General features: G+C 37.8%; 1 protein-coding gene across 1 annotated transcript; it reads left to right on the top strand.

Annotated features, from left to right (window-relative positions):
- The first annotated feature begins 36,162 nt into the window (after positions 1 to 36,162).
- DMRTA1 (DMRT like family A1) lies at positions 36,163 to 44,575 on the top strand. The gene is made up of 2 exons (XM_075191537.1): positions 36,163 to 36,794; positions 43,632 to 44,575. The coding sequence occupies exons 1-2, from the start codon at positions 36,257 to 36,259 to the stop codon at positions 44,462 to 44,464; spliced, it is 1,371 nt and encodes a 456-aa protein (XP_075047638.1). The 5' UTR covers positions 36,163 to 36,256; the 3' UTR covers positions 44,465 to 44,575.
- The last annotated feature ends 27,514 nt before the right edge of the window (positions 44,576 to 72,089 follow it).

Genomic DNA, 72,089 nt, shown 5'->3' with positions numbered 1-72,089 from the left:
TTACATGGTGCGCGTCCCATGTGACAGAAGAATTCTCAGTGATAGACAGAATGCTTGGCCTATCACTGAGCGGGAGGGAGGCCGGCCCGAAACACACGAAAAACATATGTCCCCCTGCCCCACGGGCCAGCCTGCCCCTGATGGTATGTGGGCCAAAATGGTGGTATCTGAGGGGGTAGAAAAGTTTGTACTTCATAATAGAAAAAGCTGAGTGCAATAGAACTTATTTTTTCCACCTGTAAACAATGCCTCACTCTATACTTTAGCTAGAATGCATTTTGCCCCTTCCAATTGCAGTTTGTAGAAAATGAACATTTCAATGCACAATTTAACCAATATAATAAAACGATTCAAACAAATAATAAAGCCACATAAACAAAAACAGCCCCAATGTCCCCTAACGTTCCCCAACTCTCATTATTATTTTTCATTAATTTAGTAAATGAGGCTAAATCGGGCATTTTTAGAGAAATATGTAAAAGTTAAATTTAATGAGAGGAGTCGATTGGGTTTTGTAGTCACCTTTTTACTGATTCTATCGTGCACATTTTCCAAAGTATCTGCAACCAGCAAATGGGGTGCAAGTTGTTGTTGGCTAGTTTACCATGCCTTAAAGTGGGGTTGTACTTTTAATTATTTTAGAGAGACAAGTAAAGGCACTTGAGCAAAGCAATCTGGGTCTACTTTTGTGTTCCTAAATGATTCTTAATTAAGCGATCATCCACAACATTAGAATGACCTTCCTAATATTGTGTTGTTCCCCCCTCGTGCCGCCAAAACAGCTCTGACTCATTGAGACATGGACTCCACAAGACTTCTGAAGGAAGACTTCTGTATTTGGCACCATGAAGTTAGCAGCAAATCCTTTAAGACCTAGAACTCCTGTGGTGGGGCCTCCATGGCTCTGACTTGTTTTTCCAGCGCATCCAACAGATGCTTGATTGGATTGAGATCTGGGGAATTTGGAGGCCAAGTCGACCGCTTGAAATCTTTGTCATGTTCCTCAAACTAGTTCTGAACAATTTTTGCAGGGCACATTATCCTGTTGAAAGAGGGCACTGCCATCAGAGAATACCATTGCCATGAACGGTGTGCTTGGTCTGCAATAATGTTTAGGTAGATGGTACATGTCAAAGTAACATCCACATGAATGCCAGGACCCAAGGTTTCCCAGCAGAACATTGCCCAGAGGATCATGCTGCCTCCACTGACTTGCCTTCTTCTCATAATGAATCCTGGTGCCATCTCTTCCCCAGGCATACAATGCACAGACACAGCCATCCACATGTTGTTTTAGCCTAAAATGTGATTCACTAGACCAAGCCACCTTCTTCCATTGCTCCATGGTCCAGTTCTGGCTCTCAAATACCCATTATAGGTCCTTTTGATGGTGTAAAGGGGTCAGCAATAATGTTTAGGTAGATGGTACATGTCAAAGTAACATCCACATGAATGCCAGGACCCAAGGTTTCCCAGCAGAACATTGCCCAGAGGATCACGCTGCCTCCACTGACTTGCCTTCTTCTCATAATGAATCCTGGCGCCATCTCTCCCCAGGCATACAATGCACAGACACAGCCATCCACATGTTGTTTTAGCCTAAAATGTGATTCACTAGACCAAGCCACCTTCTTCCATTGCTCCATGGTCCAGTTCTGGCTCTCAAATACCCATTGTAGGTCCTTTTGATGGTGTACAGGGGTCAGCATGGGCACTCTGATCAGTGGGTGGCTACACAGCCCCATAAGCCACAAGCTCTGATGCAGTGTGTATTCTGACACCTTTCTATCATACCCAGCATTAACTTTTTCAGCAATCTGTGCTACAGTAGCTCTTCTGTGGGATTGCACCAGACGGTCTAGACTTTGCTCTGCACACACACATGAATGACACGCATGACCTTGTCACCGGTTCACTGGTTGTACTGCCTTTTACCATTTTTGATAGGTACTAACCACTGCATACCGGGAAGACCCCACAAGACCTGCTGTTTTGGAGATGCTCTGACTCAGTCGTCTAGCCATCACAATTTGCTATGATCCTCTTGCCAATTTTTAGTGATTTCAACATATCAACTTCAAGGACTGGTTGTTCACTTGCTGCCATATATACCAGGTGACAGATGACAATGTAACAAGATAATCAATGTTATTCACTTCATTTGGCAGTGGATTAATGTTGTGGCAATGGTAAGGTCTGTGTGAAGCCTGAAACATCAACCTTTAAACTGTGGAAAAGCAATGTAAGTGTCTCCTAATCATACTACTTTGAATATCCATGGTCCTGGAGTTCCTGCACCCAGGCTCAAGAGATACCTACAAATGTGAGTGAATTTCTTGTGTGTAGCATATATATATATATATATATATATATATATATATATATATATATATATATATATGCTAAGCTGATTTATAATATCACTTGGTAGTATTCAAATATAGGCTGCATAAAGAAGTAATTGATCTTCATTATACACCACTCAATAGTGTTATGTTGCCAATTGAACCATAACAGTTTATTATGCTCTCTTAAAACACATAGTTACGGACTCTTCACTGGATAAAGCTAATATACCTGCACCTTAAATTGAAATTTGAAATCTTCTAAGTACATGTTGACTCTCGGGGAAGCTTGACAATGGAAGTAGTGAAAAGGCAGTGAGTAGAACACAAGGAATGCATGACCTCAGCTGGTGGTCTTTTAGTTGTGAACTACATCTGTCAAGACATCCTATTGGCCATGGACATTCTGCAAGACATTTGAAAGCACTAGCGTAAAATAACATAACAAGAAGTGATTTCTGCTGGAAAACTATGTCAACATTAATTAGAAGATGTTCAAACAAGGTGTCTTTCTTGTTGCCAGTTGGTATATTGGTAGAAGAAAAAGAAAAAAGGAATCTTGTTAGACCTGAAATGATATAGACCCTTAGCAGGATGGTACAGAGACAAAGTTTAAAATAACTATTTTGTTGCCTAATTGACTGTTGCAACCTTGGAGCCCCCCAATTCAATACAATCCATCATCATCATGACATGTCTAAAAAAGCATATTACACAAATAATTATGGTAGACCAATAATAAAGACAGAAAACCTAAAGAACACTTCAAATTGACATACCCCATAGTAATTAGTGACAACACATAAGTCAGAAATGCCATTTATGTATAAGAACATAGTTTTACCATCATACCTCTGGAGCCTTAAAGATGGCAAATTCTGATGTCTGGGTTGGACTTAACTGTCAGGCATATCTAATGTCTTTAAGGCCTTGAAGATTGACATTTGGGTATTGTGAAAGTTAATTCAGCTCTGCAGGAGACAGAGAACATACACTACTTGTCAAACCATATCCTAATTTCTTGTCCATGTGAGTTAACAGTAATAGCTTAATTATGTGGGAACATAATACCATTTTCAAAGCTGTCATTAATGTAGCATAGAATACACAACATTAAAACAGCTTGAGACTGCAAAAGAGATTGTAGATTGTTTTGTCAGGGTATAGATTTAGCAAAACGTGTGAGATTTTTTAGTGTTCTCAAATAAAAAGTTAAGAAAATAATAATAATATAATAGCATAAAAGTATTATGTAGTTACACCAAGCAAGTGTCTTACCACTGCTAATTTAGAAACTAAATAGCACTGTTATGTTGTGGACTAGGAATTACACTTTCATTTAACACTTTAGAGGTGGAAAATACGACTCTCTCCACCTAACCTACTATTTAACTCATAGTTAAACATTTGGCAACATACATACTTCTGTGTACAAAAACTCACAGATACAGCATGAATTGCACAATTACAACTGCTATATCCAACACACCTAGGAGGCCATCTTACACAGTCAGATTACCATTGATGCGATCTAGAGAAATAGATCAAGCACCTCTATGTGCTAGAGCACAGGCAAAAAAATAATTCAGGCAAAAAAATAAATCAATAATGTTATGAAAAATTGAGAATGCCTTATCAAAAGCTTAATAAAAGCAAAATACTTTCTATACATATTACACAAAATTTACATTACGAGGGCTGTGTAAATAATTCAACAAAGTTACAATACAAAGGATAAAAAAATATGAAGAAAAGAGTCCTGGCATTAAAATAACCAACAAACATCAGGTAAAAACTAATAGGAAGGACATTTAACACAGAGACAAATCCATGTTGAGACCCATACTACAAGCTTCACTAACTATAAAAATGGGAAAAAATGACAGTGATGCATAAGAAGCTGCACAGCCAACATATTATTGTATAAGAAAAAAAGACCTAGCAATGGAGATTACATTCGAGAATCATCTACACAGACACACCATAAAACATGTGATTAAAATTATTAATTTAACTGCATAAAATGATAGTTTCCTAAAAAGGTTTTCCAGTGTTTTTATTACAAAAAATATAAACTAATACCACAATTTAATTAGATTTTTTTTTAACATTTAACAGCCTCTTATTATATATGTCTGTATCAATGTGCTAATATTTTAGATGCATTTGAGTAATACTTGCCCTGTAATGCTGATTGCCACCCAGGCTTACATATAACGAAATAACTTTTCGCTAAGCAACTGAAATAATGTTGAAAAAAATGATGAAAAGGGTGAGGGCTAATTTGATTTTACAGTTTTACAGAGGCAGGACTGATCTGAACAATGTTTTTTTATTATACAGCGCAGCGCAGAATATGTTGGTGCTATATAAATAAAGGATGAAAATGATGATGATACCAATAATAATAATAATAACGATAAGAAGCAACTAGCTAACATGTAGCTAGTACTTGTTATTCCAATAGAGCTTCAAGTGTCCCACTCCTAGGATGGGTGCTTATTTTTTTGCCCGACAAATTATTAGTGCACCACAGTTGATAGGATAGGAAAGAATATGTTCACATAAATGCTTACTTTATTTGCAACTATAATCAAAATATATAGTGACCTTTATGGTTTCAGCAAACTTCAGACCGCATGGGTGTCACAGTTTTCTAATTTAAAAATAAGAGGGACAACACATTCAGAGTTGTCCTGAGTACTTTTCATTCTGTGGAGAAAAAGTTAATTCTTAGTACTATAAAGAAGCTGATCCCTTTCATATGCTGTGTAACAAAAAGTTGTTTATGTTTTAGCAATGTTTTATATAGTTTCTATAAAAAAACAGAGAGTCGCAATGCATCAGAGAAGTCTCTAATAGGCAAAGCCATAGCTTAAAATTTTAGCGCTAGAAGGAAAACTGCCGCCCCCCCCTAGTCTTCAATTTTTTAAATATTCATAAACTACACCCCCCCCCCTTCAGCATTGCGCCCTGGACCGTTGCCCCTCTCACACAGCCCTAGTTACGGCCCTGCTTATAGGTCTCACCTTTATAAAGATCCAGTGTATATTTGTTTTTTTTCTGATTTTGTGTTTCATTTTGCTTTAGCTCTTAATATCTTCTCAGTTATTTTGCTTTGATTACTGCCAAATAACAAGCTCTAGGTTTATGAACTTTTAACTAATTTAGCAGTCTCATAATAATAATAATAATAATAATAATAATAATAATAATTATAACAACAACAATAATAATATGTAATATACATAATACATAATGTAAATAGTAAATGTAAATAGTGATAAATGATGAGCCTTTGCAACTACACCATCATTATCATCAAAATAAAATTAGTAAACAACTTAGGATGAGATCTGCATATATAAATAACGAAAGAACTTATCGCTAAGCAACTGAAATAATAGAAAAAAGTTGACAAGAGATGCAAAGGTAATAAGATCTCATGTAACCAAGACCAAGAACAATCCAAAATGAATATACGCATGTGTTCCTGTATGTGTATGTGATATTCCCAAGCATTAACTGCTAGAAAAATCTGGCGTTAGTAATTTGATCTGCCTTTGTTTTTGAATAAAGATAGCCTGATCGGAGACTTTTTCTATAGACATTTTGTAGTAATTATGACCATGTGTTAACAGATGGGCATGTACTTTTGTTATGTTGTTAATTAAAAGGTAGGCAAACAGTGCTCAAACTGAAGCTTTCTCCAAAGAGTCTCTCTCTATCTAATCTTGTCTAAAACAAACAGGTAAAATGACACAAGGGTACATTTCTTAAATGGTATGTAAGCTCAATCTAAAGTTAAATGTCCATTGCACAACAGTTGTACATTATAAATTGTAGGAACTTGGAACTCTACACTGCAATAAAAAATATAACATTTTAAAAATGAAACTAAGCAAAACAGTTTTTGTTGCAACTTAAAATATCAACATATAAACATACTTATAATACAGAGACATACCAGTAGATAGAGAATTGTCAGCCTATGTTATCACATTCCATTTATACCAATTTGAAACAAATGCTTCAAATATATGATCAGGAAATTCAATTGGAAGTTCTACAGAGGCAGGACTGATTTGTCTGAATAAAGTTCTATGAGTATACAGCCTTGTCTACTTAAGACGGAAAGCAGTGCCCAGCAATGGAGGATATCCAAAGCTTTGTCTACTTAAGACGGAAAGCAGTGCCCAGCAATGGAGGATATCCAAGGCTAGGTACACACTACAGAAAATTTCTGCCAATGCGATATTGTTGATTATTTTATCAACGACTGAAGGTCCCAATCACCAGATCAGCATGCCGATTTATGTGTACACATTATAAACGTTTTACAAGATTAACCTTCAGATCTGTGCTCTTCATCTGTCATAACCATCGACTGAAAAGATCGTGATTCTGCAAACTCTATAGAGATCTGCCTACACTGCTGGACAAGAGTGCGTGCACACTTCGGAATTTGCCCAAACATCGTTCCTTCATTTATAGAGATTTTTAATTAATTTATTAAATTAAATTAAATCAAATGATATGTTGTGATTTGGAACGACAATACATGATCCTTGGAGCATGCACACTAAAGCGATATTGGACCTAATGGTCGTTTATCCTGTGATTGGCAAGATAATCGGGTGAAAAACATATAGTGTGTACCTAACCTTTCTCTAGGGTTAAACAATGAACCCCCAAGCTCAACTGCAGGAGTCTATCAGCTCAGCCACATAGTCTGGTGATTACCTAAACCTGCAGCTCTCTCCTGAACAATGAATGGTCTCCTTTTACTGAAGCTTTTCATGAACTGTCCTCCTGGATATTTGTTCAAATTTTCTTTATTTACATAACATCTTTGCTCCATACATATATACAGTGCTTTTTTGTAAAAAAAAAAAGGTGCCGGAACTCACGTCTTATTAATCTTTTATGAAAAAAAATTAAAAATTATATATATTTATATTCTTAACATAAATTTGCTTCCTTTCTTGCCCCTCACACACTTGACAATTGTAAAATAAAAATAATAACTCTTACCTCCTCCTGGCTGGCTGGCAAGGCTGCAGTCCAGATGACTGATGTCTAAAGCAGAATGCTATCCAGTCTTCACTGCTGCCCAGCAGTAAACGCAGGATATCTAGAGGGGAGGCCCCATATGTTAGATTTAATAATACAAAAATAACAACTGGACATCACTCACCTGTTGCACACTGACATGACCCTGCTGCCTACCAACTTTTCTCACATATGGCCACTCTCATCCCTATTCTGCCCCCCTCGTTTTTTTGTGACCCTCTCTTTCTGCCCCCTGGTTTTTTGTGGGCCTCTCTTTCTGCCCGCTCATTTTTCTGTGGCCCTCTCTTTCCACCTCCCTCCTTTTTCTGTAGCCCTGTTTCTGCTCCCCCTTTGTTTTTCTGTAGCCTTCTTATTGCTCCCTATTCTTTATTATGTAGCCCTTTTTCTGTTCCCCCTTCTTTATTCTGTAGCCCTTTTTCTGCTCCCCCTTCTTTATTCTGTAGCCCTCTTTCTGCTCCCCCTTTGTTTTTCTGTAGCCCTCTTTCTGCTCCCCTTTTATTCTGTAGCCCTCTTTCTGCTCCACCTTCTTTATTCTGTAGCCCTTTTTCTGCTCCCCCTTTGTTTTTCTGTAGCCCTTTTTCTGTTCCCCCTTCTTTATTCTGTAGCCCTTTTTCTGCTCCCCCTTCTTTATTCTGTAGCCCTCTTTCTGCTCCTCCTTTGTTTTTCTGTAGCCCTCTTTCTGCTCCCCCTTCTTTATTCTGTAGCCCTCTTTCTGCTCCTCCTTTGTTTTTCTGTAGCCCTCTTTCTGCTCCCCCTTCTTTATTCTGTAGCCCTCTTTCTGCTCCCCCTTCTTTATTCTGTAGCCCTCTTTCTGCTCCTCCTTTGTTTTTCTGTAGCCCTCTTTCTGCTCCCCCTTCTTTATTCTGTAGCCCTCTTTCTGCTCCCCCTTTGTTTTTCTGTAGCCCTCTTTCTGCTCCCGCCTTCTTTATTCTGTAGCCGTCTTTCTGCTCCCCCTTCTTTATTCTGTAGCCCTCTTTCTGCGCCCCCTTCTTTATTCTGTAGCCTTCTTTCTGCTCCCCCTTTGTTTTTCTGTAGCCCTCTTTCTGCTCCCCCTTCTTTATTCTGTAACCCTCTTTCTGCTTCCCCTTCTTTATTCCTTTATTATGTCTGGCCACCGCCGGCCCGGGCCTCCGTCCCCTCTCCCCCGGGTGCTTTCTGCTTCCCCTTCTTTATTCTGTAACCCTCTTTCTGCTCCCCCTTTGTTTTTCTGTAGCCCTCTTCTACTTTTGCCCCTTCCCACTTCCTGTAGTCAGTATTATTTACCTTCTTTGCATGCTTCTTTTCACTGTTCTTAGTTAGATCGCGGCTCCTCTCGCTGCCCTGCTTCCAGCCAATGGAAGCAGGCAGCCTCGGACTGGCCTGCCGGCCAGCCGGGCTATAGACCCGTAGGCCCGGGCGCAATTAAGCCCCGCCCCCTCCGACATTGGGGCGGAGCTTGCAGGGAGCACCTCGTAGACGGTTGTCTGCGGCGGCAGTGTAAGAAACACACTACCGCGCAGGCGCAGAGAGCCGTGTCTGGGATCTCTGCCCAGACACGGCTCTCTGCGCCTGCGCGGTAGTGTGTTGTGAACTTCAGCAGGGGAGGAGGAGCTGTCAGTACCCGCGGCCGCACAGAGGAGCATCGCCATTATGTAAGTTTTATGTTGCCAGCCCATGAGAATTTAAAGACAATTTCACTCATAAGAAAAGCTTTCTGGATATATAGGCTGGACATGTTATGTTTAATATGGGAGGTTTTTATGAGAACTTGTCGTCATATGGGGTTTGAAATGTTATATCCCCATGAGTGTAGATATATCTGTTTATATTCACCCAAAAAATATGTCTAAAACAGAAATGGCGCTGGGAAGAGGTAAATCACCCACAAATAAAACTTTTGTGAATTTTAATTAAAAAGGACTCGTATATAAAACATATATTCCTACTATTAGTATGCAGAATTTGATTGGTTGTCCAGAAAGTCACAGAGCAGCAGCAATAATGTAATATTTTTTCTTCTCCTTTCTAGTGAATTTGTGGCTAAGAAATCCCCACATTCCATACCTTTGCTTGTATTTAAAAAATGGATTCACACACATGTTTAGTTTATACCATACAGGAAAATCATATACTTGTGTACACTAGTACAAAACAGCGTACGAATTATCAACGCAACAACTATTGTATCTTTGAATTATATCAATTAATTGAGTTAACTCCTTTATGTGGCCTCTAATTTCCTGTTCATACTGGTTGAAACATAACCAGCCAGCAGCAAAGCGCATACAAGGAATCCTGACTAGTTATAGGAGATAGAAAACAGAGGCTAAACTGTGCTCCATGAGGATGGGAGAAGTATACAACCCCATTTGGTGTATAAAACGGCCACCAGCAGTGTATGATCTAACATCATCATCATCACCATTTATTTATATAGCGTCACTGATTCCGCAGCGCTGTACAGAGAACTCACTCACATCAGTCCCTACAGTCTAAATTCCCTAACATACATACACACAGAGAGAGAGAGACTAGGTTCAATTTTTTTTTTATAGCAGACAGTAAACCTACTATTATGTTTTTGGAGTGTGAGAGGAAACCTGAGCACCCAGAGGAAACCCACGCAAACAGTACTAATTAGTACTAATTGGATATATTCTTTTTCAAGTGGGCATTTTGATTTGTGTTGAAAAAAATATGTGCCCTGCACACTGTCTATAATTACATTATGTAAACTTTTATTGATGTCTAACTGGACTGGAGTAATATGTATTGAATAATTTATTGCACCACAGATTGCTGATTTTTAATTTTTTTTTTACTTTATTTTATTTTATATGTTTTTGTTATTCATACATTCATTATTTATGTTGTACTAATAGGAGGGAAACATACTAAAAATATATTACATCAAAGAATAAATTTTGTTCTAATGGCATTCTATATAAAACATTTCATTTATTACCTCCTATACTGAAGGGAAATAATAATAATAAAAGATATATATTATTTGAAGATATATTATGTTATATTACATTCTATGTATGTTGGGTACTGATTAGGTATAAAATATCTACTCCACACACAGCTGTGTATTGCGGACACGTGGGCTCCATTCATTCAGTTCACTGCTCGCTACGGTGTGCTCGCATATCGTCAAGCCCGAAGCACTACAGATACCACCCACAAGTGTGGTACGCCTGTGATCAAAAGGATATATTATCTACACGGGACAGTCAGCGTAAGATCTTCCATCGGAGCCTCATCTGATGGCGGTATGTGGAGTGTTTTGAGACACTATATTATCTTGCTCGGCCAGAGACAGTGAGCTTATACGTGATTGATTATTCACAATTGTTTTATATATAATATGGGGTATAGATGGAAATACCGTAGTAACATCTCCTACATTCAAGTTAATTGAGCAATTTGAGCAACGGCTCCATATCACCTGTGTTTGGACAGAACTCATTTGGTGTTTTATACAGTTACGAAGACAACATCATGTAGATGTGATTGATTACTATTATCTATAGACAGTGGTGGCTATTATCAACAATAACATTTGTTTGTAAATACTCTATAAGCTCTTGATTGATTTTTTGATTTTTTAATACAGCATTGGCTACAAGGGACAGCTGTCGCATTTATTCAGTAGTAAGCTGTTTGGATCAAGCATCTCATGAGCAACGGTACTTTTATATATATATATATATATATATATATATATATATATATATACTATATCACAGTGCACGGTGATTTATTTTTATGAGGAGTACTCCACATTTAGGCAAAGTTGTTTTATATGGTTATATTGTATTGAAATAAATTTGTACATCTGATGATTCGTGACCTGGATTCATTTTCATTTACTATAGATGTGTGATAGTTAGGTTATTAGCGCTGCATTCCTTTTGTGTATGTTACAGATTGTTGAATTTGTTGTATTCTGGATCACCACTTACATATATATTTTAAGGCTTACCTGTCCAAATGACATGTACTGAGTGACGACCCGTAGTGGATAAGATTTGTCAATTTCTGCATTATTCAGTTTATAATATGAAAACACTGGGACATTATTATTACTTTTAGTTCGGTGATATACAATTTGTGATGTGTTATATGACCCTTAAGGGTTATAAAGTTTGTTGCAGAGACAAAGCGAGGTTATAATGCAGTATAGTCACCCATCCCTTTAATGTAAAGGAGCACTTGAAGTTAAATTTACTGTTCCCCTTAGCAAAATGTTAACTCATCTGAATAGATCTGTCCGATGGAGGTTTGGTGTGACTAATTAGACCATAGGAAGCTGCAAGTTCTCCGCTGGTGGCTTTCTATTGGTCACCCCCCCATACACTGCATGAGTTTGTTTTAGTGCTGTACTATATATATATATATATATATATATGATGAAAGGGGGAAATAGTGAGAGCCCTGAGGGATGAAAGTGGGAAATGGGGAGAGCCCTGAGGCAAAACCATTTGTGATAAAATGATCTTGTATATTACAATACAGAAAACACACTGGGCCCCATTTGAAAACTGGAAGATAATCAGAAAAACCTGAACAACCTTGAATTGAGCTGCACCCAGATTGAGAATCTAGGATCAATAGAAACTAAAGACAGGTAGGAAAACATTTTTCTATGATAATCTTTTGAATGTTTCTAAATATTTGATTTTAGCCAGCCACTGTGAAAATGTATACTACGTTTGCATGACATGATGAAAACGGCTTTGTTTATGGAATATCATGATTATCAGATTATATAATGTTCCTAATTATGTGATGATTGCATATAATTAGTATATTTTGAGGGAATGGCATGTTGGAGGGCATGGCATGATTATAACGAAGTAGGATGGCATGTATATTTGATGTAGGCTTGCATGATTATAATTAAGTAGGATGGCATGATTATATTGAGATCTTGGTAATTGTGCTATGTTACCATGTTGGCATCATTATATATGAGGTTGTTTATAATGAAGAGATTGTAGGACAGCATGATAAATGATGAGATCCAAGAAATTTTTATGCATGATTGAGGGAAACAGAGTTGGTACTATCTGCAGTCAGGGCATCAAGCAATCTTCAGTGGGCATCACTGATGTCAAAAATATTGTTTGTGTTATTGCTAGGCACTACAAAATGTCTTCCAAAAGAAGTGCAGTTTCAGAAGACAAAAGGCAAGCGGAAGTGCCTAAAAAGAAGAAATATAGTAGTGGCTCAGTAAAGAGATTGCAGGCGTCACAAAAGAAACTGAGAGACGCAGGAAATGCACCAGGCCAACAAAAGCTATGGAAGTCTAAGGATGTTACTGTAGAACCAAAGGACTTAAGCCTTCAACATGTTTCTGAAAGCACAGTAGAGAAGGATGCTGCAGCATCAGTGTCTAGTGCAGACGAAGGTCCGTCTTTTGTATTAAGTGAACCGGAAGGCTCAGGAGAAAACATTTGTGGAATCGGCATCACCGAGACCCGTGGTCAAGATACGGACAGTTCTGCAGAAAGTGAGATCTTGTTTTCACCTATTCCATCTGTATCAGAAAAATGTAATGTTTTTATTGCACCAGAAGCATTATGCAGTATTTCAGCAAAATTACATTTTATGAAAGCTCACCCTGTGCAGCCACCTTCAGATGCTACTCATGCTTTGCCTTTTCAAGCTCATAAAGTATACTTTCGATCGGTACCCGGTGGAAGTGCCATTCAGAGGAAATGGCTTTCGTACTGTGTTGAAAGTCAAAAAATATTTTGTTCAACTTGTATGGCATTTTGCAGCAATCGTAAAAGTAATTTTATTTTTGGATGGCAAGTTACTAAACATGTGTATGACAGAGTAAGGGAACATGAAGAATCTAGCCAACATCAAGTAGCTGTCAGTGCATATTTGCATGCAGAAAGGAAAAGTGATATAGAAACTTTAATCAATGTAAATTTAGTAAACAAACATAGAGAAGAAGTGCAGCACAATCGCATGGTAATTAGTCGCCTTATTGCTATTATACTCTACATTGCTTACAGAGGGCAGGATGAGGCTGCTCATACTTTACTCAATAGTGACCTCAACCACGGTAACTTTCTGGGGTTAGTTCTGCTTCTGAGTAAATTTGATGGTGTACTGCAAAAACACATAGAGCAAGCAGTAGAAAAAAGTGAGGCCAGGAAAAGACGCCATCAGAAGAGTAAAGGAAGGGGTGGAATGGTGACATTTTTAAGCAAAATAACTGTTAACAAGCTGTTAACAAGCTGATAATAATAATGGGAAATATGGTAAAACAGAAAATAAGCCAGGAGGTGAAAGATGCTGTGAAATTTAGTGTAGAAATGGACAGTACACAGGATATTGCTGTTATGGAACAATGTAGCATCATTTTAAGGTATACCAAAGACAGCATGGTTTTTGAAAGACTCTTCAGTCTTGTTGATGTCAGAAGCACTACTGGGGAAGCTCTGTTTTCCGTTCTGAAGGAGCGACTGGAAATGTTCTCTCTGAGCATAAGTAACATTATTGGTTGCTCTTTTGATGGTGCTGCAAACATGAGTGGGCACTACAGTGGAGTACAGGTCTACATAAGAAAAGAGTCCTGTAATTCAGTGTACACTTGGTATTATGCTCATATTCTCAATTTGGTCATTGTAGATATCACACAGTGTGTTACTCCAGTAAAGTCATTATTTGGGCTTTTAGAGAAAACAGCATGTTTTTTTTCAGAGTCTTACAAGAGATCATCTGTGTGGGCAGAACATGTCTCCAACCAGCTTCAAGGGCAGGAAAAACTGTCACGACTAAAGAAAATTAGTGATACGCGCTGGTGGAGCAAAACAAGGGCATTAAGTACAATTTTTAGATCAGTTTCTGAACAATCCAATGAATTGTACAGCACCTTGCTTTATTGCCTGGAGTATATTTCAATGTCACCACAGTTTGACAGTAAAATCTTTAGTGAGGCAAAGTACTTACTCCATGCCTGGACAAGATACGAAACACTACTTGTATCATTTATGTTCATGCAGATCTTTGAAATTGCAACTCCAGTTTCTGATTATCTGCAGACTGCTGGCTTGGACATATTACAGGCATGGCGAATGGTTGATATTGCCAAGGGTCTGCTTCAGAAGCTTAGACCTTCATTTTCGAAAGTAATTGAATTAGTGAATTCATTTATTGACAAAGTTGAGAGTTCGCTTGAAGAGCATTCTGTAACTGCTGAAGTACAAAAAAGTCTACCAGAAAAAAGGACAGCAAGGAAAAAAAAGATGCCTGGTGAGTTAGCTCAGGATGAGCCAATTGAAGACTCTCTAGAAGCTTTCAAAGTACAGACATACTATGTTGTACTTGATCAAGCAGTAGAGAGTATTGATAGAAGGTTTTCAAAAAATGAAAGCCTCATTCAGAATTTAACCTACTTTGACCCAAGGATGTTTAACCGAATGATGAATGATCAGTGTGAGATACCAACAGAGGCTCTGAGAACTGTTGCAGATTTGGCTGAGGTAGACATTGTCAAGCTTAAAGCAGAGCTTCTAAATTTTGTGCAGAATTATTCTGTGCTTAAAAAGCCATATTCTCTTCCCAGCACAAGTGTTAGTGTAGAAGAAACAAACATTGAAGAAACAATGTCCAGTCATATAAAAATGAAAGCCTGTGAAAACTGCCTGACCTGTTGTTACCGGCTTCTATATGATCACAATTTACACTCTGCTGCATATACCAATCTATTTGCTGTGTACAAAACTCTTCTTACATTAGCTTGTACTCAGGTATCTTGCGAAAGAGTTTTTTCAAAGCTTAAAATTGTAAAAAATAGATTGAGATCAATGATTGGCCAAGAATTGTTAGAATCCTTTCTGCTTCTTAATATAGAAAGGGATATTGTTGGAAATTTCATATTTGATGATATAATTGATACATTTGCACATTCATCTTCTCTTCTACAAAGATTGCTTCTGTAACAGCTTAATTGCTGTTAACGATAATGCTTCTTCAATACCAATCCAAAAAATGAAGGAGGTTATATATACGTGTATTTTGCACTGTCTGTGATAAACTGATTATAAACATGTTTACGTTAAGTGATTTGAATATCACTACTGTGTGGTGTTGGAATATTAAGGAATGTTATTTATATTTTTTTGCATTGTTGTGTCAGATGTTCTCAGTGTTACACTAAATAGTTGTTATGTTAACATTTTAAGTCTTAACCTTTAACAATACCACTCCAAAAAATGAAGGAGGTTATATATGCGGGTATATTGCACTGTCTGTGATAAACAGATTATAAACATGTTTACGTTAAGTGATTTGAAAATCACTACTGTGTGGTGTTGGAATATTAAGGAATGTTATTTATATTTTTTTGCATTGTTGTGTCAGATGTTCTCAGTGTTACACTAAATAGTTGTTTGTTTTAATTTTCTAATTTTCTAGTTCTAATTTATATTTTTGTATTCATACATGTGTTTATTACTATAAATAAAGGTTATTTATTGATTGATACATAATTTGTCGATAGTTTTGTGTACATGATATATGTGAAACTCGTCTAATTTGCAATGTCCACTTTGTTCTTTAAGGTCCACACTATAGTGCTATAAGTTGTCCTCCTTGGGCTGACCACACCCCCTTGACTGGCCACACCCACTCTTACAGTTGGCCTTACCCCAACGTAGTGGGCCCCTATCACTGCATTCCCCTGGTGGGCCCTTCATGCCCCAGTCCGACACTGGAAGCAGGACACACACACAGATGCTGTGCTGCACTGTAGCAGCACAGCAGAGAAAAAAAAAAAAGGTTAAAAAAAAAGGTGCCGGAACGCCGTTCCCAGCGTTCAATGGGAAAAAAAGCCCTGCATGTGTGTGTGTGTGTGTGTGTGTGTGTCTGTTTTGTCTGTTGCATCACACAGGCAGATATGTATGCGCGATATTGGTAAAGTAACCCATTTGATTACACCATTAATGAACAATTGCATGGGCAAAACTGCATGCACGACAGTATGCACGTAGCTGTCCCTTATTGAGCTGAGCAGTGCGAAGCTGGACCACCTCTTAACTGCCCATGCAGTTAGACCAAATCCTCACTAAGCGGGACAATGATAAGAAATATGAGCTCTCCTGTTTGTTTTATCTATCATCTGTTCAATTATTGCTACTACTGTTTGTAGGATCATTACTGCAGAACACTGATTCGGCTAGTTGCTAAGCAAATATTTACAAGCTTCATTCAGCTCTCAGTCTGGAAGCTTCAGGTGTACAATTCTGCAGTTCTGATTGATGCTGCTGGCCTTATAAACCTCTTCCTGACAGCATACTAATGCTGGTGATCGTTCCTGTTTGACCTAGTGTGCCTTGTGATCTGACCTGTTCTACTAATAGTTTTTGACCTGGAGTACTTACTTGAATTGCTGTATTCACCACTCCTGACTACTGGCTTTGTTTAACAGATTTGCTCTCATATCTCTACCTGCCCTGACCCCTGACTTGTTTAAAGGATTCCGTTGACTCTGTGTTCTATCAAATATATTCTGAATACTCACTATCTGTTACCATGAGCTGTCCACTCTTTCAGACAAGTGTCAGACTACTCAACATAATTTTTTGCATATCTGGCTCAGAGTTCTGCTAATAAATTTTGGTTGCTTATTACCAGACATCAGTGAATATTTTATATTCACATTTAGTAAGTAGCCCTTCTTCTCCCCAAACTCAGACCCACATTTAATTAATAGTCCCCAGACCACCCCAACATTAAATTAAAGGTCCCAGTACCCCCCTATCCCCACAAATGAATAGACCAAACTAATAAATGAAATACCCTGTAATCACCCTACAAATAAATTAATATCACCTACCATTAAATAATTGAACACCACTCACACTCCACCATTATAACAGCGCACCTACCACCGTCATTATTAAGATTCCACCCCCCTCCCCTCACACTTACCTTCTTCTAGCAGACTGTGTTGGAGATGCAAACTCTTCTGTCTGCTTCTCTTGCAGCATGGACACATGGGATGGTGACTGTCAAGTGGTGCAAGTCTCATGTGAGACATCACATGTACGGACACACGGAGAAGGCATACACACAAAAGAGAGGAGGTTGACACCCTTAGTGCAAGGAACGAAGGAATGGATCATGCAATCTGTGGCCATATTTAAGTAGCTGGTCCTAGAGGAGGGGCCAACCACCAAGGACAATATTGAACCTGATCTAGAGGTCACCCTAAGAGGGGCTTGGAGCATGTACACATGGGGTTGTCCTTATTATGGCACTAGATGAAAAGTGGTCTCCAGAGGGGCTTGACCCCAGGTGCCACTTAGAGGGGCTTCCTGTTGCCCAGAACCCCCACCCACTCATATCACCTTTTCACTACTTTTGCATGCATGAGGCTTATCAGACTGTAGCACAAGCTCCTCAGAGTTTCCAAAGGAGAGCGCAAACAGTGATCTCTGTTACATTACAGCAATCCTTAAATCAGGTTAATGCCCCAGAATGCCACTAGCATTGGGCTGACATTCTTGAGCATCAGTTAAATATGTCCATAGAATTTTGTTCAAATTTTCTCACTTCCTCTCTTAGCAATGTAGGAGCAGAGTGTACAGTAGAGCAGCAGCTGAATAGCCAACAGGAAATTGTTGGAGAAGGGGAGAAGAGGGGAGAGTTTGGAACCATCAGGTTCGATGCAGAGGAAATGTTGAATAAGTATGTTCATTTATAAATAGGATATCTAGAGAGGAAGGTCCGTATTCAGCTTATTTCAAGGGTACATGGTACTCCAAACAGTACTAGCTCTCAGTTCTCATTACAACGGCAATAACAGAAATTACAGTACATGTATCACAGAAGAAATGATGTAGCTAATAACATACTTTATTCCAGCAGAGGTTTTCTACAGGAATTTTCTGGTGTTACATGGTTGCGGGTACCATAATCATTTGTTCTGTGGTACATGGACCATTAATGTATGGAATATGCAAAATTAATGTGCAATGGAAAGTAAACTAAATGACAGAGAAACACTGCATAATTTGAAAATGGGGAAAAAGATGGCTGTTCTTCTTCCTATAGCCCAGTTGAGAAGTGCTGCCCTGCCAGTTATAAAAAAAAAACATACTTACTTTTAGTTACAGTATGTTGAAGTTACATTATGAAATGATGGTTAAAGGAGTACGTGTGTAAATTACACCTATAAGGCTAGTCATCTACTAAGGAGAGGTATTACACTACAAAATGTGGACAAAGTCTTGGTAACCAGTGAAATGTGTGCAGTATACAGACCACAGTGTGGACAACAATGTGAGTGTAAGCTTAAACCAGTAAAACTGTTTAATATGCAGAGCTGCATTGCTGTTTCACTAAAGATACATAGTGGATTCTCCTTTATTGTAACCAAGAAAAAAAAGATAGAACAATGTACATATTACTTTTATAACGTTATGTTCATGTGACAGTGGCTGTTGCATTGTTTTTGGCATTTTTTGTTTTCATTTGCTTGTCAGTGATTGGTGTTTTGGGGATGTTTTTATTCACAAATGTATTTGGTGGACCACTCTACTCTTTATAAAATTGATATATACATTTTCTCATATGAAATATGCTTTGTTGGTGCTAAAGGTAGGATACTCAATTTATGCCACCTCCCAGCATGTGTAAAAATCCAGTAGTACAGAAAAGTGTCTAAGGCTACTCACTAAATAATGACTGCCCCTCTCTTGAAGCTCATTTAAATATCTTGTCTCAGAACACAAACTTTGGTCTGTGCATGTGAGTTCAGAGTGTGTAGCCTTTACTCAGGGGCAGAACGCTTCCTCCCGGGCTCAATAGCAAAATTTTTGGATTGGCCAAATGATCAGGTCTACCTTTTGAAGTGTGATGTTAAGGAGGTGAGATTATCTGTGCAGTAGGCTGTAATAGGCATCTCCACCTAAGCCACTGTGATACTAAGAATCAGGAAATGTGAAAAAGACTACCATGTATCTTTTGTTTCCTTATGACAATATGTATGTGTGCTTCATTATGGAAGTAGTAGTCCACTCTCTCTTATTTAAGCCCCTTTCCAGTGTGAAATCACAATATTCAGTTTACCTTTACTCACTATCAGTGACGGTGGAGTCAGATGGGTGCCTTTAATACAGCTGGAAAATCAATAGAATTAATAAAGCTCAGTTCTTCCATATCTATACACTGAAGTGAAGGGGAAATGCAACTCTCCTGAAGGGAGTGATTACAATCTGAACACACTGCATCACTCATCCACTGTGTGTAAGCACTTTGGCAATTCAGCTCTATTAATGTTAATGTAGAGGTGGTAGAAAAACAAAAAAAATAACAAGGAAATACATACAGTTTAACGCAGTACAATTGGAACCACCCCTAGCCTACCTTTAATTGGGGCCTGGCTAGGGTACAGAAACACAGGACACAGGATACTGAATAGAATCTACAACAAAATGGCCACCAGGGGATTTGCGACAGGGAAACTGGGAAACTGTGGGCATAGACCTTGCACAGTCTCTCTATGAAAAAGCTGCTAAACTCCTATCTGCTGTTAGGTCTAGAGTCTGAAAAATATGAACAGTGTGGGAACATTTTGCCCCCACCCCAGGCTCTAATCCTAGATACACAATGTCCCCGTGACTCTAAACCTGAGTTATAATGAGGATGCAGGCTAAAGGCATGAATGTGCCCAAACAACAGGGATGTACTGTAAAATTAAAAGGGATGCGCTGCAAGGAGACCAGACTTACCTGCACTGGAACGTAGGTCTGGTAAGTTGAATCCTCATTTATCTTTGCCTCCTTGCCGGCTCCAGCGCTGTCATCTTCAGGTCTACTCTTCTTTGCCCTCTTCATGGGTAGAGCTCCAGTGGCACTTTGGGGACACCCTGCTACACCATCACCTTTAAAAGCGCCTCTCTGGCACCATCCTTACTCTCAAACTCTCACCGTCTTGCTTCCACCTGCTATTCCACACAATTGTAAAATTATTGACAGGAAGACGTGGAATGGAAAATGGATAGCACCTGCTAGTTGAAGTAAATTGATAATTTGCTGGTATAATTTCAAAAACGCTAAAAACTTTTTACCATTATTTGCAAATTTTGTGCTGAAATTTCCAAATTGCTGTGAGCAAAAATTTTGAGTCCTACACATATAAAAAGGTCTACCTATCTGCTTTGGAAAACTAGCTAATTAAACTTTGGGGTAAATTAATGGGATTAGCCTATTTGTGTGAACATAACTTTTGCTAGATTTTTGAAAAAAGTTTCATCTTATTTTAGCCCACTTTTCAAAACGTTATATGCTGAAGTCATGAGGAGATTCCACTGTGTATACTTCAGGATAGTGAAATGATGTGCATATTGCTTTAAATCATACTTGCCAACTTATGGCAAAATTTCTTTAAAAAAACAAAAACAAAAAATACATAACCTTTAAAAACAGAGAATCGCAATACAAATGTATGCTATCATGTATAAAGTAGACAATACAGGCAACATGTTCCCAACCTTTTAAAACACATAATTGCATAGCAAATGTATCATCATCATCATCAGTTATTTATATAGCGCTACAGGGGCGCACGCAGGATTGTCATACCCCCCTGACACAAAAAAAACCCAAAAACAAAACACAAGAGAGAGCTGCTGCGTATGCGCCCGCGCATGCGCAGCAGCTCGGTTTCGGCAGCGCTGTCCTATACAGCAGCTGTGGCGCTGTCAAAGAAGTGTCCGCGGCGGTGCTGTATACGGATGCTTCTTTGACAGCGCCGCGGTTGCTGTATAGGACAGTGCCGATATGGTGGCCACTTAGTTAGCGCAGGGGGGGTTTCTGGAGACTCAGAAACCCCCCCTGCGTGCGCCACTGTGCTACTAATTCCGCAGCGCTGTACAGAGAACTCACTCACATCAGTCCCTGCCCCATTGGAGCTTACAGTCTAAATTCCCTAACACACACACACACACACACACACTAGGGTCAATTTGATAGCAGCCAATTAACCTATCAGTATGTGACAGTGTGGGAACTAGATAACACACACATAACATTTTAAAACTGTGTGAAATGACATATCAAAACCTATACACTGTTGTAAATGTATGTAAAGCATTTGAAAGGGTGAGACAATTTCAAACATTCGCACATGCTTAAAGTATGATTTTTAAATATGTATAGGAATCCTGTTCTATCAGTTCTATTGTGTCTGACTGCATTAAATAGCATAATGTCCCTCTGATGGTGTTATAAACTGTAGTGTATAATCAGATGAGTGGTGTCAGGTGTGCAGGTGAATAATCAATCATCCCATTAGATGCTGAGATTGTTACACTTGACCTTGAGCAGGTGCTTACTTACGTTTGAAAAGGAGCACACTTCTGTGTGCACCCAAGCTTGAATCACTCGTATCTGTTTGGGAATGCCTTTATTGTACTTCGCTATGTGCATCCCTTTCCCGTTCTGCCCGTGGAATCGTAAGCTATTGGAAGTGTCCTTTGCATTCGCAAATGAATTGGATGTATATGCTTTCTCTGTGGTATAGTTTGGTTCTGGGCATGCGCAGAACAATTTGACACAAAATACGGCAATTGTCGGCATTTGTGTTCCTTAATGAATCAGGCCCAATGTGTACTGACAGGTGGCACTTTTGTATACTGAGCATAGGGCTAAATTTGCATAAATAAAACAAGACATACTGGAGAAATTTTACAAATGCGCACCAGGGGGTAAATGTATCAAGCTGAGTTTTCCGGCGAGTTTGAAAAGTGGAGATGTTGCCTATAGCAGCCAATCAGATTCTAGCTATTATTTTGTATAATGTACTTAATAAATGATAGCTAGAATCTGATTGGCTTTTCAAACCTGCTGGAAAACTCTCAGCTTGATACATTTACATCCCAGATGTGAATCACATAACAACTTGTATGTCTTGATGATCTCTCCAGCACACATTAAGGTCCACGTCTCTTTCTTTTGCAAATGCAGCCTCTGCAAACTTAAAGTGAGCCTGTATTTGCAGAGAAGTGGAAAAATCTGTAGAAGGCACACTGTAAATCTAACATCACAGTCCAACATTCTACCCATTTACTACCAACCCTTTAAAATTAAGCAAACTTTTACATGCTTTGCCCTAAAATACTGCTTGGCTTAGCCTTCCTTATGGTTAAAATAAATCATGAGCATGAGGGAACATCAAGAATGTTAGTACATGTAGAACTATGGTGTGTGTAAAAACTTTTATTACATTGCTCAAAGTGTACCTAAAACTGCACTTCCCCATGGAAGACCTATACCTTTAATGAAACCTGTTTGGTAGATAAGCATTTTTGCAGTCCCCATATCCAGTGCCCTGTATACTATAAAATTTGAAATAATTAATGTTAAAAATGGACAGCATGCCCCCAGCCCACCCCTAACTAAAAAAATAGTTAGCAAGTCACATTGCTAGACAGCCTGGGCTGGTTTTCACTATACCAGGGAGAGCACAAGCTTGAAGATCCCCTTTTATGGTGAAAACCAGGCCCAATGAACACAGGTCAGATGCCTCTATGAGTGAGTGCACAAAACAGTTACCCCCCAGCCCCATGCACTTCCTGATACCCCTGTGCTGTGTTAGGCAGGGTAATTAACAAGGTAAGGATTCCTGAAGTGGCAACTTTCTCACTGTAGTGGTGATAGTATAATGGATATGGGTCCAGAAGATCCTTGCCCAAATAAACACATATAAAACTAAAATTTTACTTGAATGAATGACCTGCCCAATACTTGTGTTCACCACTATTTTTAATACAAAATAACAGCTTATTCTCTTCTTGCTTGATTTGTCAAGGTCCAAATGGGAAAAAAACAAGAAATGAAAAATTCCAATAAAAAATTATCAACATACTATGAATTACTGATGCTAAATAACTGTGACCTGGAGTAACCAAGTTTTCCATGATAGCCGCTTGTGATTGGCTGGCTGATAAAAGGGAGGCCAGGTCAGTTAATCACAAGCAGCTAGCGTGGGAAGCTACTTGTGATTGACTGGAGGCGAAAGGGAGACACGGTTTCTACTGATCATTGCAATTTTTATGAGGTTATTCCAGGTTTTCTTTTTACTATTTGGACTACTATGGATGGAGAAAGAAGAAAATAAGAGTTTAATTTCTATTTAATAAAGTGGTGATTAAGCATCTGGAGTGGGGTTTTTTTATTCTTTTTTTTATGATAGTGATTTAGGGGCAAATGAGGGAGGGAATGGTGGATGAAAGCCATTGAAGCAGACACTGAAAAAAAAATTGCCACACATTGCACTGTGGAAGGCTTTCAAACAATGTAGTAAGGAAATATCTAAATATTAACAAACAGATCAGGAAACAAATAGGATTTATTTAATAATATAATGTAATCTTATTTTCTATAGCTATCAATCAGAAAAATGCTTTAATTTTGTATGCCAAACTAGAAAAGAGAAAAAACCTGATTGGATACATAGTATTATAGTGCACGTGTACACATTTCCCAATTTAATTAAGGGTAACTCCAACAAATTTAGCAAAAATATGATTTTGCCTATTTAAATCATTATACTGGGTAGCGTAACTTACTGAAACTCTTAGTACTTAGTACTCTTACTGAATAACTCTTGAAACTTTAAAAAGAACTTTTGCCCCAATTGGACCTTGAAGTCTCAAACAACAATGAGCTTTAAAGTCTCAGTTGATGCCATTTAGTAGACATGTCGTGAATACCTTACCTGTTATGATTATATATATATATATATATATATATATATATATATATATATATATATTTATTTATTTAAATATGCTACCCAAAAATATCTCTATCGGTGCCATCATAAACAAATGAATGAATTAACTAAAATTTGCTTAAAAATAATGCTAAAACAATACTCTTCATGAACATAGCCCACATATGAAGGTTTAATATAATATAAAGCTCTACACAATAACTAACATTATACAATAGACATGTCTACATATGCTTTAGTACTTATCATTGTTGTTACTAATATATGCTTACTAAATATAATATTATGTGTTTATTTCTTTTGTTACCATTTATATAACTGAACATGCATTACATTGTCTTTTTTTTATAATACTTCAGTTATTTAAATTTTGTATAATGCTCTAAATTTACTTGCCTTAGCAAACTAAGAAATGTCCCTGAGTGCACGCATTATAAGAACATGATAGCAGCAAAGGGGGTTCTACTTGTTATAATATATTAATAATAGTAATTTATAGCCCAAAGCAATCTGTTTAATTAATTTCTTTGTGCTGATTAAGTGTGAGCTGTTAGATGCAACCTACTCAGTAACGCTTCAGTAAAATACAGCTGTATAGATAGGGTGGGGAAAGCCAAAGGTTCTCAATACACACTAAAAAAATTCCCACAGGGTACGTTTGTGGTTGTTTATACCATAAAAAAATCTCATCCATTCAATTGCTTTAAATGTTCATTCAACTAAAAGGGTGTATTAAAATCTTTCAACAGGTGGTGCACATTGATTGTCCAAGGGGACATATATGGAAAGAGAGGAGGGAAAATGTACAAAAAAACTGGGAAATGGAAAAAAGAATTATGAAGTTGCTATTAGAATTAAAGATATATATATACACACATCATTTTTTCCAATGCACATATTCAGAACAGTCCCTCAAGCTATCATTCTGCAAATCTACTATGTCAAGTTGTACAAATTAACCATAGGAGCAAACACAACAACAACAAAGGAGACAGCTTTAATTAGTGACAATTGGGTCTTTGGACAAGATTTGAATTTGAATGACATTTAATAGCAGATCTACTGCTTTACAGCAAGTTGCTTTTGGTAGATTTGTAATTTTTTCTATCTAACTAACCCTAAATAAGTTCATACAGGACGTCATTTCTAATCAGAATGCCCCATGGCTTGTAAAGATGCACTTGTGAGAGTTTCATACAGAATGCAGAATGGAATATCCTGGGGCTGTTGGGCTGAACAAAACACTTACTATTTAATGATGTTTAACCTGCTGCTTTTGTTTTCTTAACACTTTGAAGGCATTAATCACATACAATTGCCTTATTCTACAAGCAATGGCTATGAAAACACCTTGTATTCCTGTAAGCCTAAACTCACAAAGGAAACATAGTTCAAAGACGCTATTGACTCAAAGATGTGTTTTCAGTTAATTCATAAAAATAGAGCCAGTCTTCTTCTCATAGCTCCACCATATAGAGTGGTTTGTTCTACTCACAAAGGTCTTTTTAATTAGAACAATCTTATACAGCATACACTTCTTGAAGAAGCTGTCCAAATAGACTAGAATGATTGTTCAGAGATGCAGTGCTATCATTACCAGAGGTTCTCTCTTTTCTCTTCATTTTTCCTTCGAAAGAATATGTCAGATTGTTCCTTTACAATGACTCGCTATCCCAATGGTTTGCTTATTTATTTTGATGTTTCAAACAAACACCCTTAATATTATTTTATTTAGACAAAATAATATTCTGAATAATTTACACTAGCTTCAAGATGTACCGAATTATAAACTCTATCAAGGGAGTTTGCACACACCACACCTAATTAAAATATATTTTTTTTGTTTTGCTTAATCTACATAGCACACGTGATAGTGTGTGCTATATAAATACCAGTTAACAGTTACATGCCTACCTTTTGTAACCTAAAAAGAAAGAGTGACCTGACAATAGCATGCTCATTTACATTAAAAATAATTGAATTAACTTGTCAAAGGAAAAATGTAAGTCAAAATAATTGCATTCACGAAATACATAAACTAAACTACTAACTCTGGTAACATAAGTATGTATATGTACTATTTAGGATGCTCAAATATTGGACACATGATTCTGTTGGACAGTTTGGGCATGGGCGCAAAACTATCAGCAATCCCAATAAAATCAGAGTCAGAGCTTTCGAGCGTTTCATGGAAAATAATAAAAACTAACTAATGACTGCAAACTGCCTGTATGTGCAGCCATCTGGCAAACAAACTAAGAAATGTATATAAAAAGTCCCTAAAAGGTTAAATAAACATATAAAATCTAAGGGCATTGTGTAGAGTTGGACGCATTTTACGCTTACAGCATCACTCAACTGCCCCAGTGAGATTTTTTTAAAATAAATTGCACGTTAAAGATTTTCTATTGCTAGATAGCGAAAGAAAATCTAGTCATCAGGGGATTCTTAATAACTAGATACCTTAAGCTAGGTACACACTGAAGTATTTTCCGACCGACCTGTTATCTCAAACGATTGTACTTACGACTGAAGGTCCGATTAGTCTGACGATTCATGCATACACACAGACACGATTAACTTTCAGATCTGTGCTCTTCATCTGGTCCTTCATCTGGTCCTCTAGTCTTCAGAAAATGACAGCAAAAAATTAATTCATTAATTCTTGTCGCATTGTCACACTGATTAAAACACTTTGTTATAGCTATACACATGTCCTAATGAATTGTGTTAGCTTCTGTTACTCTGAAACGAAACATTCTGTCTCAGAACGAACAAATGAATTATTCCTTCTATAGCACTCTCTACATTTATTCACCGGGACATTCATCGCTAGCATTGGCTGAAAAGAACATGACTCTGTAAACTCTATGGAGATCGTGAGCATGAGTGCATACAAACTACATGATCAGTCGGTGTTTGGTCGGAAAGTATTAAACAGTACGACCAACCAAATGAAACCATGATCGGCACTTTGGGACGACTTTAGATGATCATGTCACTATGCACACTCACACAATATCTGACCAAACAGTCGGATGTCGGCTGATTGGAGGTTTTGCGTGCAATCATCGGGCCAGTGTGTATCTAGCCTTAGATTGCAGGGTTTGAGAGAAAGCAGAGTTATTCATCTTCTCTAATTAAATGTACATATATGTTTCATAATATACAGAACAAATCTTATGCAAGTGGAATTTGGTATGTTCATTTGTGGGTATAACCTCAATAATATTAAAAGGGAACTTCAGCTTCAGAGAAAATAATCTTCCAGGCACATGTTGTTTGCTATGCTTGCCCTGAGATGGGGCGTCTTTCCGACTGAGCACGATGGGCAGTTGCCCGGGGCCCAGCGGACAACGGGGCCCGAGGCAAGACTCCTTTAAAAAAAAACAACTTTCCTTTTGTGGTCTCCTGACCGATCAGGTCAGGTGACGATCCGGCTCCCTCCCTGGTCCCCTCTTCCGTGCTGCGCTTGCACAGGTTGAGCACAGCTCAACCTGCTAGATGCCCCGGCTGTGCAGTGTCTTCAGAAAAAGACCCTTGCTCGCTGCTGCAATCACTGCCAGAGACAACTCACAGGTTAGTGACTTGGATCTAGCTACACCCCACAGATCTCAAACATATATATATATATATATATATATATATATATATATATATATATATATATATATTGCAACAAAAAAACAGGCAGGGCGCCTCATAGTGTAGTATTAGATGTATGGTATGGGAGAGAGTATTAAAATGCGTACCGTGAAATAAGGTCAATGGTTATTAGAAGAAGATGGAGGGTCCTCCTCAGAAACTGTACCTCCAAATCTCCACTGATTAGAAAGATAATGCAGAGAAGGCAAACATAGTGCAATATCGTAATGAAATGAGATACACCTCGTGAAGGTAAATTTACCCCCTTGAACACCAGGATTCCTTATAGTGAATTGAGTATTAAACCCATAATAGGTCTTAAGGAAATGGATCTTATAAATAAGACACCAATGTGAACACATTTATATATAAATGCATATATTCTGCGTACCTGAGATCCTTAGGGAAATATCACGTCTCAAATGATTGATAGAGGACTTTCTTATGCAGAACATGTTTATCCACAGTCAAAACCTCGTTCAATAGCGGTAATGAATAGGATTGACAAGAGAAATCTGGTGTAATATGCAGTAATAAATTTATTAAAAAAATGTAAACAATGCACTCACATGGGGTAACAGTAATAGCGCTGGTAAGAACCGTGGCTCAACGCGTTTCATCTCGATGCAACAAGACTTCCTCAGGAGCAAAAAGTAGAAGGTATACAGAACATAAGATTCCGGCCATTTATAGAGCGGCCACGCCATATTGGCGCATGTGCAGAGACCGCCATCCTCTGCGCATTTGTAAAAATGTACAAACAGCTTTATTGAAACTGACAATGGTGAACACTATATGATAGAGAGCATATATGCAATATAAGTGAAGTAGTCCCTAGGGATGCATTAATAGAGCGATCCACTAGCGATTATACTACAAAAGCAGAAGATATACATAACATAAAGATAAACATAACATAAAGAACTGGCCATTTTATATAATTTCCGCGCCACATTGGCGACAATAGTGAACACTATATGGTAAAGTGCGCATGTGCAATGTAGGTAAACTAGTCGCTAGTGATGTATAAATAAAGCTATCCACTATCGATTATATTACAAAAACAGGACTAATAAAATTAAAAGACCTATACAGATTGTAAACAATAACACTTATGTGCAATGGGGGTGCTAAAATATCAGTGCAGAAATATTAAAGTGCCATTGCGTTGAAAAAGGACTACATCAATATGTAACAATGAATCAATGTATCATTGTGTGACCCCATATTTATATATATATATATATATATATATATATATATATGGGCCCCGGTGCACTGCTTTGCCTGGGGGCCTATCATGTTGTTAAGATGGCCCCGCCTGAGACATTACAATGACAAGTGAGGCCTTAAGCCAAATGCATGTAAACGCATCTGTTTGTCACGAGTCATGCACTTAGGGGTTAAGTCTGCTGATATTTTCGAGCCTATAGGATGCACTGGGGAGTGGCCTGGGATTGCACATATACTCTCTCCTCACGTGATTGCTGGTCCTCTTTGCTGCACTAATCTCCTTCCACACTCCCTGTAATGTTATATGTTATTTAACCATATTTTCTAAGACAGAGGAGGCACAGTTGGTGGGAGAGCTCTTGCAGTCAGGGGCTAATTCACACGGTGCTATCACTATCTCTTTGTGTGGGGGACCCCTGGTCCTGCTTGTGTGGGCACGTCTTTGTGAGTCCACGCTAACGCCAGATTTAGCACCAGCCAATCATAAAAGACGTTGTTCTGGGACCAGTGGTTAGTGTCTGTGGCCATACACTAGTTATGCTATTAGTCATTAGCTGACTTTCAATTGCTCTCGTCATCACCATTTATTCATTAATTAATAAACTGTGACCTGTAACTACGTGTGTAGGCAGAAATCATGATAATACACTATTAAGCGTATCAACATATTCTTGATATACTAGTCACTGTTATTTTAATTGTTTCTAAAAAGATATACACTACCATTCAAAAGTTTTAGATCACCCCTTTTTCCAGGTTTTATGGAAATTTATGTCTCAATGTACTGAAATTAAAGCATAGTACAAATAAAAAATTGGAGACAAAAAAGAAATCATAGAATAATTTTGTTTAATAAAATGTATTTTTACTTTTTGACTCTTTAAAGTAGACACCTGTGGTAGATATAACCGTCAGGGCAGCACCATGGCTTAGTGGTTAGCACTTCTGCCTCACAGCACTGGAGTCATGAGTTCGATTTCCAACCATGGCCTTATCTGTGTGGAGTTTGTATGTTCTCCCTGTGTTTGCATGGGTTTCCTCCGTGTGCTCCGATTTCCTCCCACACTCCAAAAACATACTAGTAGATTAATTAGCTGCTATCAAAATTGACCTTAGTCTGTCTGTATGTGTGTTAGAGAATTTAGACTGTAACCTCCATTGGGTAGTGACTGCGCTGCGGAATTAGTGGCGCTATATAAATAAATAAATGATGATGATGAACACACTCGTGGCATTCTTTCTGCAATGGACATCAAATATGTTTCGGTAAGGTCTTTTTCAACACTGCCAAAGAAGTTCCCACACATGTGTTGCACTTGTAGTTCACTTTGCTTTCACCTATCTGTCAAGTTCATCCTAAACTAGATCGATGGGGTTTAAGTCTAGAGACTATGCTGGTCATTTTATGATTTGAAGCCTACCACCTTGTTCTTGTCCTCGAAGGTAGTTCTGACATAGCCTGGAGGTATGTTTTGGGTAATTATCTTGCTGTAGGAAGAACCACTGACCTCTGGTCGCAGACCAGAGGATATTGCATAGTGCCTGTGATAATCATCAGCACAGATCTTTGCACCAGCGCTCTGGGACCTGCAAAAGATCAGCCTACTGACTGGCTTTTCTGTGTGTCCCTGCAGGTCAGCATCATCCATAATTATGCAAACACATCTTTACTGTACTTGTTTGCACGCCCCTTGCTTCCCCTGTTCTGCCTTCCTTTCCGGTTGTAAGGAGATGCGAGGGTCAGAAGCTACCAACTCTGCATACAAAAGTATGCATATGCTGTTTGGCAAAGCAAAGTAGAATATTTTACACTAATCAAAACACTTACACCAAACTCTACATCACCATCCCAATGTGTTGGTTTATAGACGAATGGACTTCTTCAAGTCTGTTGACATGCTTTGAATGCACTGAAATAGAACAAGCAGCATCCAGGAAACTGCAAGCAAAATGTAAATGTAAATGGATTTAAAATGCAAGTTAGGTGCAGTGTTTTAACTAGAGATGGGCGGGTCCGGTTCTCCGAGAACCGAACCCACCCGAACTTTGGGTATCCGAGTACCGAGCTGAGCAGCTCGGTACTCTCCCGCCCATTCCGAATCTAAATCGAGGCCGAACGTCATTGTGACGTTGTCGGATCTCGGGACTCGGTTCTCGCGATACTTCAACTTTATAAATACACGCCTCCACAGCAATCCATCGCCATTTGACAGAGGGAGAGAGCAGGGTGTAGTCATAGGCTAATTAGAGCAGGGACAGAGAATACAATATTGTTCTTGCAATTGCTCTAACCAAAATCGCTAGTGCAGAGAGGAGGATAGAGGTTTATTATTTTTTCTTCATATTTGGCACTCCCCAGCGCTTTTGGGGTGTCCCCCATAATTGTGCATTAATATTTCTGGCTGTCAAAAGTCATATCTGTCAGCAGTATCTACTAAATAATTTGTAGCACACCTCAGTGCTTTTGGGGTGTCCTCCCTAATTGTGCATTAATATTTCTGGCTGTCAAAAGTCATATCTGTCAGCAGTATCTACTAAATAATTTGTAGCACTCCTCAGTGCTTTTGGGGTGTCCTCCCTAATTGTGCATTAATATTTCTGGCTGTCAAAAGTCATATCTGTCAGCAGTATCTACTAAATAATTTGTAGCACACCTCAGTGCTTTTGGGGTGTCCTCCCTAATTGTGCATTAATATTTCTGGCTGTCAAAAGTCATATCTGTCAGCAGTATCTACTAAATAATTTGTAGCACACCTCAGTGCTTTTGGGGTGTCCTCCCTAATTGTGCATTAATATTTCTGGCTGTCAAAAGTCATATCTGTCAGCAGTATCTACTAAATAATTTGTAGCACACCTCAGTGCTTTTGGGGTGTCCTCCCTAATTGTGCATTAATATTTCTGGCTGTCAAAAGTCATATCTGTCAGCAGTATCTACTAAATAATTTTTAGCACTCCTCAGTGTTTTTGGGGTGTCCTCCCTAATTGTGCATTAATATTTCTGGCTGTCAAAAGTCATATCTGTCAGCAGTATCTACTAAATAATTTGTAGCACACCTCAGTGCTTTTGGGGTGTCCTCCCTAATTGTGCATTAATATTTCTGGCTGTCAAAAGTCATATCTGTCAGCAGTATCTACTAAATAATTTGTAGCACTCCTCAGTGTTTTTGGGGTGTCCTCCCTAATTGTGCATTAATATTTCTGGCTGTCAAAAGTCATATCTGTCAGCAGTATCTACTAAATAATTTTTAGCACTCCTCAGTGTTTTTGGGGTGTCCTCCCTAATTGTGCATTAATATTTCTGGCTGTCAAAAGTCATATCTGTCAGCAGTATCTACTAAATAATTTTTAGCACTCCTCAGTGTTTTTGGGGTGTCCTCCCTAATTGTGCATTAATATTTCTGGCTGTCAAAAGTCATATCTGTCAGCAGTATCTACTAAATAATTTTTAGCACTCCTCAGTGTTTTTGGGGTGTCCTCCCTAATTGTGCATTAATATTTCTGGCTGTCAAAAGTCATATCTGTCAGCAGTATCTACTAAATAATTTTTAGCACTCCTCAGTGTTTTTGGGGTGTCCTCCCTAATTGTGCATTAATATTTCTGGCTGTCAAAAGTCATATCTGTCAGCAGTATCTACTAAATAATTTTTAGCACTCCTCAGTGTTTTTGGGGTGTCCTCCCTAATTGTGCATTAATATTTCTGGCTGTCAAAAGTCATATCTGTCAGCAGTATCTACTAAATAATTTTTAGCACTCCTCAGTGCTTTTGGGGTGTCCTCCCTAATTGTGCATAAATATTTCTGGCTGTCAAAAGTCATATCTGTCAGCAGTATCTACCAAATATTTTTTAGCACTCCCCAGTGGTTTGCACTCAGAATGGAATCAAAGCAGTCCACATATGATCTGAATGAGCAACCAGGTTCTGTCACCAGTCCTGATGTTAGTGTTCCCAGTACGTCATCTGGCCAAGGCGATGTCAAACAACAGAGTGTTTTCAAATTAGTGCAAAAAACAAAAACCAAAAAAAAATTTACTGTATTGAAGCGAAAAAGAAGTGTAACTGAGCAAAAGTTAAGTGACGATAAAAAAAAAATTGCAAGCATGCCATTCTACACACGCAGTGGCAAAGAGAGAATGAGGCCTTCACCTTTGGCTATTAGTGGCAGATCCCAAAAATTTACCCAGCCTACAATTGGTGCACAACTACTGTTACGCGTCAAAGCCGAGCTGCAAGATAACAGTGAGGCATTACAGGAGAATATTTGCTCTGATTCACAAATGACAACAATCCCTGTGGAGAGTCCATCCAACAGTGGGATGTCTAATCGTGAGCATTCTGCTGATGTGTGCCTTAATAGCCCGAGTGTAGCCGGTGATACACAAATTGAGGATGCCACTTTGGAATTAGAAGAGGATGAGGGGGAGATTTGTGTAGGCGACGAGGGCGCTAATGATGATGTTGATGATTATGATGCAGACAGATACCAAATTGCCTTTCTCAATTTCTATTTATATTCTAGATTATATAACGGCTGAATAGTTTTCTATTTTACTCCTAGTGGAGAGAGGATCTGATGCAGACAGATACCAAACTGCCTTTGTCCATTTCAATTTATATTGTACAGTATATAACGGCTGAATTTATTAGTATTTTATACAAGTGGAGGGGAGCCTAGAGAGACAGAAACCAAACTGGCTTTCTCCATGTCAATTAATATTGTACAGTCTATAATGGCTGAATTTTTGGTTTTTTTAAAAAAATGGAGGGGGGCCTATAGAGACAGAAAGCAAACTGTCTTTTTCCATTTCTTTACATATTTAACTATAAGTGTAGGGTGTAATATACATCCAAAGACGATGGCTGCATTGCCAATATGCATAGATGGAGAGGAAGACAATCTGTTTTGTGTGTAGAATAAATGAAGGCCTACCAACGAAGAATTAAACTGTTTTTTTGGATGATTTATTACCTCAACAATTAGATTACTTGTCTCTAAAACAGTTGGAGCACTAAATTGGGTTAATTTAGGCCCAAAAACATGGATTGTCCCAAAAAATAGCAAAACAAAACCAAACAAAACCAAAACCAAAACCAAAACACGCAATGGCGGTTTTGCAAAACCAAAACCAAAACCAAAACACAACGGTAATCCAGATCCAAATCCGAATCCAAAACCAAAACACGGGGGTCAGTGACCATCTCTAGTTTTAACACAGGTGGGTAACCAACATAAAGGAGTCCACTTTTTTTTCTGAACCACATTTCTATGTATCAGAGGTTGTGGGATTGTTCTTATATAGTCTAAAAATTGATAAAAACTTTTATTTTTATAGAGTGATAATCAAATATATCTTAGCTCCATCTTACCAATATAGAATGCATAACCCTATTTGATGAAGGGTATATAATGCAAAGCCCTTTCTCATGACCAGTAAGCAAAAAAAAACACCCCATCTAATAACCAGTATATTATAAAAAGCCCCAAAATGGTGACTAGCGTTCAGTTCAGATTCCCCATCTCGGAAGCCCTTTACAATGCATAACTCTATTGTGGTGACCAGGATATAACGCATATAATGCAGACCCAAGACCCTGCTAATCCCTATATAATCAGTACACAAATAGCTTGTAACCTATGCACTCATCTGCATATGAATAAAAAATATACAAACCATTGTTTTAATCCTACAATTTATAAAACAATGAATGCAAATGTTGTCAACTCATGATTTTGCAAAACTATATGTAAGCAATCTAATATTTTCAGGGTGATTTTGCCAATTTGAGTTTCCAAATGCTAACCAATGAGAGTAGCACCTATTAGTCAAATATACTTTAAACAACACTATAAAAAGTTATAAAAAAAACAAGTCGGTCAATAAAGTTTTAACCAGTAAAAGTCCTCAGCTCACATGAGACAAGATAATAACTCTAAAGAAGAGAGACAACTGTAATTATGAAAAAAAAAGCACCAATTAATTATTTTGCAAAGTATCAACATTGGGCCACAAATACATTTACAAATTTCCCAGTATTTTATCCCAATTGCACAGATAGGCAATAAAATACCCTTTGAGACATAGAGAAATAATAAAATAGACACACAAGACCAGTCAAACAATGCTACAAAAAGTTTTTAAAAAGTTGTTTAGCAATTTATGGCTAGCAAAAATGTATATAGGCGAAGGTGCAATGTACAACTAATGAACAAATAACAAGGTTTTAGAAAACTTCAGGCAGATAAGTGATAAGGAATGCTTACTCCTGCACTGGCTCTGCCCAGCACAAAAAGCATTGTTTTTAGAGCTCCTGTATAGGTGGCATTAATAGCTACAGTATTTTCAATGAGATGTCATTTGAACATCCTAGCATGCAGTCCCATATTTAATCTCTTTTGCTGAATATGTACCAATTTATTTAGTATTTGTGAGCTTCATCACATTATGGAATCTTTATTCAGCAATATTGTGCTTATTGTTTGATCTTAGAAAGGTAATAATCTGTGAGCAAGCATATTGAATGAAATTAATTCAGCTCTAGGGTGTCTTGGATGTCCTACCTTATAAAACTGTTCAAGTGTACCTGTAGTTGCAGCTATATCTGTTCAACATCATCTCACATGTGTAATGTGCACCTATATAAATGACAGTTCATTACTCCCAAAAAATATTGTATCATTTTTGCTGTTATGTATCTGTTTTGCTTCCAACAATATTTTTTTTATATTTATTTTTCTATTAGCATTGTTTTGACTTACAAACTAGTTGTTTTTACATTTTATGTGAATAAACATTTATTAATTATATTGTTATCTATGTTGTATTTGAAACAAAAAATAGTTAACTTGTGAAAAGCACTTGATAATCCTTCATGTAAAATACACATTTATCAGCATACTTCTAAATTCTGTATGCAGTCACTAAACTGTCCGCACCTATTCAAGTCTTGAAACCATTTACACGCATTGAATAGTACACCACCTGTAGGAGTGGTCCATGTCTGTGAAATCCCTGTACAAGTTGAGTTACGCCTTCATATTGTCCAACCCTCTCCAGCTAAAACCTGAAATCACACTGCACATCTGGCTTGCTGAGGGGGGCGGCTTCACAGTCACACAGATCTGTTTAGCAGTGTTTGACACATAGCAGAACTCAGACTATCACGGGGAGACAGACAAGGCTGAGCTGAAGCCTTGTCCCAGCTGGCAAGCAAGCAGCAATGGACTGCCATAACTCCAGTGCAAATAGTAGCTCCAGACGACTGCTGCCTCCAGGTTTGCTTCGTCCAGCACCCCCTACAGCCTTTTCATCCTCATCAGCAATGCCAGTGTCCCCATCAGTGCCAATGCCTGCCTCATTTCTGAGGCCCCCAACTCTTCTCCTGCGAGCTGCGGCCGCAGCTGCAGCAGCAGCCTGTACCCCAAGAATGTCTTTAGAAAGAGGAACAGTTGGCGGCGCCCTATACACACGAACACCTAAATGTGCTCGGTGCCGAAATCATGGGGTGGTATCTGCACTTAAAGGGCACAAACGTTTTTGCCGCTGGAGAGACTGTGCCTGTGCCAAATGTACCCTTATTGCAGAGCGGCAGCGAGTTATGGCCGCGCAGGTAGCACTCAGAAGACAGCAGGCTCAGGAAGAATGTGAAACCCGGGGTATGCCACACTTCATGTACTCCGGACCAGGGGCAGATGGAGCGGAGACCACAGGGCACAAAACACAGGCATTGCAAGTATTCAATCAACAACTGAATAAAGGTGAGTGGAACAGACTCTTTACAGAATAAAACAAATACATTACTTATTGTTATTATTCTTATCATTAATACTTATTATCCACTAAATGCATACTACTGTTGTATTTAACTATTTGGCAAATGTTCATAAAATTTTCTTTTATACCTAAAATTGACTCACTGGCAAATTCAAACTTTTTTTAAAGTGAGATTATTATTTATTTCTATTGCTATCTATCTATCTATCTATCTATCTATCTATCTATCTATCTATCTATCTATCTACCTATCTATCTATCTCTCACATTTTGCTTTAAGAGGAACAGAAGTAATGAATATCAGAATTAGCTACATTATAATGAATTTTGCAATATTATTTCATAATGCATATTCTTTTGGTATACATTTCAGCATCAAGGAATGAACTGAATAATAGTTTTAAAAATAGATATATTCATTTTTATTTAATATAAATACAACATAATTTATTAATATTCCAAGTATATGACAATTCATCTTATAGCATATTAAATAGAGATTAATAGATTGGTTCAACCTCTGCTAAAAATACATTAGCTTCTTGTTTTTGCAGTACTACAGGCAGATTAATTGTGAAGGTTTAGTTTTAGTTTGACAGTTGACTCACTCCTTAGCAACAGACATTATTTGTAAAATCTGATACAGATCACAATTCATCACAAGTTTATCCCCAAGTATTATATATCAGAAAAAAACTGTTGTGCCCTAGCAATTTATTTCTTTCATGACACTGTAGGTATGATAAACCAATGGGCATACCAACTAATGTAAATAATATGTTTAATAACAATGAAAAAATAACATTATTTCCAAAATGTAGTAACGATGTGTGTATTGAAATAATTACACTAAACTATTCTCAGCTGCAATTTGCATTGAGAGCAATAGGAATATTAATTTTTAACAAAGCAATGTATTTGATTTTATGCATGGAACGTGATGCTGTAGGAATAGATTTTACATAAAATAACTGTACACACATTGCTCACAATACTTAACAATAATAAATAGTATATAAACAACTGCCCAGGTCTTACTTTTTAAAGAATGTTAATTTAGCAAATGTTCAAATTTGTGTATATTTACTAATGAACACTGAAATAATGCCAGATAGGGTGTACAAAATGCCGATTTTAAAAATGGATCTTGCACACTGCAGTTTCTTTTTTGCATACTTTAAACATATTTATAGGCTTGCAAATTGCAAATGAATATATAGAACACAGGTGTTTATATGGAGGTTTATCAAATTCAGCACTCCCAACGTATTGAACAAGTTGAACACATAGGGAAGAAAGATTTATAGCATAGTGTAGACAAAAGTGCAGACAGAGTAAAGAATTAATTTAACACATTAGTACAACATAATACCGTACATTAAAAAGTAAGGAAAGCAAAATTATATTCAATTAAATAGTAAATGGTACTTAATGGAACAGGCAATAAAATACCACTTCTCTCCAGAGACTTTATATGTTCTGTTATTGTTTGTTGTTTTATACAATTACTATAACCTATAAATTGCAGTAAAGCATAACACATGTAATACACATAGCTACACACACACACACACACACACACACACACACATCTCTCTCTCTTTCTCTCAATATATAAACCATGAGTGGTTTATATAAGATATATATATATATATATATATATATATATATATATATATATATATATGTATATATATATATATATATATATATATATATATATCTTATATAAACCACTCATGCTCTGTACTCACCAGATAAACAATTAATGCTATTCTAGCTACTTTTTTTTAAAAAAAACCCTGGGAATGTTAGTTCCACAAATTGCAATAGATGGTAAGTTGAACAACTCACACCATGTTTTTCATACGGAAAAGTTGTTAGTGGTGATTTTGTATTTGGTGATTATGTATTCAGTGTTTTTTTGTTTATACAATGTGGGCACAACCCTCTTGCATCCCAGTTTGTACATGGTGAATGCAGAGGATCTATGTCTCTCTCAAACAAAATATTTTGTATTGAATTGCAATTTGTTCTATTCCCCCTCTTACCTATGTTTTTATTCATTGGACCAAGTGTATTTTATTCGTGATTAAATAGCCCACGAATAAATATATTATAGTAATATTTAAAGTATTCAGGTAATTCTAGTCATATTACTCAGATATAAAGGTATTTGGTTTAAATATAAAGTAATTAGCATAGAAAAAAATAGTATTTATTATATAGTAATGATGTCAGGCACTACTTTGAATATGTTTAATAAGCAAAATTCAAATGTTATGTTAAAATATATGTTTATATAACAAATTATATGTTTAAACTACTTTGACATAGTTTTGCATTCACAAACACAAATAAGCATTTTTTCTATATCATGCAACATAAGAAGTAAAACTTACTGATATAATGATTTCTTTCCGACTTAACTCTAAAATTTAACATACGTTTATTTTTTGTATATTTAAATATATGTTTACATATTAGTGAAATTATTAGTGTTTTTAAAATAGTGATATTAAAGGACAGCTTCTGGATTTAAAAAAAACAGAGAAAATTTAGTATTAGAATGTATTTACCATGCATAAATATGGTTTCTGAGAAATATAGGTATTCGTGCCACTTGCCATACATTTTCAATTTTAACATTGCCCAAATATTGTTAAAAAATATTTTTTAAATACTCCAAGTCAAAATTCTAAAAGGTCTCTTTGGCATAGGAAGTCTAATAAACATTCACATAAAGGCACCCAATTATAATTTTATAGTATATAATTTCCATTACATGTAAACTCAAAAGAGCTAATTAGAACAATGAATTAGGCAATTTGCTATAGATATATATCAGATCTAATACTGTATGGTGAAAGGTAAAAACAATGTGAATAATACCTGCTCTGTGCACATAATATAGAGTGCTTAAGCATAATGGGCCTGATACTTCAAGGTACGCACACTGAGCGCAACGCACACACGTAAATTGACTCTGCGCACTCCTAAATTCAACAAGGAATGGATCTGAAGACACGTGCGCTGATGAATTCAGGTGTAGATCTGTTGTGCTCTACTACACAAGACACTGCAGGATACGGCTAAAGCCTATGTGGATTATAAATTTGCAAAAGAACTCACAGAAAAAAAACAGAATTAATGTCACCTGTTAATAATAAAGGCGTTCATGATAAAACAGTAAACAAAAAGGAATTCCCCCCCCCATGAAATACATTTATTATGATGTTCTTAATGTCTACTAAACATAAAATAAATGTTTACAGGTGTTCCTGTTTGCAAAAACATGTTATAGCATACATACAAGACTGTCATCACTACTGATCAGGACTTAGACAAGCCCTTTAGCTGGAGCATGAGATACGGCAGAAAAATAAGCAACTTTGAAATGCTCAGAGCTTGATTCGGACATGGCTGTGTGCACTTGAGTTTGGCACATCCTTACTGTAAATTCACTTTGACAAAATCCCCTTTCCCGCCCTGTTCACTCCTTGAGATTGTAAGCTGCAGTAAGTGTCCTTTAAACTTGCAGACGGAGCGGACAGGGCTGCACTTACTGGTGTACGGTCTGGTTCTGGGCATGCGCAGAAAGGTTTTACGTATGATACGCTCAAAATCAGCTAATATGTGACATGATGAATCAGGCCAAATGTATTTTAGATGACGCAAACAATGGTAACAGCCTTATATTATTAGATATTGAGAGCTAATTATTAACATAGGTGCAAATGTTCACAAGTGCAGTAATCTTTATCAGCCATTCAGAGCAACTTAAAGGCAGTGGGCCCTAGGCAAAAATTACTCCCAAATCTTAAGGGAGTAAGGATATAAGCTAAGGGATACTTAGCTTATGTCTGTATTCCAAAAGTAATTCCACTTTTACATGTTTTACATTTTTAGAAATCAAGGAGCAAAATCAGATATCTTTTAGGGCTCAGAATATTTTTAGAGCTTTAGTTAGGTTTATGGGTGGGCTTGAATTATGTCTAGTACCAAAACTTGATGTAGGCTCAGTTTTAGAATTTACGTTAATATTAAGGGCAGTGTAAGGTTTATATTTAGATTATAAATTGTAGGCTAGTATTTAGTTGTTTTATTAAATTAGCATTTTTCTTGTAAGTTGAGTTGTATTATTTTAAAGAAGGGGTCTCTTGTTTTCCTAGGACACATTAGGGGTTGAATTAAAAGCTCTTGGGGTCTCTTTAATTTAGACTCCATTGCTAGGCAATGTACTGCTGAACAGCCAATTCTGGTGGACAAAGGGCAATTACTCCTTTTGCCCCTTTTTTAAGAAAATTATTTCCATTGAGCTGAAAAAGAGTTATAGTATAGTATAAAATAATAATAACATAGGCATTGCATAACTTGCTGTAGTTTTAATCAGTGCTTAAAGTGTGAATTTAGAAGTGGCAGTATGAAAATTGTAATGGGAATGTAAATGAATGGAATGTGATTGTTTTACAATGAAACCAGTAGATGTGACGTTATGACATACCACCATATACACCCTCACTTCCACCACTGCTTTTAATGGAAATCACTCTTTAACTCATAAACCACTGAAAGAAATTAGCAATGATAATACAACACTTTAATAGTGAGAGTAACACTGAGCAAATAAAATGTGTTTAAATATTTAAAAGCAGATTAACTTTTATATTTTTATGAAAGTACACACCGAACAATATATTAATCTGAAGAAAAAATGTATTTCACTTCAATGCATTTGCATATCCAGTACAATTAATTTAAACACTTATACATCTAATTTCTAAGAAAATGAATGTAACAACTATGTAACTAACTTAAATATTTAAATATGTGCATACACATTAACCAGACACGGACACAAATCTACGGACAAATGTGTGCACTTTGGGGGTGTCCTCGTGTATATTTGCCAAGAGAAAAAATCTGGTGCACAAAAATAAATGTGCATTTTTGTAATGCAGTTGCTCAGCATAAGTTACCTCCATAATTTGTAACACTTGACCATTATTGCTATTTTCAGCTTAGTGCCTGCATATATATATATAGTAAATGGCTAAAAAATCCAAGTTGTTTGTTTGCCTTCCTCGACAAAGTCTTTGATTGCTCCAGTGTCTTTTAAAACCATACACACGTTCATGTGTAGCATATAACCATATACAGTCTTAAATGCTTTACTTTTACCTTATCATATTTATTTTTATAAATAAAATGAGGATAAGATTCTTAGTATATTTTACAATAGAATATATATATATGTATATATATATATATATATATATATATATATATATATATATGTGTGTGTGTGTGTGTGTGTGTGTGTGTGTGTGTGTGTATATATATATATATATATATATATATATATATTTCTCTGTCAATAGGGTAACCTTCTTTTTTCATTATTGTATCACAAACATGTTTAAAGATTACGTACATACGAATATTTGTCAACATGCCTTATTGAAGATGATCAGACATTATTAGAATGAAAATACCAAATTTTTACAAAAGTAAAATGAAAAATAAATAAATAAACGCAGCATTGCATACTGTACATTGAACTAAATGTTCATGTGAATATGCCTGATGCTATTTATATATAACAACTTGGACATTCATAGGCGCAATATTCCCAATGTCCTGACAGCTAATGTGTACGGTACTGTATAGCAAATGGACACTAGATTATGCCTGGAATAAAGGTACAGAATGTTTATTCCAGAAAAAAGTTATTAGTTGCTGCTGTTCAGCCATATTCATACACATGATCATTGAGTGTCTTCTCCTACAGTGACTGTGAGGATTACTGTTAAACTAATTAGTGGAATTTCTTTACATAGGTCAATTTTACATGTGTTTCAGTCATGGTACTCCAAATTAGAGTAAACAAAAAGTACCGACACATTATAACATACAGCAGTGAGTGTGCTAGATCTGTACATAAACTGTGACAGTGCTGCTAATACGTGAAAAGAAAATAATGATTCATCACATGTAAAAAAATATATATAACTGTTCAGTAATTGCATGAACTATTCAACAATTACGTAGCTTATATTTGGACACACCTGCAAGAGGCTCTTTGCTGGGCTGGTAAATGCCTGCTGTGTACTATATTCTATATATATATATAGAGAGAGAGAGAGAGAGAGAGACAGAGAGAGAGAGAGAGAGAGAGAGAGAGAGAGAGAGAGAGGAGTAGAGTATTACTGTGCCATTATAAGTAACGCAACATCTCTCACTGACACACAGCCCTTTCATTAATAAAGAATAAGACATCCAGACCGCATTTAGTATAAGCTGTTTTATTATAACCCCACCCACCAAATCATGGGGGAATGGAACACCTAATTGAGAATGGGCCAGATAGGTGCATTGGAGGCCCTATTCGCTAGTATTAGATCACTAGCGCATGTGATATAATGAGGTTTAGTTGGAAGTGATCTAGGACTTTGTTCTATCATACAGTCAATGATAGATAGATAGATAGATAGATAGATAGATAGATAGATAGAGATATAATATTTATAGAGAGTGTATGTATGTAAGTGTGTTTCATCCTACTATCTCATTATTTTTAAGGCATTCAGTTAATGATCTTTTTAATAACATTTAAATATTGTATTTGAGTATTTTAGATATTTTAAAACTGTTAAGCATTTATTTCTTTAATGGACACATAGCATGGAATTCATTCATTGAAACATTTTGTATAAATATTATATTGGCAGAATACTCTTAGCATCCTAATTAAAAAAATAAATAACTATGGAAAACTGAGAATATTAATGTGATTACTATCTTTTTACCTCTTTATTTAGGCTTACATGAATCAAAAGAAACGCAAAGTCAATTCTATGGGAGATTATCAAACTCAACCGTGATTTCTCACACTCTTCCTGAAACATCTCCAACTCAACAAGTCAATGTAGGCCATGTGTCTTCAAGTCTGGAAACTTCAAGCAAAGATCCCATTCAGTCTCCTGGGTCTGAGGGAAGATCAGAAGGTGCTGACAGTCCAACATCTTTGTCTTCTTCTGACCTGGAATCAGGGAATGAAAGTGAGTGGCCCAAAGAGCACAGTGCATCAAATTCTAAAGTCCCAGTTGTATCTACAAAAAATAGAGATCCTCTGGCAATTCTTAGCAAAGTTTTTCCTAACCAAAAAGAGAGCACATTAGAAAGCATCTTGCACTATGCCAAAGGAGATGTGGTTCAAGCCATAGAATTGGTTTTAAATGGAAAAGAATATGCACAAGTTGTGAAAGAAATTGATGGTCCATCAGGATCAGATCTCAGTACATTGACAAAAGATTCAACATTCAACATTAGCGGGCTAGGTTTTGGTGCTTTGGGCACCAAATCTGCCTTTTCACCTCTACAAACAAATCCATCTTCAGTAGGCAGTGATACAAATATGTTTCATCCTAGACTTGGGCTTAGTCCATTGCGCTTTGCTTATTCCACATCTAACAGAGGACTTCCTGGGTTTATATCCCCTTACCTAACTTCTAGTTTTGTCCCAACTTTTCCCTTTCCTCCTGGAGTGGATTATGCATTTCCTGGAATGTTGCGGGATGCTTCTTACTATCCACGTAAAGACACAATGAACATTACTGGACTTTACTCCAGGTTAAACCAAGAAAATCACTAGTTGTTATGTTTACAAAATATGTTTAAAAAACACACAGTTGCCTTACCTGTAACACATTTGTAGATTTGACCTGTATTCATAACATTTCTATATACTTTGTACTTTTTCCTAGAAGACAAAATTACATTATATATTGCTTTGTGAATTATTGTAATAAAACAGCTGTTAAATGTACCTATGTTTTTGTTTAATTAACTTCTAGACAATCATTCTTCATACACTAAAGTGATTTAAATATATTAAAATAGTAAACTTTTCAGTATCTGTCTTTAAATCTCTATAATTTTAATTTGCCTGTTCAAAAATCAGTAAGGTTTTGTATGCAATGAAAATATCCCGTTTATAGATTTTTGTACAATATACATACTTGCACGTCTTGATAGTTAAGTGGATGAAAGGTAATCATTGTTTAACAGTAGTAAAAAGAGATTTTTGCGTATAACTTTCAAGTAGTGCTCCTTTTTTTTACTGTTTTACTGTGTAATTTGCTCAAACAAGTAGCAATGTTTGAGCAATCCACAATATTTTGATTCAAGCAAGCTGCGTCCAAACCACACATAATTAAGAACCCCACAGAGAAGGGAAAGTATAGTTGAATTGCATAGGACAGTAAAATAAAATAAAATAGATGAGGATGAATATCTGTACAGTTAAATTCAATCGCTTTTCCTACCCCTTAAATATCCCCCCTCCATGCATCTAAAACATATCGTCTGTCATGGAACAACAGGAGACCAAAGCACAGTGAAAGCTTGTAGTTATTTAGCAATCAACTCCAAACTTTTTTTGAGTAATTTATCCTGCAATAATCTTTGCAGACCTGAGTGGACTTTAACATGTATTTTTTTTTGTATCCTTAGCTGTACAACTAAAATATTTTGTAAGTTTTGGATTTCGTATCCTCTAAAGTTCCCCCTTCCAATTTACCTGATCTTCACGGGACAGAAACAACTAAAATAAAGCAGAGACAGGGCCGCAGCCATGGTGCAGGACTTTTTCAATTTTTATTAGTTACAATGTTAATAGTGCACATGCACCAGAAATGGTTAAAAACCAGGTAAATAACAGCATCGCAGGCTGTACAGTTGAATAATATATTTGCCTTCCCATTATAAACTTGAACCAGTAAAGGAACATTACACTTTCACGGAGAGGATAAACTTTCTCTAAGCCTGGCACCCAACTTGTTTAATCATTGGAAATCTGTTATTTTCCCACTCAAAATTAAAAAGGACACTTCTTTTCTCCAGTTCCAAATGTAAATGTAAATTAAGCTGCGCAAATTGATGGCCTGCGACTTCACATAAAATAGCTACAACACTAATGTTTTAAGTATTATTAGCTGGAGTGGTCAATAAGCAATCAGCCAATCAGAAGTGCCTAGATAGTGCTGCTGATATTATTCCACTAGTTCTCCAGCAGTGACACACCACTCGGAAGAGTTATCCCCCCACTGCTTCTTACCTTAGCAGGCTGGAGGTGGGTGCGGCATCCTCTGCTCCTCAGACTGGGAGTATGGCACTGGGCTGTAACATCATAGCCAGGACCCACATTCACAGTGTAACTCTGACATTGAGGGGGAACACCCAACACTTTGACAGATAACACAGGTTATCTCAATCATTTAGTGCTTTAGGGACCCCCAAACCATCAGAGTCCTAGGAAACCACCTTGCTTCACCTAATGGTAGCGCTGGTCCTGAGGTTAAATTATATATATATATATATATATATATATATATATATATATACACACATACACACACACACATGCACATCAATCAGCAGTAGCATTAAACCACCTGCCTAATATTGTGTAGGTCCCCCTCGTCCCACCACAACACCTCTGACCTGTAGTGGCATGGACTCACCTCTGAAGGTGTCCTGTGGTATCTGGCATCTAGATGTTAGCAGCAGATACTTTAAGTTCTATAAGTTGCAAAGTGGGGCCTTCCAGGCTCAGACTTGTTTTTCCAGCACATCCCACAGATACTCAGTCAGATTGAAATTTAGGAGGCCAAGTCATCTCCTACAACTCCTTCTCATGTTGCTCAAACCATTCCTGAACACTTTTTGCAAGTGTGGCAGGGCACATTATACTGAAGAGAGGCCACTGCCATCAGGGAATATTGTTGGCATGAAGTGGTCTGCAACAATGTTTAGGTAGGTGGTATGTAACATAGTAACATAGTAACATAGTTGATGAGGTTGAAAAAAGACACCAGTCCATCAAGTTCAACCTATTTTGGATCTCCTGCGATCCTGCACTTATATTTGTAATTAATCCAGAGTAGGCAACCGCCCATTTGTTTCAATTTTGAAAATCCCCCCAGACTCAATATTGCAATCCAATTTTTACCCTATATCCACTATTATCCTTTATTTTAAATTAACGGTCGTATCCCTGGATACACCTTTCCGCTAAAAATTTGTCTAACCCTTTCTTAAACATATCTATTGAATCTGCCATCACAACCTTCCCTGGCAATGAATTCCATATCTTGACTGCCCTTACTGTAAAGAACCCCTTCCTTTGCTGGTTGTGAAATTTCCTCTCCTCTAACCTTAGGGGATGACCACGTGTCCTGTGTATGGTCCTTGGGGTAAAAAGTTCCCATGAAAGCTCTCTGTATTGACCCCTAATGTATTTGTACATAGTAATCATATCTCCCCTTAGACGCCTCTTTTCTAAAGTAAACATGCCTAAACTGGCTAACCTTTCCTCATAACTTAATGACTCCATACCCTTTATCAATTTTGTCGCCCTTCTCTGAACCCTTTCTAGTTCCAAATTATCTTTTTTATAGAGTGGTGCCCAGAACTGTACTGCATATTCAAGATGAGGTCTTACCAATGATTTATACAGTGGCAAAATTACACTGTCTTCCCTTGCATCTATGCCCCTTTTTATGCATGCCAATACTTTGTTTGCCCTTGCAGCTGCTGCTTGACATTGAGCACTATTGCTAAGTCTACTGTCTACGAGCACTCCCAAATCCTTTTCCATTATAGATTCTCCCAAATTAATTCCATTTAATTTATAGATTGCGTTCTTGTTTTTGATCCCTGAATGCATAACCTTACATTTATCTGTGTTAAACCTCATATTCCATTTAGCCGCCCAATCCTCCAGTTTATTTAAGTCTCTCTGTAGAGAAGCTACATCTTGCTCTGATTTTATTACCTTACAGAGTTTAGTGTCATCTGCAAAAATAGAAACTTTACTCTCTAAACCATCACCAAGGTCATTAATAAATATATTAAAAAGGAGTGGTCCCAGCACGGAACCTTGAGGAACTCCACTTAAGACCTTTGACCAATTAGAAAATGTTCCATTTATCACAACTCTCTGTTCCCTATTCTCTAACCAGTTTTCGATCCAAGTACAAATTTTGATTTCTAGACCCAGTTCCCTTATTTTGTAAACCAACCTCTTGTGTGGCACTGTATCAAAGGCCTTTGCAAAATCTAAGTAGACCACATCTACTGTCCTGCCCTGGTCTAAGTTCCCACTAACTTCCTCGTAGAAACTAATTAGATTAGTTTGACATGACCTATCCCTCACAAATCCATGTTGATTCCCACTAATAATTTTATTGCGTACCAAGTAATCCTGAATACTGTCCCTTAAAATACCTTCCAGTAGTTTCCCTACTATTGATGTCAGGCTTACAGGTCTATAATTCTCTGGTTGTGATCTCGTCCCCTTTTTAAACAACGGCACCACATCTGCTATTCGCCAATCCCTTGGTACTGAGCCTGATGAGATTGAATCTCTGAAAATTAAGAATAGCGGTCTAGCTATTTCCGAGTTTAATTCCATAAGGACCCTTGGGTGTATGCCATCTGGACCTGGAGCTTTATTTATCTTAATATTCTTCAGTCGCCTTTGGACTTCTTCCTCTGACAACCAAGTATTAATTAATGGCATGGTTTCATTTCCATTTTTATGTATTACTCCTGCCATTTGTTCCTCTCTGGTAAATACTGAAGAAAAGAACGTGTTTAATATCTCTGCTTTTTCCTTAGTATCATTTATCAATTCACCCATCTCACTTCTTAGTGGTCCTATATTATCTTTTTTAATCCTTTTGCCATTTATATACTTAAAAAACTTTTTGGGGTTTGTCTTACTTTCTTTTGCAACGTGCCTTTCATTTTCTAATTTAGCCAATCTAATTTCCTTTTTGCATGTTTTATTACATTCCTTGTACCTATGGAAGCACTCCTCTGACCCTTCAGACTTAAACAATTTAAATGCACGCTTCTTCCTTTGCATTTCTTCCCTTACCTTTTTATTTAGCCACATTGGTTTAGACTTAATTCTTTTACATTTATTTCCTATAGGAATGAACTTATACGTGTATGTTTCCAACAACATTTTAAAGACAGCCCACATTTCTTCCGTATTTTTTCCTTCAAAGGCTTTGTCCCAGTCTATGCTCTTTATAGACTCCTTTAGCATATTAAAATTTGCCTTTTTAAAGTTTAAAGTCCTAGTTGATCCCTTATACTGTTGTTTCTGGAAACTAATTTCAAATGAGACCATATTATGATCACTGTTTCCCAAGTGCTCCTTTACTTGAATATTTGATATTACGTCTACATTGTTTGTTATTACTAGGTCCAGTATAGTCCGGTTCCTAGTTGGTTCCTCAACTAATTGGGACATGTAATGGTCTTTTAGCGTGCTCAGAAACCTATTTCCCCTAGCTGTACCGCAGGTGTCAGTACTCCAATCAATGTCCGGATAATTAAAATCCCCCATAATTAAAATTTGACCTAGTTGTGTAGCCTTTTCAATTTGCTGTAGAAGTTGGGCTTCCTCAATCGTACTAATATCTGGCGGTTTATAGCATATCCCTATCAGAAACTTCTCTGAACTTTTTCCTCCGCTGGATATTTCCACCCACAATGCCTCTATATTATCACCAATATTCTCGTATATAACTTCCTGAATACTTGGTTTTAATTCTGGCTTAATATAAAGACATACTCCTCCTCCCCTTTTATTTACCCTATCCCTCCTGAAGAGAGAATAGCCTTCCAAGTTGACTGCCCAGTCATGTGTATCATCCCACCAGGTCTCAGTAATACCTATAATATCATACTGCTCATTCATTGCTACTAGTTCTAACTCCCCCATTTTACATGTCAGGCTTCTTGCATTTGCAAGCATACATTTAAGTCTATTGCCTCCCTTAGGTATTTCTTTTAGCTTTAAAAAGGGCCGCTCCTTATCGGCTATGCTTCCCTTTCCCCCCTCTCCACCCCCTTTACTCTTGTTAAATTCCTCCTTACTACTCTCAATGTCTATCCCATAAATACTTGCTTGCCCTTCCCCCCCGGAGCCTAGTTTAAAATCTCCTCCAACCTTCTAACCATCCTCTCCCCTAGCACTGCAGCCCCCTCCTCATTCAGGTGCAATCCATCACGACAATAAAGATGGCAACTGACCGAGAAATCAGCCCAGTGCTCTAAGAATCCAAAACCCTCCTTCCTACACCAATCTTTTAGCCACGCATTAACCTCCCTAATCTCCCGCTGCCTCCCTGGACTAGCGCGTGGCACAGGTAGTATTTCCGAAAATACTACCTTGGATGTCCTTGCCTTAAGTTTGCGACCTATGTCCCTGAAATCATTCTTTAGGACACCCCTTCTTCCTCTAACTCGGTCATTGGTGCCAACATGCACCAAAACCGCTGGGTCATTCCCAGCCCCTCCCAACAATCTGTCCACCCGATCCGCAATATGCCGAGCCCGAGCACCCGGGAGACAACACACTGTTCGGCATGCACGGTCCCGGTAACAGATTGCCCTATCTACCTTCCTAATAATTGAATCCCCTACCACCACAATCTGCCTGGGTCCCTGAGTAACTTTGGTCCCCTCTATGCTGGAGAGACCATTCCCCTGGTTGCTAGAGGAAGCAGTGTCATCCAACTCTACCAATTCTGAACTGCCTTCCACAGTATCTTCATCCAATCTGGCAAATCTGCTGGGATTGCCTAGCTCAGAACTGGCCTGCCTCTTCCTCCCTCTGCTACCCCTAGTAACTGTTACCCAGCTGCCTACCTGTGCATCCTCCTCTGTCTCTGCTCCACCCTGCTCAGATAACGCATCAACGGTGAGCTGTAAACTCTGCTCCAGGTTGGCAATGTCTCTCAATGTTGCAATGGTCTGCTTTAGATCAGTTACCTGGGCTTCCAAAGAGACCAATTGCTCACATTTCTCACAGAGGTATAAACCTTGGAACACTTGCTCCAAGTGTGCATACATATGACAAGATATGCATTGAGTGAGATCATCAAGCCTGCTACTACTCATCTTATGTGTCAAAGTAACATCCAGATGAATGCCAGGACCCAAGGTTTCCCATCAGAACATTGCCCAGAGCAACACCCTACCTTCGTTGATTTGCCTTATTCCCACAGTGCATCCTGGTACACAGGTTAATAACGCACATGCACCCGGCCTTCCACATGATGTTAAGCAAAGTGTGATTCATCAGACCAGGCCAGTTTCTTCAATTGCTCCATCCTCCAGTTCTGGTGCTCATGTGCCCATTGTATGCACTTTCAGTGGTGGACAGGGGTCAGCATGGGCACTCTGACCGGTCTATGGCTACGCAGCCTCATACGAAGCAAGCTGTGATGCACTGTGTGTTCTGACAGCTTACTATCATAGCCAGAAGTAACAATTTCAGCAATTTGTGCTACACTAGCTCTTCTGTAGGATTGGACCAGACAGACTAGTGTTCATGTAATACCCCATGAGATGCTGTACAGTGTAAGGAGGTGAATTTGCAGTTTACTAGGCCAAGGCGATTCGCTTCAAGGGTCGATTCTTTGGATTCTCTTAACACCAGAGAGGTAAGGAGTTTTTGTGCACAAAAATAAAGATGACAGCATTATCTTTCAAAATAGCTTTAATTTATTCAGAAGGAGGGCCCCTGATATAAGTTTGGAAATCACGTAACAATTTCTTAACAGATTAATGTCAATTTCAAACCATTCCCATATGATTAAAATTCATGTTTACAAAACAAGTAACACTTTTATTCTACTGGAACTCTGCGTCTCCGGGTGTTTTTGTCAAAATAAATCGTTAACCCTTGCATAAATAATTGCATAATCTTAACTCATATATTTAGCAAAATTGTCTGTACACATCAATAACTTTCAGATTTAATAATACAACACAGTATAGATACAGATTTGTCAAGATAACCATAACAACCCGTTTAGATGCAAACTACTGCAAAGTAAATATCAACCGTGATATTTATTCCTCAGTATATAGTTCAGTACTTTTCTGTAAAGGTGGTGCACATGAGGGGTTGTCCCTAATTTTAAGTTACTTAGCGTTGCAGCTGCTTGCGGGTGAGTAAAACTCTGTAGCTTGAGGTGAGGTTAATTTCTCTACAATTTAGCACTGATTATATCACACAAATTAGAAGCTTTTAAGATTTCAAAGTTTTTATTTTTTTTCTTGGTGTAGCTTTATATTTTTAAGCCAAGGAGAAACATGCAATTTAATATTTAAAGGCTTGGACAGAAGACCTCTTTACTGCAGGTGTTAGTGACCCTGGGGATTTGGTTGCAATATCTGTATTCCTCAATTCAGACAGTTTTCATCCAAATGCATAGAGGTTTTTAATAGTTGAGTCCTTGATTAGAATACATTTCCTAAAGTGGTTAACAGTTTTAATTGTCTGCTTGACTTTCTCCTTTCCTAAAAAGATTGGAATGAGTTATTTAGGGTCAAGTCTTTGACTGATTAAATTCACTGACGTTGCGTTAAACTAGAGATGGGCGGGCTCGGTTTCTTAAAAAGTGAACCCACACGAACTGCGGGGATCTCGGTACTTTGGCGCCTATTCGGATTCCAAAACGAGGCAAAACGTCATTGTCATCGCGAGTTTTGGAATCAATAAATACAGCCCTCCACCGCGATATAGCACCATTTGAGAGAGGGATACAGAAGGGGTAGGATAGAGTGACAAAGCACAGAGCTCCATTGCTATTTTTGTCATTGCTGAAATACAAATATACAAGTCCTTGCAGGCTTATTTTCAGAATTTGCACTAATAAGTGTAGGGTCTAATATACACCCAAATAGAACAGCTGCTTTGGTAATTTTTTCATTGCTGAAATACTAATATACAAGTTCTTGCAGGCTTCTTTTCTGAGTTTGCACCAAAAAGTGAAGGGTGTTATCCAAATGAATTCACAGCAGTACACAGAAGAGCAGGAACAGCAAGCAGCTGCTGCCACCAGTCCTGATGATAGTTATTTCTGTACGTCATCTGGTAAAGCCTATGTAAAAGTACACAGTCTTTTGAAGTCAGGGAAAAAAACATACAAAAAAACACCTTTTACCGCCTTTCTCTATGAGTTCGAGATCTAAAATTGTTACTGAGGCTTCTTTTAGTAAGGTCACTCGTGACCAAGCAAAGCCAAGAAATTTGGAGTCCAAAAGTGGTGCACAAATACTGTTACGTGTAAAAGCCGAGCTGGAAGAAAGCAGTAAGGCATTAGAGGAAAATGTATGCTCAGATTCAGAAATGACACCAATCCCAGGGGAGAGTCCATCCACGAGTGCTATGTGTAATCATGACCATTGTGATAGTGTACCCATAAAGAAGGCCCCTTTCAGCATTTCTGCTGATGTGTGCCTGAACATCCCGAGTGTAGCCAGTGATACACCAATTGAGGATGCCACTTTGGAATTGGAAGAGGATGATGGGGATATTTGTGTAGCCGACGAGGGCCCTAATGAGGATGTTGATGAGGGTGATGTTGTTTGTGTAAGTCCTGCACCAGTGGAAGCAGTTCTGGCACGTGATAAGAAGAAGGCCATTGTCATGCCTGGACATAAGACCAAAAAAGCCACTTCTTATGTGTGGAATTTTTTCTACCCAAATCCTGACAACAGTTGTATAGCCATTTGTAGAGTATGTAAAGCCACAGTCAGTTGAGGGAGGGACCTTAACCATCTTGGAACCTTATTCATGTTACGCCATTTGACGCGAGTTCATGCAAGGTATTGGGAAAATCTGAAAGTTATGGTAAAAAAAATAACAACAAGCAGTCCATCATCAGACCCTTCTCTCATCTACATCCTGATGCCTGCAATCTACACCCACAACACCGTCCTCATCAATATCCTCAGTAGCGATTGGAGTTAGTCCTGCATCCATGTTGCTAAGGCTAAATGACTCCTGCACTATCCTTGATTCCTCTGAAGAATTCTTGAGCATTAGTCCCACTGCTGCTGCTGTTGCTGCTTCTGGGGGTGAATCTTCCTCCCATAAGCAGCCCAAGAAGAAGAGTACTAGTACTTTACAACAATTAACTGTAAAATAATCTTTTGCTAGAGGAAGCATGTATGACAGCAGTCACCCAGTCGCAAAGCAGATCACAAACGCCATGGCGACTATGCTAGTGTTAGATCTGCATCCAATATCCACTATAAGCGCAGCTAGTTTTTCACAGTTAATTGAGGTTTTGTGTCCCCCATTACAAAATTCCATCGTGACACCATTTTTCAAGAAAAACTATTCCTAAATTATACCAGAACGTTCATAAAATATAATAATTGGGCTTAAAAAGGCCATTTTACCCACTGTACACTTAACCACAGATATGTGGACAAGTGGAAGTGGTCAACCAAAAGATTATATGACTGTGACAGACCACTGGTTGGGTCCTTCGCCTTCACAAGAAGGAACAGCAGCAGCATGTACACAACTAGGTAACATTTCTCATAGGCAGGCTACTCTTTGTATCACCGGCTTCACTAACAGGCATACAGCTGATAATTTGTTAAGAAAACTAAGGGATGTCATTGATACATGGCTTATGCCACTTGGACCCTCCCCAGGATATGTCATTTCTGATAACAATATTGTGCGAGCATTACAGCTGGCTGAATTCCTTCACATTCCCTGTTTTGCTCACACAATAAACTTGGTGGTGCAGAGCTTCTTGAAAAATAACTGTGAGGTGCAGGAGATGCTTTCGGTGGCCCTTAAAATTTCGGGACATTTCCGGCATTTTGCCACAGCATATAGGAGATTGCAGCAGCTCCAAGAACAATTTTAATTTGCCCTGCCACCAACTTAAGCAAGAGGTGTTATCAAGGTGGAATTCCACCCTGTACATGCTTCAGAGGATGGAGGAACAGCGTAAAGCCATAAAAGTGTATTGCACAAGCAATGACATTGGGAAAGGAGGGGGAATGTATTTAGTCTTGCACAGTGGAGAATCCTTTCTGTGCTGTGCAAGGTGCTGAAACCATTTGAAGTTGTGACGTGTGCAGTGAGTTCAGACTCTGCTAGCTTGAGCCAAGTCATTCTCTTAATTCGACTTTTGGAAAAGCAGCATGACAAACTGAAAGAGGAGATGAAAGAAAGCAATTCCGCAAAGTATGTTGGCCTTGTAGATCAAGTACTTAATTCGCTTTGCAATGATTCATGAGTTATTAAAATCTTGAAGTTGGATCACTATGTTTTGGTGACTGTGCTTGATCCTAGGTTTAAGACCTACGTAGATTCTTTGCTTCCAAAGGACCGAGATCTGAACAGATGCAAGGAGCTCCTGGTCAGCAAGTTGACCGCTGAACTGGTCCTTGGCTTAACGACGTCTCCTCCTTCAGTTTCTCAGGCAGCTGCTGCTCGTAAGAAATTGCACTTACCAAAGAGAAGCAGGGATGACGCAGGTGGCAGACCACAACAGTTTGACATCTGGTCTGGTTTGAAAGATTTTAGTAAAAAAATGTGTCCATCTAATCGTACTATTAACATGCAAAGGATGGTGGAGGACAGTGTCTTTCCATACTGGGAGGAAAAACATGTACAAACTTGCTTTGCAATACCTAAGCTGCCCACCCTCCAGTGCGTACTCAGATAGAGCTTTCAGCACAGCTGGATACCTTGTCAGTGATCGACGTAGGGGGTTACTTCCTAAAAATGTGAAAAAGATGATGTTCATTAAAATGAATTACATCTTCCACGAGGAAGGCCTTTACCGGCAAATACATCTAAGTACTGACACTTCTGTAATGGCGGATTCCAGCGGAGATGAATTAATAGTCTGTGATGATGAAGTACACACTGATGAGGGTGAGGATGATGCTGAAGATGATGACGACAACATCTTGACAGTGTGAAATAAATTTTACAGCATTGTTGGTCTAACCTGCCTTCAGGGCATTGATAGCTGGTTTAGTGGGGGCCCATACAAACCAAGCACTTCAGCCACAAAAGTGGCAGCCCTTGTGGCTGAAGTGCTTGGTTTGTTAAAGTGTGCATGTCCTTTGTAAGATCCAACATATGGGTGTGTGGGATGTCCCTAGGACAATTCCATCTTGTATTACTTTTCTATTGTGAGTTTGTGACACTGGTGTGGCAATGTTTTCTAGATGTGATATAAACTGCAGTGCGTTTGTTTCGTTGCTCTGTCACTTAACATCCAGCCAGCTTGCTGCAGTATTTGCCTGAAAGTATATGAAAACCATATTGTGACCTGTGAGATGGTAAAAATTGAATGGAAATCACTGGAATTTAGTGTTGGTGAGGTTAATAATGATGTAGGTACAAAATAATACCTAAATTATGTGACTTTAGCCCAAAAAATGGAATTTTGTAAAAAATAGCAAAACAAAACCAAAACCAAAACACACAAGGGCGGTTTTGGCAAAACCAAAATCCGAAGGTAATCCAGATCCAAAACCAAAACACGGGGGTCAGTGAGCATCTCTACTTTAAACAGATCTGTACTTATTATTATGGAATGCCTGGCTCTTTATGTCCCTGTTCACAGTCCAAGTAAATAGATTTTTTTTCTTTTAATGTATGCATTAACTACTGCACAATTATCCTTGTCACTGGGATTATTCTGCACATTTCCCAGTCAGTGAATCAGTGGTACACTAAGGCTGTCAGCTGGGAATATAAAGAAGGGTTGACATCAGTGAGGAGATTTTTTTTTATTATTTCTTTTACAGACCTCTCTGGATGTCATCCACTGAAGGGCATCTTTCAGCAGGGAATCCCCTCTTCTCACTCACAGCAGTGAAGTCTGCATCAGAAACTCAGACAAATCAAAGAGAAAAAGTTGGAGTTCAAAAGAACACTGTAGGGCACTCCAGTCCACTAATATATATGGTTGAAATCACCTGTACATATATGTGTCCGGGCCGAAGCCTTTATTTAGAGAATTATGGCAAAATATTAAAAACAAGTGAAAGAAATAGAAAAAATAGTGAATTAAAACAATAGACCCTTCAGTAGTAGCCGCAGTAAATGCAGCCACTATAAACTGCAAATCTGTAGGAATAATCAGATGTGAATTATTGCCTCCACTCAAATGCCCTGGGCAGTGAGCTGATGGTGAGTATGAGATGCTGGAACCAAACTTAGGCTGTGAGCAATCTGGTGTGGAAGCTCTGAAATAGCCACAATATATATTTGCCTAAAGCTGTATTAGCATAGTCATTAACGGTATGGCATTTCAGAATATATTTGCATATTTTATCATTTTCTCTTCTAACTTTTTAGCACTTCAGCCAAGTCCCGATGCTTTTGTTCTCACTGCTGGGAATAGCATCACTCAGCTGCGTGTCACTGTGCTCTTAGCCTCTCTCCTCCGGCACCCAACATGGCAGTTGAAAACCTGGAACTTTCCTGCCAAAACTCAGCTGCTGTCCAGTCAGCCTCAGTCGTCACATGTCCAGTCTGCCTCAGGGGTCACATGTCCAGTCAGCCTTCATGTAGCACACAAATACTTGAGAGCTTATTTGTACACTGAAATTAAAAGCTGATATTTGTGTGCTACATGAAAAAAAAGTCAGTATTTAACTTATGTGCAAAACAGGATACTAATTTGCACCCCTTGCATTGTAACATGGTTTTGTCCAGGAGACTTAAATAAGAAGTTTCTTAAGTTAAGATCCTTAATGAATCAGGCCCAGAGTCCCTAACCCTTCTTCTTCTGTGCAGACTTCTAAAACCAATGTTTTAACTAAGCATGTTCTTCTATTGACAATTAGGTTAGAGAAAGCATCACAAGTCACTTAATAGTGAATGTGGGCAATGGTATATAAGCAATTGCAACATATAATATAGGTAATTACAGCAATTTCTGCAGTGAGAAAAATACAGCTCAGTGTACACACTTATATTTCTATATGATTCTATATATATATATATATATATATATATATATATATATATATATATATATACATACATTCCGGGGGTACTTAGGGTTTGGTTGGGGTATGACACTCACACCCCACATGCATCAGTGAGCCCTTGGTACCCATGACCCTGTTACCAGTTCACTGGTTATCCTTCCTTGGACTACTTTTGGTAGGTACTAAACACTGCATACCGGTATCACCTAACAAAACGGAGTTGCAATGACCCATTTATCTAGCCATCACAATTTGGCCCTTGCCAAACTCGCCCATTTTTCCTGCCTCCAACAGATCAACTTCAAGAACTGAAAGCATACTAATTTATCCCAACCCTTGTCAGGTGCCATTGTGTCAATATATATATATATATATATATATATATATATATATATATATATATATATATAGTTAATGGTGCAGAAAGTAATTCACATGCTACTTTTTTACTATGTTAATCACCCTATGTGCTCACAGCATATTTGAATTTTTGACACAAGTGATGAATATCAAGGTCAGTGGACAATATGGTTACACATGTGAATGACCAAATTGCAATAATCTAGTTGTTCAGGTGAATTATGGGTCTACCTGTTCTCCGCTGCATTTCTGGGATAAGTGATGACCACTCAATTACTCAATGATTAACCCACACAATGGATTAACCTTTTTCCATCCGTTGATAAGTAATAAAGATAAATCATTTTCTATATTTCCATACGTGTAACCTTAGAGATTAGCACAATTTTCAAAAGCATTCAGCAACATACAAGTTCATTAACATATTTGGCTATGAATTTCTTTTCAGGATTCATTGATGGACTTTGGCCCTAACTGTTCACAGTACTTCCGCAATCATACCAAACAGTCATCATTCCATCTGTATTCAGATGAAAACTATACACAAAATGAGGTCCCTACTTAACTGACTGTGCTAGTCAATGCCAGAGACATTTCTAATACAGTCCTGGCCAAAAGTTTTGAGAATGACACAAATATTATTTTTACAAAGCCTGCTGCCTCAGTTTTTATGATGGCAATTTGCATATACTCCAGAATGTCATGAAAAGTGACCAGTTGAATTGCAATTAATTTCAAAGTCCCTCATTGCCATGACAATGAACTTTATCCCAAAAACAACATTTCCACTGCATTTCAGCCCTTCCACAAAAGGACCAGCTGACATCAGGTCAGTGATTCTCTCGTTAACACAGGTGAGAGTGTTGACGAGAACAATGCTGGAGATCACTCTGTCATACTGATTGAGTTACAATAAGAGACTGGAAGCTTTAAAAAGAGGGTGGTGCTTAAAATCATTGTTCTTCCTCTGTTAACCATGGTTACCTGCAAGGAAACACATGCAATCATCATTGCTTTGCACAAAAAGGGCTTCACAGGTAAGGATATTGCTGGTAGATTGCACCTAAATCAACCATTTATCGGATCATCAAGAACTTCAAGGAGGGATGTTCAATAGTTGTGAAGAAGGATTCAGGGCGCTCAAGAACGTCCAGCAAGTGCCAGGGCCATAACCTAAAGTTGATTCAGCTGCGGAATCAGGGCACCACCAGTGCAGAGCTTGCTCAGGAATGGCAGCAGGTAGGTGTGAGTTCATCAGCATGCACAGTGAGGCAAAGAGTTTTGGAGGATGGCCTGGTGTCAAGAATGCCAGCAAAGAAGCCACTTCTCTCCAGGAAAAAAATCAGGGACAGACTGATATTCTGCAAAAGGTATAGGGATTGGACTGCTGAGGACTGGGGTAAAGTCATTTTCTCTGATAAATCCCCTTTCAGATTGTTTGGGGCATCTGGGAATATGCTTGTCCAGAGAAGGAAAGGAGAGCACTACCATCAGTCCTGTGTCATGCCAACATTAAAGCACCCTTTAGATCATTCATGTTTGGGGGTTGCTTCTCAGCCACGGGAGTTGGCTCACTTCCAATTTTGCCTAAGAACACAGCCCTGAATAAAGAATGGTACCAAAACATCCTCAAAGAGCAACTTCTCCCAGCCATCCAAAAACAGTTTGGTGACGAACAATGCCTTTTCCAGCATTATGGAGCACCTTGCCATAAGGTAAAATTGATGACTAAGTGGCTTGGGGATCAGAACATCAAATTTTTGGGTCCAGGAAACTCTGCAGACCTTAAACCCATTGAGAACTTGTGATCAATCCTCATGAGGTGGGTGGACAAACCCCCCCCCACAAATTCTGACAAACTCCAAGCATTGATTTGGCAAGAATGGAAAGCCATCAGTCATTATGTGGCCCAGAAATTGATTGACAGCATGCCAGGGCGAACTGCAGAGGTTTTCAAAAAGAAGGGTCAACACTGCAAATATTGACTGTTTTCATAAACTTAATGTAATTGTCAATAAAAGTCTTTGACACTTATGAAATGCTTGTAATTTTACTTCAATATACCATAACAACATCTGATAAAAAGGTCTAAAAACACTGAAGAAAACTTTGTGAAAACCAACACTTGTGTCATTCTCAAAACTTTTGGCTATGACTGTAGACCCTGCAGTAAAATTTGTCATGTTTCTTTTGTCAGACAAAAAGTGTGTGTGTTCATACCATGGAGAGAGGTTCAGATACCAGCAACAGAGGTGATAAGTTACCATTGCAGGGAAATGTACAAACATAAAAAACAGAGAGACTTATTCAACGCACAATGATTCTCTACCTGATGGCAATGGTGTTTTAAAGATGAAAGCCCGAAAATATGATTAAGTGTCTGTACAAATACTTCCCATAAAGGTGATGGCTCCAGAGTGTATAACAAACAGCTGTGCTGCTTACAGTGAATTAACCCAGCCTATTGTGCATGTTCACAGTGATGAGTCTGAAGTTACAAGGGCACTTCAATATCTCAAAGAAAAGGAATACAATTTATACATCTTAGAAATAGAGATAACTCTGTACACAACTATAAGGTAATGAGGACAGGACGCAGAGTCCTGATTCAATGCAACCAACAAAAAAAAGATGCAGTTTCCAAAGGTTACATGCACTGTGTCACCAACAAGACCTGTTTGCCAGAGAAACATAGAATTTCACAGCAGATTAGAATCACTTGGCCTCTCTAGTCTCAATCCATTTTATAACCTATGGTAACCTCAAACCCTATTTGATGATAAGTCCTCAGTAGTTTACAATATAGTGCCAGTAAAACTATATTTAGCCTTTGGATTTTTGAGACCCAAGTGCATGATTTTGCATTTTTTGGCATTAAACTGTAGTTGCCACACTCTTGACCATTCCTCTAGCCATTCCTCTAGCCTACCTGGATCATCAGTCATTTGTTTTACCCCTTTTTATATGTCTACCCTGTTGTATTTGTAAAAAGGTATACTTTCCCTTCAATACCATTTGCAATGTCAACAATGAAGATATTAAAAAGCACTGGACCAAGTACGAAATTCATAGGGTACTCCATTGGTAACACCCTCCCTCCCCCTGTGAAGGCACTTCATTTACGTCAATCCTCTGTTTTCTATCCTGAAACATAGATCTTTTCCATTCAACCATCTTAGACTTCAATTCCAAGCTTTCGAGTTCATTCAACAGTTTGGGATGTGGGACAGTATTAAATGTCTTACTACAGTCTAGATAAGCTACATATACAGTCCCCCTTGTCATATTACTTAAGTCACACAGTCAAAAAAGTCAATAAGATTTGTTTGACATGATATCCCTCCAATAAATCTATGCTGTTTGGGATCCTGTAAGTTACTGGATTTGAGATATTCTACAGCTCTTTCTATTAAATAGTTTACTATGTATGCACTTCTTCCCCTTCACAAGACCTTTTACATACTTAACTATCTTATATGAAAATAAAGACAAGGAGACATATATAAAAACAAGGGGGAATAGGGAGGTTTTGTCCCATTGCCCTGTTTCGTTAATGTTAGAGGGCAAATATCAGTCTCAATGCTTTGCCCACGTGGATCCAGCAACCTCCACGTGGTCTGTTTTAGACGTGTTAATTCTATGTGTCTGCTGTATCTCTGTTGCCTCCTTGTGACCGCGCCTAGAGGACTGCTATGGTTTAAAATTAGTGTAGGAAGCGAACGGCATATAATGTTAACTAAACCATTGACAGTGTTAGGTTCTCCGCTCAGTAAGACATGGACGCCCTGTGTCCCCATGAAGCCCGCATTGCAAATAAAGTATTAACCATTGCCAAGTGTAGTAACTGAAGCCCTGTACTTGGACATACTCACGCTGTTACAGCTTCATCCAAAATATTATAGATTAATATGCCCCCGAAGCTACAATTAGTGTATCGAGGATTTATAGCTGAGATAAGATCTCCGTATTCACTGAACAAAGAGTTGACATAATGCTCGTAATCACAAGGCCATTGCAAGCGAGAGTCCTTAGATTGACAGACATAAATTTAACAAAAACATGACTGGCTAAATACAAATAGAGTGGGCCAATACAGAGACATTAATGGTAGAGCCCAATAATGTGGCTGTATATGATGTTCAAATTACTTTATAGATAATGATAACTCTGAATCTGCTTATTAATAGCATCTAGTCACAGAGATACTTACCTGGGTAAGCCCCGTAATGGGCAAGACACTGAGCAGTGGGTATTCTTGCTAAACCAGCCCTCTATTATCTATTTTATCATAAAGCAAGACAACCATTTTTAGCAATTCTGTTCATAATAGAATGACATTTAAATGTGTATATCACTGGCTTAATGTAGCTATACCTGTAAGTGTAGCTATAAAATATACCTAAGGAAAAAAAATATTAATTGCAACAGTAAATGATGAAAAAACAAATTCTGTAAATAAGACTAGTACTCTGCCAAATCAAACCTGTTGTTGCTGAATCATGAAGGAATAAGGGTATATGTAGATGTTTTATGGGCAAAATCTTCTTCACTCCGTGATGATACGTGCCAAGACCCCCATATGTGGGAAACCCAATGCCAGTAAGCATAGTGACTCAGATCGGACTCATCACTGCTAACCTTATTTCTGTAACTGTAAAAAACCTGTTGATAGGCTGGGTGTTCTACCGAGCTTACTCAAAGCGGTTGTCATACGGACATCATATTAATTCTGCTTCGACGATAAAGTGTTGCTTCCCATATGGTGATAACTACGCATGCTCTAGCCTGCCGTAAGCCCTGGGTACAATGGAGGCCTGTGAAGATTTAAAAACCAGCAGTCAACTTGCTAGGGCTCATAAGTTGCCACCTTAAGGGTGTCATAGTCGACTGAACCCTGTCCCAACCCTGCGTGTCGAGCTGTGCGGCTGCATTAGTTAGGTTTGCTGTTATGCTGCCAACATCCTATGTGTGTGCTAACCTCCCACATGCATAAGCACCTCGGCAGAAAACAGAAGAGTTTTTAAAGGTGATTGAAATAAGGTCTGGCACGTAGAGGGTGCGCCATACTCACTTCGTCGATCCAGCTTCCATAGGTTCCTCCAGCTTCTCTAATACCCAATGTAGGGTGTTGATCCTCAGCGTCTGCACCACTCAAGCCACTGTGACGCCTTGGTGCAGTGTCCGAAAAAACGTCCTTGCCCGGTGTAATCTGTGGTATTGGTGTGGACAAAGTGGTTAAAACAAGACATGATGCAGAATGCAGGTAGCTAACTGGAGATGGGGCAGTAAAACCGTGGTAATGGGGAGGCGCACGGGGTTCACAAGACCCCTAGGTGTGTGGGGGGAGAGTTGCAGGTGCTGGAGGAAACATATAATGGTGTGTGGGGGGGGCGGATGTTTCATGGCGAAATGGGGGAACACGTGTGCGTGAAACTGGGGGGGGCACACCCCAAATGTGACTGTCTATATGGGCATGCTAGGGCAGCATAGTGGTGAGAACACAGGGGGCAAACTGTGTTGTATTTAACTATACACATATACATGCACATATACATACATACACGCACATACACATACACGCACACACATATATATACATGTGCATGTATATATATATATATATATATATATATATATATAGACATACACATACATACACATGCATACATACATACATCTACAGACACATATATACATACACATATGCATACATACATACACACATACATATATACACATACGCACATATATATACACCTATATATAAATACACATATGCATACACATATATACATGTATACATGGTATATACACATACATACATACGTGCATATACATACATATATACATACATATTCACACATACATACACATATACATTTTCTTATTTTTAAATATGTTTTATATAATTTATTCTTAATATGTATTTGATTTAATTTATTGCATCATTTATTTTAATATATACACATCATAGACATGCCTATACATGCACATGCATACGCATACACTCGCAAGCAAATACAATAGATATGATTTTTTCTCATTATTATTTTTATTTTTATTTTTTTATATTATTTATTTAATTTAATTTTATTTTGTATTTAATTTATTTTTTTAATGTATATCAAACATTTTCCCTAAGGAATATTATGGGAGAAGAGAGGGGCATGACCTGCAGGGTGAGCGGGGAGACGGGATGGGGGTCCCCTCTCCGCCACACTCACCCTGGAGGGGAGAGCAGCATAGTCCCCGGGAGCTGAGCAGAGGAGCTGTTCGCTCTGGGGACCAGTGGTTGAGAGGGAGCAGTTGCACGGGAGGTGGCGGTTGCTCAGCAACCGCCAGAGATCATCGCACGGCCGCGCCAGAAAGAACAGTTCTTACAGAGGGAGACACATTTGTGTAGATGTAATGCATAGCAGATCTGAGTGCTTACAGGATGCAAGGCAGATTGTGTCTTGAGAGGGGAAGACTGGCAGAATTTAAAAGCAAGAATGTTTTAAATATTAACATTGATCCAATTGGTAGGTTTTAAAATTAGCTACAAAGTGATGAGTGAGAGGATGAGCAACTCCCTATATCAGAGAGACATGCAGGCATGCATTCTGTCGATGTTAGGCTGCTAGTGGTCAGATAATGAACCTGCAGAATGGACTGACAGGGGTCTTCGCCTATAGCAGCCGCCTTTCCCGTAGAGCTAGACGCGCTCACTGGTACTCGGATGCCCCCAGGACTTAACTCCAAAGTAGTGTAGGTTCGTTATAGTAATCGCAGTGCAGGCCTGAAGACAGTACAGATGGTAATGGATGGTTAGATGAAAGCCAAGGTCAGGGGTCACTTGCAGAGAAGAATAGTCAGGAAACACGCCAAAGGGTCGGGGTCACGAGCAAATCAGCAGAATCCAAGGTACTGGCCAAAAGGTCAGGGTCACAGGCAAGAAGGCAAAATCCAGTAAACAGGCAAAAGGGTCACAACAGAAATCCAGCCGTAAATGAGAGCAGGTCAGCACAAGTACACAACTAAGACGCTATAACCGTCAGGGAGGCTAAGCCCTCCGTGCCTTAAATACAAGAGACAGCCAATCAGCGCCTGCTCTGGAGCCCTCACCACCCCTGGTAATTACCCTACAGAATATACTTAATTAGCCCACAAGCTAGTGTATGTGTTGCGCGCACCCGGCTTCCTGCCTTGCCGGGACGCGGCACTGAAGTGTTTCTAGTGGCCGACCGTTGCCTTGGCAACGGCCAGGTCTATCCCGGAAATGACGTCCCGGTCGTCAAGGTGATGGCCGGGACGCTGGAGGAGCCTGGAAGCGAGTCGCGGAGGTTGTGAGTACCGCCGCGGCTCATAATAGTCAACACTTTTATTTCACAATTAGGTCAATGTAAGAATCCGACAATGCAGGACAAAAGTACAACCAAGTTTCCAAAAGTTGGCGTTGAACAATACTTTGTTAATCAGTGCACTTTGTTTTCTCTGTGTTTCTCAGGTTCATCTGTAATGGACAATTATGCTTTCTTTAAATAAGTGAAGAAGTGAACAAAAAACCTGGAACAGAGAGGAGGTCAAAGCTGTAGACAAGCACCTTCTGAAATTAATTCAGACATACAGGGTGCCCATAAAGCATTATTGTGTCGCATGCATCATGGTTGAACCATCTGCACTGAAAAACTGGTTAGCTGTGAAATTTTACATAAACAACCATAAAGAGAAATAAAAACATTTGAATCAATACACGTTTGCTGACTATTCAATTTGAAACAGTGGGTATAGCCTGTTTGACTAGCTATGGCTAGGTGTTGGTGTGTGTGTGTGTTCCAGGATGTCCTCAGATGGCCGGAATACATTGAACGTCCCCCATAATGCAGTGAATTGTCAATCTTATCTATCTGATTGTCTTCTTGATAGGGTATTAGGAATGTGTGTGCTTGGCCCTTCATTTTCTCTTACAGGTATTTTTGAACAGCATTCATTATATTGTGCACGTAACCGTTTCCCATAAAATAAATATGTTCCAGCATGTTACTAATGTACTCTTTCCCTACTTTTTTGTGTTGTGCTTTCTCAGCTTCTTAGCACTGTAACCAGTGTTCATTTAATAGGGCATTTATCCGATTTACCAGAGTAGAAAAGTATATGTAGAAAGGTTACTAGAAAATGGTGATATCATAATCCCTGCGCTCGCTGCCAGAAGTATTTGACAGATAGAATAACGGTTACTTGTACATGAGATTCTGCATTATTAAATGTTTATAAATAGTTGAATGCAAACATCCTTTAATTAATTGGAAATTAATAAATATGACAATTTGTAAATATTCTAAATTCAAACGCCAGTAACACTGCATGTCGAACATTATCGAGATCTTGTGCTTGCATTTAGGGAGGTAAGTGGAGAATACTTCATTGACTGCAATGCATACTTTTTACATTGAACCAAAAAAAATGGAGTAGGCAGTGTCCGTAAAACTATGCAAAATGCAGCACTCCCAAATGTAGGTAGCACTGTAAGCCAGTGTGGTGATATAGGAAACAATGTTACTTGCATTGTACTAGCATTAAAACGCTTTTAAATACGTAGTTTTTAGTTGCTGGTGTGTATGAAGCCTAACAGAACTTTTTTTTTTGTGCCACTAACATATGAATTATGAAATACGATAACAAAATATAGCAACATGGTTTTGTCTTGTCTTGTGTACCTAACTGTAACTCCTACAATGAAAATTAATAATGAATGTATTGGTTTTGTGAGTTAGTACTGTATGTAATAAGCTAGTTGTGGAAATGCCAACATTTTGCTTGTATAAGAAGACTCTTACTATTTTATTTATAAATGGTATTTCTGTATGCTCCTCATACCCCACTTCACTACAAGGGTTCATGTCCACTGCCTTTTTAAATGTATTTTAAATGTATTTTAATTCATGTGAGATGCATGTAAATGGACATGACGCTAAAATGTTTTTTGAATTTTACCATACACACTGGTGTTTTTGGTGTTGCATTGTGGAATTACTGTGATTACTATGACAGCATTTTTGAAAATGCTACTGGTTCTATTTTGTGTATTTACAATGGGAAAATGCAATTGAATTGCCTACAAATATATTTTAATGCTAGAAAATTGTATGTCAAATACATATATACATCTTTATCATGCCTGCAGTTAAATACATTTTAAAGCAGAAAAATAATGCTATTCAGAATTCAAAGCCCTTGTCTGCCATCCGCTGGTTATGCTTATTAAATGCACGGTAACATGTACTGCAATTAGTAAGCTGAGGAAACTTTATCATATGAATCAATGTATAAAAAATATATTTAATAAGTGAATTTAGTTCAAATTTTAGTATTATTTATATATTTTTTTAGGATATGGGTCCATATTATTTGAATATTTAGGATCAGGAACCAGATAATTTCATTATATATGATTGTTGGAAATATTTTTTTTATTATATATGATTGGGGGACATATTATTTCATTATATGTTATTGGGAGATGAAAATGTAAAAGCATGTCAAAACTGTACTAAAAGCAACACCTATCTGAATACATAATCATCATCTGTCTATTTTCAAGTGAATTTACTAATTTGTGCTATTTGACTTTCACATTTATTAAAAATGTAATGGAAGCTGAGTAACATGTGTTGCATGTATTGAAATAATTTTGAGCAACAACCATCTATAAGGAAAATGTCCTATACACAAAAGTAAACAAACCTTACTCATGGTTTCTTGGTAAAAGGGGTCAAGAATATACTGAGAAGTGAAGGATTAATGTTACTTTATATGCATCAACTACTACATACAACAAGATATGGGCTATTACCAGTCTTTATCCATACTGTATTTTCATAGTAAACAATGTTTTCAATCTAGCATGCAACAAGAATATGCAACCTTCAGCACTCCATCGTTGATGAACTTCAATTCCCATGATAGGGAAAGAGAGAGACAGAGAGATAGAACTAACGGGGGAAGAGTAGCTCAGGTAGATGTATAATTATACTCATTTGGGGCTGCCAGTAGCAGCACTATGTTTACTAGCAAAATTTCCTTTAACTCCGGAGACCAATATGAGTGTAGGCACAAAATATAATGGGCCTAATTCATCATCGAATGCAATGTGAACCCAACTTACATTTATAAAAATCGGATTTAACCTGCACGCACATCCATATACAAGTACAAGCAGATCTCACAACGAACGTTTGCATTTGAATATGGGTATAAGTACGATCTGGCTATATGTTTCTTACCATATGTACACAGAAACAACATACTGCAGGATATGCATGTACAGTATATGCAATATCAAGTACCATCTGAACGCATGCAAAAAAAATCTGTTAAATAAATTACCATTATCATAAATAAAAATATTTGTTAATTTTTTTTAAATGTTTTTTTTTTTTTTTTACACAAAATACATAAATCAGGATGTTCTTAATGTGTACTGTACTGAAAATGTTTTTTTTTACAGTTCCTCTTACTCGCATACTCATATTCTGGCATGCATACATGTCAGTCACACAGGTATAACAGTTACAGGTATATACAATGGACACGAGAATAGTACATACAAGATGATACCAGTCCTATTATGGCCACTTGAGAAATCCAACAATAGGCCAATGCTTTTTTACTAGCTCCTTCAATGTATGTATTCAATATAATATGATTTTACCACAATTCAAAGTTACTCCTTTTTTTGCTTTATTTTCCTTTGTGAATCAGGCCCATTATGTTGTAATTGCATAATTATTATTTTGAGAAGTGACTAATGGAAGGTAAAATGTAAATTATTATTAACAGTCCATGCTCCAGTCTGCCTAATTTAATATATGCAGAGAATTGTATTTAGCTCTGCTAAATTTTTTGGGATGTGGAATATAAGTTTTTATCAATTCACATCAATTTTCCATGGATTCAACTCAGAAATTTGACTGGGCCAAAAAATGTCACTTTTTTCTTGCCAGATAACTCAAGTATGGCTTTGTGTTTCCGTCAATGTACTGTTGAAATTTACCTCTTTTGAAGTTTTATCATTTTGGCTGCATCCAAGAGGTTTTCCTGTGCTTTACAAAGAGTATTCTTCCTTCCATTATAATAAGGTGTACTTGTCTCTGTATAAAAAGAAATTTCTACAATAAATTGTTATTACTATTATGTTTAACATGTGCAGTAGCAAAATAAAATTTTAGGCTAATACTATTTTCTAGCATATCTACATTTATTATTAGATATTTAGATATCATTATCTAAAGCCTTTTTCACAGACTTCACACATGATTTAAGTCTCTGAGTGATGGCTTATTGTTTGCCATCCATCCATACAGTCAACATTTGTCCAACTTATTGTTCATGTGTGAACAATTTCTCATTTTTTAAAGAGGGGCTGTTACATAATTGTAAAGGTCATTGCTAGCTTCTGGATGACATCATGAATGCTTTTTTCTTCTTATTTGGTGGTTCAATTTAAAAAGGCAAGTTCTAGTTTTTAAATCATTACGGCTAATAGTATATTTGCGATATTATAGCATGCTATGTAATTACAGTATAAAATGGAATGAAATGTAATTTGAAACCTCAACTAAATTTATGTAAAATGTATGTCATTTGCAGGCGCAAACACAGGATTTCTACAGGGGAGTTTACACACCATGTCGCCATAGTAGGGGCCGTAGTTACAATTCAAGACAGTGCAAAGTTGCTCTTAAACCCCTTCCCATCCCCTTCAAATACTTATGCAACACTATGTGCACTACTGTTAGGTTTTCATGAGCAGAGCAGTTTGAAGTGGGACTGACCTTGCGGCTTGTCCAGCAGTTAGGACAAAGTCCAAACTGGGACAGTCACCCAAAATCGGGACCTCCCCACCAGAACCAGGATACTGGGTAGACTGTCCTGTTCTCTCCTACCTTTTCTAGCAGCTTTCACTACCTGCTGCTACTCATGTCTTAAGCGCAATAGCTGCATCTCTGAATTCTGGGGGTATATTTACTAAACTCACTAGTGGAGTCAGATTCTAGCTGTCATTTTTTAGAATATACTAAATAAATGTTAACTAGAATCTGATTGTTTTTTTTTTTAAATCCGCAGTTTAGTAAATATACCCCCTGGAATGTTGGGGGCCCTGTTTATAAAAACGCATAAAACAACAAGGTGGAAGTCAAGTTCTGTGAGCCTTGCTGTGAGTCAAGGCGATTTACCTATAAATGTAGAACAAAACAAAACAAAAAAGTATCTGATAGTGCAGTATTTTTTAAAAATAAACATCCTGCTGTTGGCTTCAGTGACTTTTTCAGTGTACTCACGTTGGTACGAGGCTAATTCACTTTTGCTTATTGTAGCACAATTTTTGATGTTTGCTCCTTTAAAATTACTCAATTATCAGGCACTTTTTTTGTTTTGTTTTTCCATTTACTATTAAATTAATAGTATCCACATTTAATAAATAGACATATGTATATCCCCCAACCAGCCCCAACATTAAATTATTAATATTCACATATAATAAATAACCCTTCTCCCCAAAGTAAGCCCCATATACAATTAATAGCCCCCAAACTACATTATTGCATTAACTGCATTTAACTGCATTAAATTATTAGTCTCATCACCCCAACTGAAATGAATAGACTCCACCATAACACTCTGGGCAACAGGAAACCCCCCCAAATACATGCTTGAAATAGTCATAGTATTTACTTTGTTCCCTTGCTTTCCATGCTCCTCTAGAATCAGTATAAATATTACAGTAAACATTTTTTATATGCTGAAAATTTTTTGTACTTGATATTATTTAAACTTAAAAAAAACTATTATTCAATTACAGCGATTGTGGGACTGAGCATATGAAATAGCTTAACTTTAGATCAGCTGTCCCTTTTTCTACCTATCTAGTTTTTTGGATATAAATAAGGCCAATTAATTGTGTAAACATGTACATATTCTCATTTATACAAATATTGAATCAGCCAATCATGTGACAACAACTCAATGCATAAAAGCATACAGGCATGGCAAAGAGGTTCAGTTGTCCAGAAAAGTGAATAAATGTGATCTAAATGACTTTGACCTTGGAATGATTGTTGGTGTCAGGTGGGGTGATTTGTGTTTGTCAAAAACTGCTGATCTCCTGGGATTTTCAAGCACAAAAGTCTCTAGAGATTGCAGAAACCTAAAAATATTCAGTAGGTGAAAACGTCTTGTTAATGAGAAAAGTCAGAAGAGAATGGTCAGACAGATTCAAGCTGACAGGAAGGCAACAGTAACTGGTGGTGATGTAATAGTGTTTTCATGACATATATTAGGCCCCATAAAACCAAATTAGCATTGTTTCAATGTCACAATTTACTTGTGTATTGTTGCTGACCATATGCATTCCTGTATGTCCACAGTCTACCCATCTTCTAATGGTTACTACACAGATAATATCACCCTATGTTACAAATCACATGTCATCTTAAGCTGGCTCCATGAACATAACAATGAGTCCAGTATACTCCAGTGGTCTTCATGATCAACAGATCTCAATCCTTTACAGCATATTTGGGATATGGTAGAATGGGAGATTCGTAAACATGAATGTGCATCTGACAAATCTGCAGCAACACATGATGCTTTCATGTCAACATGGATCAGAATCTCTAAGGAATATTTCCAGTGTTAGGAACCACGTGATCCTCAGGTCGTCTCACTCTTTGCCTCTAGCATCCCAGCTGGACCACCTAGTTCAGCTCAAGTTTGGCGAACCAGATCAAGATGCTCTCACAAGTGGATCAAGAACTTTTGGTTTAATTATCTGCCCAGGAAGTGGCTTCCAGAACATCCCAGGCAACCTGAGATTCTATAGTGGAATCCAAACTGAGCCACGCAAATTGCTTTTCAGGGGGATGGAAGAAAATCTCCAATTTTAAAGAAAGCTGTAAACTCTGATACACAAGAACAAAGAGTGGGAATCACCATTTCATTGCTTAAAGGTGATTTCCAGAAATGAGCTTTTAGCCTCAGACCTAGTAATCCTGCTTTGTTAACTGTTAATGTAATCTTTGACACCA

Source organism: Mixophyes fleayi, chromosome 1 (assembly GCF_038048845.1).
Source record: "Mixophyes fleayi isolate aMixFle1 chromosome 1, aMixFle1.hap1, whole genome shotgun sequence".
NCBI lineage: Eukaryota > Metazoa > Chordata > Amphibia > Anura > Limnodynastidae > Mixophyes > Mixophyes fleayi.
Note: the sequence above shows the minus strand (reverse complement) of the source record. Positions and strands in the feature narration are given on the sequence as shown.

Bases quoted from the DNA above. Each gene is read 5' to 3' on its own strand.
- DMRTA1 (XM_075191537.1), top strand. From the start codon at position 36,257: ATGGACTGCCATAACTCCAGTGCAAATAGTAGCTCCAGACGACTGCTG. The intron at 36,795-43,631 runs GTGAGTGGAACA...CTCTTTATTTAG, and splicing joins CAATCAACAACTGAATAAAG to GCTTACATGAATCAAAAGAA.